This window comes from Aethalodelphis obliquidens, unplaced genomic scaffold (assembly GCF_003676395.1).
Source record: "Aethalodelphis obliquidens isolate GAN/ISIS:26980383/991018 unplaced genomic scaffold, ASM367639v1 scaffold27, whole genome shotgun sequence".
NCBI classification, from domain to species: Eukaryota; Metazoa; Chordata; class Mammalia; order Artiodactyla; family Delphinidae; genus Aethalodelphis; species Aethalodelphis obliquidens.
Genome location: NW_020837971.1, coordinates 8,375,067 through 8,447,155, shown reverse-complemented (window position 1 = coordinate 8,447,155; position 72,089 = coordinate 8,375,067). Strand labels below are relative to the sequence as shown.

General features: G+C 38.2%; 1 protein-coding gene across 3 annotated transcripts; it reads left to right on the top strand.

Moving 5' to 3' along the window:
• Positions 1-13,891: 13,891 nt before the first annotated feature.
• Positions 13,892-61,672, top strand: NAMPT (nicotinamide phosphoribosyltransferase). 3 transcript variants are annotated; one of them, XM_027123891.1, is made up of 13 exons: positions 13,892-14,065; positions 23,378-23,766; positions 24,309-24,467; positions 30,620-30,776; positions 32,737-32,840; positions 35,018-35,146; positions 40,505-40,663; positions 41,237-41,373; positions 45,840-46,065; positions 47,755-47,874; positions 51,359-51,499; positions 52,678-52,812; positions 58,313-61,672. In XM_027123891.1, the coding sequence occupies exons 3-13, from the start codon at positions 24,411-24,413 to the stop codon at positions 58,421-58,423; spliced, it is 1,476 nt and encodes a 491-aa protein (XP_026979692.1). In that variant the 5' UTR covers positions 13,892-14,065; positions 23,378-23,766; positions 24,309-24,410; the 3' UTR covers positions 58,424-61,672. The 3 variants fall into 3 exon arrangements, with proteins under 3 accessions (XP_026979692.1, XP_026979693.1, XP_026979694.1); XM_027123892.1 differs by having other exon boundaries at positions 24,364-24,467; positions 58,313-61,257; XM_027123893.1 differs by lacking the exons at positions 13,892-14,065; positions 23,378-23,766; positions 24,309-24,467 and having other exon boundaries at positions 30,677-30,776; positions 32,642-32,840; positions 58,313-61,257.
• The last annotated feature ends 10,417 nt before the right edge of the window (positions 61,673-72,089 follow it).

The window sequence follows — 72,089 nt, the reverse complement described above, 5'->3', positions numbered from 1 at the left end:
ATGCCTGGATTTGGGCTTTTGTTGAGATGCGTTGGTATCACGTGGAAACATCTGACAAGTCCCTTCTCATGACCCAACATGGGAAGCCAGATTGATTTGGAAGGTTATGCTGTGGTTTGGAGGCTATTCAAAGTTCAGTATTTTGTTTTATCAGCGTATAGAGCTCCAGACTGAAAGGTTTCTCAGTAAGTCCAACATAACCAGTCTTTCCATTGACATACGGACAGGAAGGGCCACTGCACGTGGGGGTGGAGGCTGTGCCTTGCCCACAGAAGGTCTCCAGAGGGGTGAGTGGGAACAGATCTAGCCTGATCTTTTCACCAAGATGCAGGACAGGAGCTTTTTAGCAACTCATACAGTCGTTCTACATGAGTTAACAGTGGGTATGGGAGTTGATTTCTGTTGATTCGCTTAAGCCCAAGGTACGTTTGTGTTTAGGAGCCGTTTGGACCTAACAAACAAACAAATGAACAATCAAACACTAGAATCATACTTGGCACAAGATGAGCACAGTATGAGAGGCTTATGGACATGGGACTGAAACTGACAGAGGGAAGGGGAGATTCATGTCTCTCCTTTCATCTCACACTTACGTCATGGGCCTACAATCATCCCTGGGTGGAACGTAAATGGAATTCAAGGTATTGCCTCACTCTCTTTCTCTTGATGTCAGGATACTAGCAGATACTCTCAAAAGAGGTGACTGAAGAGAGTTTAATGAAGGGACCTTCTACAAAAATGTGGACAGGGTTAAGGGAAACCAATAAAGGATGGTGATTCCCCATGGTTGGTAATCTGTAAGTCAGAAGTGACAAGGGAAGGAGTAGTTACCAGAATTTCCAGGGATGAGCTGCCCTTCAGGAGCCATGACCTTTTGTAGAGAAGAAACACAGTCACAACCAAGAGTGCCTTTCTTCCTTATAGTACCGTCGTAATAGCCCCTATGCCACTCAAAGAAGAATGTTCTGGAGTCAAGGTCAAATGGATTCTTCTTCCTTTCCACCAATATTCAAAAAGCTTTACACATTTTAAAGTGCATATTGAACTCTGACTTTCTTTTATAGTTTTTTGTTTTTCTATTATTTCTGATTGCTTTTAATTTTTCTTGTAGAGAAGCAGTACCTCCCTTCTTCTCCATGTTATGAATGGATTCCAGCTTCTTACTCGTGCTAACTATTACATGGAAGTCATTCCATTTTTATTCTTCTTAAAGAACACTGACTCTCCCTTTTAATTTGGATTATTGATTTCTAGGCCTGCTGAAGAAATGTTGTTCTGAGACTTATTTGTAAAAAATGATTATAAGAAGTATAAGTAATTGTATTACTGGGTTAGCTTATCTTTTCCTTTATCCCACACTTTATCCTAGATTTTCACCCTTGATTAGATGAATAATATCACTGAGTGATATGCAAAAGAAGATATGAGTGACATCTGTTTTTTTAAGTGCTAGGGTTTTTTTTACTTGATTCTAATTTATTTTATTTTTTTATTGAAGTATAGTTGATTTACAACGTTGTGCCAGTCTCTGCTGTACAGCAAAGTGACCAGTTATACACATATAGACATTCTTTTTTTTATAATCTTTTCCATTATGGTTTATCACAGGATATTGAATATAGTTCCCTATGCTATTCAGTAGGACCTTGTTTATCTATCCCATGTGTAATAGTTTGCATCTGCTAATCCCAAACTCCGAGTCCTTTCCTCCCCCACCCTCCTCCCCCTTGGCAACCACAAGTTTATTCTCTATGTCTGTGAGTCTGTTTCTGCTTTGTAGATAAGTTCATTTGTGCCATGTTTTAGATTCCACATATAAGTGATATATGGTATTTGTCTTTCTCTTTCTGACTTATTTTACTTAGTATGATAATCTCTAGTTGCATCCATGTTGCTGCAAATGGCATTATTTCATTCTTTTTTATCGCTGAGTGGTATTCCATTGTACATATGTACCACATCTTCTGTATCCATTCATCCATCAATGGACAGTTAGGTTATCTCCATGTTTTGGCTATTGTGAATAGTGCCGCTTTGAATATAGGCGTGCATGTATCTTTTTGAATTAGAGTTTTGTCCAGGTATGTGCCCAAGAGTGGGATTGCTGGATCTTATGGTAATTCTATTTTTAGTTTGCTGAGGAATCTCCACAGTGTTTTCCATAGTGGCTGCACCAACTTACATTCCCACCAACAGTGTAGGAGGGTTCCCTTTTCTCCACACCCTCTCCAGCATTTGTTATTTGTAGACTTTTTAATGATGGCCATTCTGACTGGCGTGAGGCGGTACCTCATTGTAGTTATGATTTGCATTTCTCTAATAATTAGTGATGTTGAGCATCTTTTCATGTGCCTACCGGCCAGATGTATGTCTTCTTTGGAGAAATGTCTATTAAGGTCTTCTGCCCACTTTTCAGTTGGGTTGTTTTTTTGTTGTTGAGTTGTATGAGCTGTTTGTATATTTTGGAGATTAAGCTCTTGTCTGTCGCATCATTTGCAAATATTTCCTCCCATTCCGAAGGTTGTCTGTTCATTTCTTTTATGATTTCCTTTGCTATGTAAAAGCTTGTAAGTTTGATTAGGTCCCATTTGTTTATTTTTGCATTTATTTCTATCTACTTAATTCTAGAATGGCTTATCTGGTTAATGTGGAATGGGCTTTTATATTTCTTGCTGGCTGCTAACTGAGAGAATACCAACCTTCAGCTACAGGTTAGATCATCTTTAGATGTAATATAATCTGAAAACCAAGTCTTTAATCACCTTGAGAGAAGATAAATTCTTGACTGTCATGAGTATTATTCCAACTGCTAACATGCTGTTGGTTTCACCATTTGGACCTATGCAAAAACCACTGCCTGCAGTATAGCAGAGTGACATGAAGTATGGGGAGTGCCAGGGGAACCAGCACCAATGATGAAAAGTGAGAACTGCCTGTACCTCGTCTTCCTCACTTATCTGTGATTTGAACCAGGCCTTAGGCAAAACACTGAAGCCCACAAAGGGAGCTAGGGGAGATGTAAAACAATCTTGGCAAAGAGTCCTTGATATGAAGGGCCTCATCCCCTAGAAAGCACATGCCACAAATGTATTTTAAAAAGAAAAAGGCTGGGCTTCCCTGGTGGCGCAGTGGTTGAGAGTCCGCCTGCCAGTGCAAGGGACACGGGTTCGTGCCCCGGTCCGCGAAGATCCCCCATGCCAGCGGAGTGGCTGGGCCCGTGAGCCACAGCCGCTGAGCCTGCGCGTCCAGAGCCTGTGCTCCGCAACGGGAGAGGCCACAACAGTGAGAGGCCCGCGTACCGCAAAAAAAAAGGAGCACCCCCTTAATATTGCACCCAAAGCACCTCTCTTTCCACACCTTAGTCCCAGCCCTGATTTTAGGTTTTGTGAGTCACGCAGTCTCTGTAACAATTTCTCAACTCTGCCATTGCAGGGTGAAAGCAGCCATGGATATGTGAATAAGTGAACATGGCTGTGTTGCTATAAAACTTTATTGATAACAGGTGACAGGGTGAGTTTGGCCTGAGGGCCATAGTTTGCTGACCCCTGCCCCAAGCTCAGGAGCCACAAATACAAGGAACACAGTTGGGCAAGAATAAAAAAGACCACAGTAAATAGAGCTGGATCAGAGGAGACCCTCCCATTCAGGGTGGTTTTCCCTACTCCATACTGAGCAGTGGGCAGCAGTGGCATTTCCCAAGTCCTGCAGAATTCGTGACATGTTCCAAAATGTCTTTTTTGTTTTGTCTCACATTTGAACGTGGTCACATTTGGCTGACTATAGAGTTTTGGTGTAAAAATAGTTTCCCCTCAGAACTAGAGACACTGTCTGTTGTCTTTCAGTATCTTGTATTGATGATGGAAAATTCATTGATATTCTGCCTCATATTTTTTTGTCAGTAACCTCTCTTTTTTCCTCTGGGAACTTTTAGGATTTTCTCTTGATCTTCAGAGGGAAGAGAAAAATCCACAAGAAAGAATAGTGAATGGGAAACATAAAAAAAAAAAATGTTAGGACAGGATCCAATAATATGAATGAATTAACTTCCTTTATCAACAAACAGAAAAAACCTATTTTTTAAAAAATCCAGTCATATGCTTTTCATAAGAGCCGTATCTAAAACAAAATGACCCAAACAATTGAAATAAAGTTTTCCAAAAAAGATATCCAGGGTAAATGCTAGTAAGAAGGAAGCAAGTATGGTGATGTTAATTTCACATGCAGTAAATTTCAAGATGAAAAATTTGGAAAAAGAGGAATATTTATATTGATGAAAAGAACAAGCTACAAAAACAGAACAGTCAAAACTTTTACCTGACATAACTTGGAAAGTACAAAATAAAAATATTAATACAAAAAGAATTTGACAAATGCCCAAACACAGTGGGAAACTCATATATATCAGAAATTGATAGATCAAGTAAACAGAACTTAAGAAAGAATGAAAAGAATTTGAATAATATAATTAACAAACTTGATCAAAAATATATTTTAACTCCCCTCCAAAAAAAAGAGAGCATGAACATTGTTTTCAAACACCAATGAAATAGCTACAAAAATTGAACATAAACCCAGTCAAAGAGAAATATCTCCAATTCCAAGAAATTCTTGAAAGCAGAAATCATAATCTTGATTCTCTGATATCAATGAAAAAAGTTAGAAATTAAAAAGATGACAAGAACGCTTACAATGTTTCTGAAAAACTCTTAAAGAGGAAATTAAAACTAATATTAGAAACTGCTTCTAAATAAACTAAAAATGAGAAAAAAAATTATCTAAAACTTAAGTAATATACCCAAAGTAATACTCAGGGGATAATGTATCAACTTAAATAATATATTAAAAATCAAGAACAATTAAAAATAAATTAACTCAAAAAAAATAAATAAATAAAATAAAATAAAAAATAAATTAACTCAAGACACTAGAAAAAGAAAAACAGAATAACTCAAAGAAAATAAAAGCAATTAATAAAGAACTAATATAAAACTTATTAAATAGACAGTACAACTTGTTCAGTAAGATCACAAGTTATTTCCTTGAAAGAGCAATGAAATAGATCTTTGGCAAGTGTGATGATGACAAGAGAGAAACACCAAATAAACCACATAAGGAAGGGAGACAGCTGTAGAGATGAAGGAGGTTTGTTTTAACTTCTGGAGGTTATTGAAGACCAATATCTCTATGAAGTGAATGATCTTATTGGAAAATATACATAACAGAACTTTTAAAGGGAGACAGAGAGAGAAACTATATAGATGAAAAAAACAAAGTTAGAAGGTATCTAAAAATCTTATGCAAAAAGACATGCTCCGGGGAAAGATGACAGTGACAGCATAGTTTTAAATCTCCACAAATCCCTCCCAAGAAACAGAGCAACTAGGATGGAGTTGAAATCTGCAGGAGGAGTAGGAATTAACTAGGTAAACTTGGGGAAAAAAAAGGCATCTGGGGAAGAGGAATAATTTATGCAAATGCCCTGCGACAGGACAGATCGTGGCATATATTGGGAATTGAAAGAAAGGCCAAATGCCCTGTGTGATCCCCATCTCTTGAATATGGGTGGGAACTGGGCTTTCTTCCACCTAATAGAACATGGCAAAGGTAACAAAGATGGGCCTGATTACATGTGCCTGATTTCATTCCATAAAATTGCAACCCATCTTTTTTTGAATTTATTTTATCTTTATTTTTGGCTGTGTTGGGTCTTTGTTGCTTTGCATGGGCTTTCTCTAGTTGCAGCTTAAGGAGCTAATTCGGTTCTCAAAACAAATTGTTTTCCCCAAAAGAACTGTATGATTTGTATGACAAGTATACCCTATAATTGTAAAATAACTTGTTAAATTTCTGTTGTTTGACCTAATTTCACCAATTGTTTACTTAACAACTGATTATGTGGAATCTACGTGGAAAAAAGATGCTCACTGAATAACTCACAGGCAAAAAAAAATTGTGTAAAGAATTTCTCTATGTGAATAAATAATTTTGATTTTAAAAATTGTCCTAACTGGGGAAAAAAAAAAAAAAAAGAAACTGAAATCCTTGGTTCAACAGTCAGTCCAGGAAAATGGACAGCTGCCAACAGCCACATGTGCTTGAAAGTGGATCCTTCCTCACTCAAGACTCCTGTGAGACGGAAACCCTGACCAGTTCCTTGATTACAGTAGCATGAGACCACGAAGCTGAGGACCCGGCTAAGCCATGTCCAGACTTCTAACCCACAAAAACTGTGAGCTAATAGACACGTGTTGTTCTCAGCTGCTCACTTGTGGTAATATCATTATGCAATACATAAATAAGTCATGACCAGAAGGCTAATCATCACTCCCATGAGGGAGAGGACTGTGGAAGTGATGGTGTGTGACTGCCAAGGCTAGGTCTTAAAAGGCAATGCAGCTTTTCATCTCACTCACTAAAATACTCTCTCTGGAAGCCTTCAGCCACCATGTAGGCAATCTGGTTGCCTTAAGGTTGACACATTGAGAGTTTTCCAACCTAGTGCATGTAGAGGGACCACATGAAAAGGCCCTGAGATACAGAAAAGGGAGAAAGCCCAGCCATCCTCAGTTGTGCCAGCCCTCCACTGATCCAGCTCCAGCCTCCATCTGAGACCCTAAGCCGAGAGCACCAGGTAAGTCCTTCCTGAAGTCCTGACCCACAGAAACTGAGAGAAAGAACATTTTTTTAAAGCTCGAGTGATTTTTTTTTTAATATACAGCAATGGGATAGCTAGAAGAGATAATAATAATAAAACGTATTGGTCTAAGTTGGAGAATACTAGAAAATCAACTCATTATTTTGAAAACTAGCTAATAAAAAAAGCAGAATCAAGCATTTATTTTGCTTTTCTTGTATGAACTATATATCCAGATACCCAAATAGTTTATGATGGGCAGTTTCCCTCTATAGACATATTTCTGCTAAGAGCTGAAAAACAGTGATCGAATGAGTTAATAGAGTGGATGACCCCCAGATGAATTAATAGATGTAAACATTAAGCTTCCATGGCTGTCAACATCACAAAAGGAGTGAACACAAGACGTACGTGCCTCCTGATGGAAGAACATACCACCTATGACGTAGTCTTGCCAAGAGACTAAATAAAACATTTAAGGATCAAGCCTCTAGATTTAAAGGAGCTACCAATTGACAGGAAATACAGAGTCTAGAGGAAGACGGGAACCTACATCACAGGGATGCATTCAGCAAAAGCCAGACCTGTGGTGTCCAGTACTGTTGCTATGAGTCACATGTGACACTTTGAGCAATTGAGTCCAAATTAAGAAGTGACATAAATGTAAAATGCAACACTGGATTTGTGTCCCCAAAAAAGAATGTAAAATATCTTGATAATTTTTATATTGATTACATGTTGAAATGATAATATTTTGGACATACTAGATTAAATAAAATATATTATTTAAATATATTTCACCTGTCCCTTTTTACATTTCTTATTGTGGATACTGGAAAATTTAAAGTTACACATGTGGCTCTCATTTTATTTCTATTGGATAAAACTAATTCAGACCACAGGAAACTATATGGCAACCTAATTTCCTCAACAAGTAAGTTGAAAGAATAAAAACTATAAAAGAAAAGCAAGATTAAAACAGACTTTAAAAATATATCAGACAGCGTTTCCCTGGTAGTGCAGTGGTTAAGAATCCACCTGCCAATGCAGGGGACACGGGTTCAAGCCCTGGTCTGGGAAGATCCCACATGCCGCGGAGCAACTAAACCCCCGTGCCACAACTACTGATCCCGCGTGACTAGAGCCCACGCTCCACAACAAGAGAAGCCACCACAGTGAGAAGCCCGCACGCCTCAGCAAACAGTAGCCCCTGCTCACCGCAACTAGAGAAAGCCCGCGTGCAACACTGAAGACAAAACACAGCCACAAATAAAAATAAATTAAATAAATTTAAAAATATATATATCGACAATTCCAATACATGGATCTTATATGTTTTTTAATGTTTGTTTTTTTTAATTTTTAATTTTATATTGGAGTATAGTTGATTAACAATGTTGTGTTAGTTTCAGGTATATAGCAAAGTGATTCAGTTATACATATACATGTATTCTTTTTCAAATTATTTTCATATTTAGGTTATTACAGAATATTGAGCAGAGTTCCTTGTGCTATAGAGTAGGTCCTTGTTGGTTATCTATTTTAAATATAGCAGTGTGTATATGTCAATCCCAAACTCCCAATTTATCCCTCCCCACCTCCTTTCCCCTTTGGTAACCATAAATTTGTTTTCTAAGTCTGTGAGTCTGCTTCTGTTTTGTAGATATGTTCACTTGTACCATTTTTTTTAGATTCCTCATATATGCGATATCATATGATACGTATCTTTCTCTGACTGACTGACTTCACTTAGTATGATAATCTCCAGGTCCATCAATGTTGCTGCAAATTATTTCATTCCTTTTAATGGCTGAGTAATATTCCATTTTATATACATACCACATCTTCTTTACTCATTCATCTGTCAGTGGACATTTAGGTTGCTTCCATGTCTTGACTATTGTAAACAGCGCTGCAGTGAACATAGGGGTACGTGTATCCTTTCGAACAATGGTTTTCTCTGGATATGTGCCCAGGAGTGGTATTGCTGGATCATATGGTAGCTCTATTTTTAGTTTTTTAAGGAACATTCATACTGTTCTCCATAGTGGCTGTACCAATTTACATTCCCACTAACAGTGTAGGAGGGTTCCCTTTTCTCCACACCCTCTCCCACATTTATTGTTTGTAGACTTTTTCTTGATGGCCATTCTGACTGGTGTGAGGTGATAGCTCACTGTAGTTTTGATTTGCACTTCTCTAATAATTAGCAATGTTGAGCACCTTTTCATGTGCCTTTTGGCCATCTTATGTCTTTTTTGGAGAAATGTCTATTTAGGTCTTCTGCCCACTTTTTGATTGGGTTGTTTGTTTTTTTGATATTGAGCTGCATGAGCTGTTTGTAATTTTGGAGATTAATCCCTTGTCAGTCACCTCATTTGCATATATTTTCTCCCATTCTGTGGCTTGTCTTCTCATTTTGTTTTTACTTTCCTTTGCTGTGCAAAAGCTTTTGAGTTTAATTAGGTCCCATTTGCTTATTTTTGTTATTTCCATTACTTTAGGAGACAGATCGAAAAAGATATTGCTGTGATTTATGTCAAAGAGTGTTCTTCCTATGTTTTCCTCTAAGAGTTTTATAGTATCAGGTCTTACAGTTAGGTCTTTAATCCATTTTGAGTTTATTTTTGTGTATCGTGTTAGAGAATATTCTAATTTCATTCTTTTACATGTCACTGTCCAGTTTTCCCAGCACCATTTATTGAAGAGACTGTCTTTCCTCCATTGTATAGTCTTGCCTCCTTTGTCGTAGATTAATTGACCATAGGTGCGTGGGTTTATTTCTGGGCTTTCTATCCTGCTCCACTTATCTATATTTCTGTTTTTGTGCCAGTACTATGCTGTTTTGATGACTGTAGTTTTTTAGTATAGATGTGGACCTTATTTGTGATTCAAACAGACAAATTGTAAAATGTCATTTAGGAGACAACTGGAAATTTGAATACTGATTTGATTATATTAAGGAATATATTCAAATAGCCAAGGAATTATTGTTATTCAAAGAATAATATTCCTTGGAATATTCAGGCAATATATTCAAGGAATTGATATATTTTGTTTGATAAATGTACTGTGGTATGTTTTCATAAAGAGTTTTTAATCTCTTAGTGATCCATATTGGAATATTTACACATGAAATCGTGTAGCATCTAGAATTTGCTTTGAAATAATATTTAAAATTCAAGCATACCTCATTTTTTTGCCCTGTGCTTTATTGCACTTCACAAAACCTTTTACAAATCAAAGGTTCATGACAACCCTGTGTTGTCAAGTGATAATTAGCATTTTTTAGCAATTAAGTTTTTTTAATTAAAGTACATACATTTTTTTTTAGATATAATGCTAATGCGTACTTGAGAAACTACTGTATAGTGTAAACATAACTTTTACATGTATTGGAAAACCAAAATATTCATGTGACTTGCTTTATTGCAGTTTTTGCTCTATTGCAGTGGTCTGGAATGGAACCTACAGTATCCCTGAGGTATGCCTGTACTAGATTTAACAATTGACTGTCAGTTGACAATTGTTGAAGCTGGGTGATGGGAGCATCAAGTTACATTATGTCATCCTCTCTATTTTTGTATATGTTTGAATTTCTCAATAATAGAAAAGTTATTAAAAAAGAATGAAAATGCACCAGGCCAAGTCCTTTCACAGAAGAATTCTAACAAGAAATTATGTTGTATGAATTTTCTAGAACATTGGAAAATATGCAAAGCTTCTGAACTCATTCTTGGAGATTAGTATAACTCTAATATTAAAAGCAGACAAGGGGGGCTTCCCTCGTGGCGCAGTGGTTGAGAGTCCGCCTGCTGAGGCAGGGGACACAGGTTCATGCCCCGGACCGGGAAGATCCCACATGCTGCAGAGGGGCTGGGCCCTTGAGCCATGGCTGGGGAGCCTGTGCGTCTGGCGCCTGTTCCCCACAACGGGAGAGGCCACAACAGTGAGAGGCCCGCATACCACAAAAAAAAAGAAAAAAGAAAAAAAAGCAGACAAGGATATAGTATTAAAGAAGAAAAGAAAACTCTAGGCTAATATCATTCCTGAACATACCTGTGAAAGTCCCACGTATAAGAGTAACAAATTGAATATGGAAATATATTAAAGAATAATACAACATGAGCAAGGTAAGGTTTATTCTAGGTAAACAAAGTCAGTCCACTATTGGGTAATCACTCTGTGTAATTTATGGCACTGAAAAATTAAAGGAGAAAATAGTATTTTAGAAAAGTCAATGCTCATTCATGTTTAAAAAACAGATTTATATCAATAGTAATCTAGAACATAAAAATCAGCTTATACTTTTTACCCGTTACTTCTGAATTCTATAAATGTTCTAGATAACTTATGTGTTCAATACTTGTTTAATTTTAAAAAGTTTAAGTCATGTACAAAAGTTATATGATCAAATGTTTGGCATAATTTTCCAGCTCTCCACTTTTATATTTCCAGCAACACAGCCTTTGTTGCAAGATCAAAAATAATATAAACTTCTTCTAAGTGGGTAAAAACAAATAGGATAAATAAGTGTGAAATGTATAAATTTATTTCCTCATTGATTTTGAACACATATCCATTTACTAATTGGAATTCAAGGCACCCATGGGGTATTTATTCCCTCCCAATTTATGTAAGTCATCACATTTCAGTAGATTCACACACATCATTAATTAGTTTGAATAATTTCATTGAGAAGAGCCTTGTGAATTCCTAGTAAACGTAATGATTGTGGCACACAGCTTTAAAGTCATTCTTTTTTTTTTTTTTTAATTAATTTTTGGCTACGTTGCATCTTCGTTGCTTGCCCGCGGGCTTCTTCTAGTTGCAGCGAGAGGGGGTTACTCTTTGTTGCGGTGCACGGGCTCTAGACACGTGGGCTTCAGTAGCTGTGGCATGTGGGCTCCGTAGTTGTGGCTCATGGGCTTAGTTGATCCGTGCATGTGGGATCTTCCCCGACCAGGGCTCGAACCCGTGTCCCCTGCATTGGCAGGCGGATTCTTAACCACTGTGCCACCAGGGAAGTCCCTAAAGTCATTCTTAAAAGTTGAATGTTGTTGGCACATGAAGGACTACACTAGAATATCCAGAATGTGGGTGTAGAATAAGGAAAAAGTCATCACCTGAAAGTGAAAACAGAATGTAATCGTAATACCAATAGCTGAAGAGACAACTTACAGATGTGTTGTTGGTAGAGTTGGAAATGACCAATCCCTGTGTCAAGAAGACATGGCTCAAATGCCACTAATATAAAATGAAACTGTTCCTTCTCTCCAACTGCACTGTAGCTTGCCTGTCACGTTGAAATGGTACCTGTGGAATTTGTCACTGTTTTCCAATACTCTCCACGAGGAGGCTGCTTTGATTCTAGAAGACCAAGAGCTCTAATCTGGATAAAAGTATCCCCAGAATAAAGAAAGCTAATTTCCCAGACTTAGATGACTTAATGGAGATATCTTTTGAGAGCATCTAACACTCTGTGTCCTATTCTGTATCTGTCAAGCAAATTATTAACACGTAAACTGGTTTTAGAGGGAACCTGCTATACAGATAACAGGATCCCATTGTTAAGTCGGGTTTATTTCACATGGCAATGTATTAAATTTTCCCTTGAGGAGACCAGTCTATTGTTTGTCGGTTTAGTTAGTGTTTCACAGTCCCCTATAGGTTGATCAGCTTTCAGCAACCTAATGGAACTACTTTTGGACCAGCTCTAGTACCATGAAGATACCCTTAAGCTATTTTTTTTACATAAAGATCATTGTAAAGCAATTATACCCCAATAAAGATGTTAAAAAAAATGGAGCATGAAATTACCAACAGAAAGTCTATATAATATAGTTGATGTACAGTGAGCAGGTCACAGATAGTTGAAGAAAAAAAAAAGAACATAATAGCTTCTCTTTTGCCTCTCTCTTCATCTGCAATGGATATTTATTCTCAAAATAAGAAAATATCAGTAGTAAATATCCAACTTACTAATATTTATTTAGTGTTTGGACATTTTCTAAAAATGCATTTTATTTCTTTGCATATGCCAATAAATGAACAACACCAAAAGAAGAAAATTATAGACGGTGAAATTTTGCAAGAATTGGAAAGAAATTGTTTCTTTTCAAAAAACGATTTGTCTATTCCCAACAGCTTGATTTGACTTGGTCTCAAGTTACCCTGTGACTATAGAAACACAGGATCAGAACTCACTCTGGGGACAGGAAACCAGCACCAGGCAGAATGAAGCTGGGGAAACTGAGATCTACAAAGACTGGTCTGAAACAAATGGCCAGGAAACCCCAGAAATAAAACTGAAGAACGGAGAGCAACACAACTCTTTATAATTATGGAAGCATTTGGGGACCAGGTATCCATGTAGGTATCAGGGCACAGAAAGGAGAAATCCGATAGTAGTCAAAACTCAGTAGGCGGGGCTTCCCTGGTGGCGCAGTGGTTGGGAGTCCGCCTGCCGAGGCAGGGGACATGGGTTCGTGCCCCGGTGCGGGAAGATCCCACATGCCACGGAGCAGCTGGGCCCGTGAGCCATGGCCGCTGAGCCTGCGCGTCCGGAGCCTGTGCTCCGCAACGGGAGAGGCCACAGCAGTGAGAGGTCCGCGTACTGCAAAAAAACAAACAAAAAAACTCAGTAGACAAACAGGTCGTCTCATAATTGTCTAATAGAAATCTCAAGTTTTAACTGCCTAAATTTAACTCTTACTAATTTGATTCCCCTAAAATTTTTTCTGAAGTTGTCCACAACTCATTTAATGGAACCACCCAGCAGTTAAAGCCAAAGCCTAAGAATCATCAATTCCACTCTTCACACAGCCCTCAACAATCTCCTCCTCTGTTGCACACACATCGTATGTCTCAACAAGGCCTGTTAACTCTACTTGCAGATATCTCAGATCTGTCCATTTCTTTCTCTTTCCATTCCTGCGATCTCAGTCCAAGCCACTTCCATTTCTCATGTGGACTACAGTGGTCATTTAGTTGGGTTCCTCACTTACTCTCTTACCCCTTGCAGTCTGTTCTGCATACAGCAGCCATCCAATGCAAAGTTGGTGAGCAGAGTTGAAATAGCCAATTCAGACCATGGGATCAAAGCCTCACGTTGAGGATGACAAAACAAGACAGAGCGTGGATTCCTGAACCATTCTATCATCTCTGCACTGCTTATTCTCAGAGAAAGAAGTAAACTTAAATATCATTTAGGCCATTGTGTTTGTTTGTTTGTTTCTGTTACAGCCAACTAAGTGTAACTGCATCCTAATACAGATTTTCTGTGGAATGATGTGCTCGACAAGGGACATGGATTTAAAGAGGTAACATCTGTCCAGTGTTTCTCTGCCTTCCATGGAGGACCCTGTAGACAGGGTACCATCAGCCCACAGGGGGCTGCAGCCTGTGTATCCTGGGCCCTAAGAACAGCAGGTAAGCAGTGGTTCAGGGTGGGATGTCAGCACAGCAAGGCTAAAGTACGGTTTCTGAAGCGATGTGAAATGACCTTCAGAAGGAGGGAAAACTAGTTCTTGGGTTTCCCCATAAGATTGTTTGCCCCTAGAAGGCAGAGTTTCTATCATATCTTTCTCTGTAAGCCCACGAAGATCTTGAGTATAGTAAGTACTCAGGAAATGGAATAAAGGCCTTTCTAAGATGCAGCCATCTCTTTGAGCCCAGGCTGAGCTTGGTCTCCTTCTTTATCAGTGAAAATTATGAATATTTACATTAACTAAATCAATTACAATTCCTATGTTTACTATTCAACCTCTAGGCAAAAGGTATTGCCTTCTTTTGTTTATATACCAGCTAGAATAGTACCACATGGAATGAAATGCTTAATAAATGCTTTGAAATGATAGTGATAACAATTTATTGAACAGAAACTCTTCTTAATTTTTTAAAGTCTAAGCATTAATACATTTAAAGCATCCAGATGGTAACTGAAAACTATTATTGACAATATAAGAGCCAATACTGTATTAGATTCAGTATAATGATACAGTGAGCACATAATGTAAGATTATAAAGTAATGAGAGTAGTTGAATGAATATATATGAGAGTAGGTCATTGTTTAGTGATTACTCCTTAGAAATACTCATGATCACTCTGGAAAAAAGTATAAACATTTTTTGCTAGCCAACACACATTTTTCTGAGCCTGCGTAGGGAATAAATGTGGCTTTGCTTGCTTTAAAGTAGCAAAACTGGGGAGGGTGGGGGAAGGATGGGAGGATGGGTGGCAGAAACAGGACTTTAACCTACATATCCTGCTTGGGTTGCTTCTGAGTACCAGGCAGGCCACTAGTGTTCCACTGACGTTAAGATTGCCTCGGGCTGTTGGAAGAAATTATGACGAGAACTTTAGGAATGATGGAACTACCTGGAATGGTGAGATTATTACCCTCTAATAAGGAAGGAGACAGAAGAGGCAAAGTCTAGGTACAGATTCCTTCATGTAGAGAGAGAATGAATTCACTCTGTGACGGGAGATCCCTGAGGCACCTGGACTTCTAGCAGGTAGTGATAAGGAGATTATTGTCATTACCCACGCAACAGTCATTTCTTTTTTTTAATTTTATAGGAGTATAGTTGATTTCCAATGTTGTGTTAGTTTCAGTTGTACAGCAGAGTGATTCAGTTATACATATAATACATATATCCACTCTTTTTGAGATTCTTCTCCCATATACAGAGTATTGAGTAGAGTTCCCTGCACTATACAGTAGGTCCTTATTAGTTTTCTGTCTTATATATAGTGGTATGTGTATGTTAATCCCAAGATCCTGATTTATCCCTCCCCCACTCTGTGTTTCCCCTTTGGTAACCGTAAGTTTGTTTTCAATATCTATAAGTCTGTTTCTGTTTTGTAAATAAGTTCATTTGTATCATTTTTTAAATTAGATTCCACATATGAATGATGTCACATTTGTCTTTCTCTGTCTGACTTACTTCACTTAGTATGATAATCTGTAAGTCTTACTTCACTTAGTATGATAATCTGTAAGTCCATCCATGTTGCTGGAAATGGCATTATTTTGTTCTTTTTTATAGCTGAGTAATATTCCATTGTCTATATGTAACGCATCTCCTTTATCTACTCCTCTGTTGATGGACATTTAGGTTGTTTCCATGTCTTGGCTATTGTAAATAGTGCTGCTATGAACCTTGGGGTGCATGTGTCTTTTCGAATTATGGTTTTCTCTGGATATATGCCCAGGAGTGTGATTGCTGGGTCATATGGTATTGATAGTTCCATTTCTAACCCCCTTCTTCCTTGACGGTGGAGCTTTCCTCCTATTCCAGAAACTGAATATGCCAACATTCTCACCTTTGCATTCTCCCTTGTATCTAGGGTGTGGGCATACATCCAACTCTGGGCAGTAGGGCCCAAGGGAAGTCTGTTGGGGGCTTCTGGGAAAGATTTTTCCATCTAATAAAAAGAGAGACGTGCACATGAAACAAAACCTCACTTTCTTTTCTCACTTCTGCATGTTTTTGTGTGAAGTCATGATACCTGGAGCTGTGGCAATCATCTTGTGACTTGTGTGACAAAGACACTTCTTTAATAATATTGAGGATAACAGAGGGGGAAAAAAAGAAAGAGCCAGGAATCTCGATATTTTTGAGTTACTGAACCCACCCTTGAAAAACCTACCCCAAGACTTCCTGTTGTAGATGAAATTAAGCCCCTATTCCTTAAGCCACCTTTAATAGCAATAGTGTCACTCCTGGCACCGAAAGTATCCTATCTGAGAAAAGTGAGGGGAGGTCTGTTTATTGAAACAGGGTGGTACCATCCCAACACCCTCTATGTAAGCCCTTGGAAAGTTGTCCCAAGTATTTGAGATGAGAGGACAATGAAAGCCAGAATTCTTTTTAAAGGTGTATTATGAGCTGTAATCACTAGTGGGCCAAGAGCCTTACCCAGCACTACCATTTACAGAAGTACAAAGCCACTGCATGAGCACAACTGCAGGGCATGTGGCTGCAGAAAGATGACAAGCAGGCTAGAAGAGGCTACCATGCGTCAGAGCAAAGAGCAGAGAGAATGACCCCCAATCCAAGAGTGGCCAATGCATTGAAATGAGTGTCTTTGAAACCTTGGGAAGGGAGGAGCTGTAATAATTTGGAAGGGGAAGAGAAGACTGTAAATACTAAACCATTTTGTTTGTTTCCCAAGTTCTTGATTATCCCACAAGGTTGGTGCGACTTGGAGAAACAAAAGGAAATCTAGAACAGTGACTTCTTATGCGAGCGTCTAATGTATCATAGGTGTGGCTCAGCAGAACAGAACACTTAAAAAGCCTTGGACCTAAGGAGATGGCGGGGGGAGGGGCAGGAGGTGGATCCAGAGCATAGGTGAGGGAGATTAGCCCGGGCCAGAGAGAAGGGCATCTTTCCCTGAGCCTGGAGAAAGAAGAAAACGTGTGTAGAGGCTTATATCTGTCAGGATAATCCTAGTTATGCTGTGGTGACAACCTCCAAAGTCATCACGGTTGACAACGAGAAAGGTTGATTCTCACTCACATTACACGTCCAGCACCTGTTGGCTCTGATTTGGTTCGGTGTCACCCACATTTCAGAATTTAGGATCATGGCTCAGCCCCCAACTGGAACCCTGCAGTCTTGGTGGCAGAAAGAAAAGAGAGAATGGCAACCACGCCTGAGTTAAAGCTCCTGCAGGGAAGTGTTGCATATCAGCTCAGTCCACGTTTCATGGCTAAAGCAATTCCTGTGGTCATGCCTGAGTTTGATAGCACGACGATGTGGAAGAGGGACTTTGAATACGGGTGAACAATGCCAAAGAGAGGGAGTTTGAACATGGGCAGATGATATAATCTACCACAAGGTCCATCCTACTTTTGCTGGTGATAGAAATAGCTCCATTCAGCCAGTAAATATTTACTAAGCCCCTGCTGTGTGCCTTGCACTACACGTGGCTCCGAGAATAGACTTCTGAAAAAGACAGACCACTGCTCTCATAGCTATGGGAGTTTAGGGAGTTCCTATCGATGACCTTGGTTTTTCTTACATAGGGGACTCTATCGTCTGCTAAGAGGGAGACAGTTGTTTGAGGGTAAAGAGTTTGAGGAAGGAGGTAAACATTTCAAAACACTGCTGAGCAAAATGGGAAAGACTGCTGAATGGGGGTTATAAAAGGACTGCCAGGCAGCACCACATTGTCCTGCTGTGGATGACAGATCCATGGCTGTGTGATGTTTCCTACGGGTGCTCAGCAGCCGGGATACTCTAAGGGCAAAAAAGGTAAGGGTCTGAGGGCCAACTAGGAAATAAGGGGGCCACAGATGATGCTGACACTAGAAGGAACAGGGCTAGGTCTAGATAAGGAGGAAAGTGAAGTCTTATGGCCAAATGCTGAGCAACAAAGTTCCAGGAGGAGAGTGAATGAGTGAATGAGAAAAGCAGGACCAGAGAAAGCGAGGCTGCAATGTAAAGTTTCACGGGTGCAGCAGTTCTTGGTAGAGAAAAAGTCCAGGGTGTGGACGTTGGGTGGAAGGTGGTTGATCTTTATCCAGGCCTTGATTGTTCCTTACAAGTTGTTCCTGTATTTAAGGGTCATATCTATATGCAGTTTTACCTTGATTTTACAGTCCAGTGCTGAATATACTGGGAATTATGAATCAGCTACCTGTATTGTTTTATTTCCCCCAACTCCAGATCCCAGTCACTTCATAGCTGCTTTGGAAAAGAACAGAGGACAAATGTGACATTTCTTTTTGAAGTCTTCATGCTTCTTTGTACATTACTGTGTATATACTAGGTGTTTTTATATTCCTATTGAACTTAATTGTATTCCTTTTCCTGCTTCCTACTCAATAGCAAGAAACTCCTTTTGACATTGGGCTTCTATAAATGTTCAGCAACTTCAACACAACTACCCTTTCTTGTTTTTTTTAAATTTTTCTTTGAGTATAGTTGATTTACAATGTTCTGTTAATTTCAGATGTACAGCAAAGTGAATCAGTTATACATATACATATATCTACTCTTTCTTAGATTCTCTTCCCATATAGGTCATTACAGAGTATTGAGTAGAGTTCCCTGTGCTATACAGTAGGTCCTTATTAGTTATCTATTTTATGTATAGTAGTGTGCATATGTCAGTCCCAATCTCCCAATTTATCCCTCCTTTGCCCCCTGGTCATCATAAGTTTGTTTTCTACATCTGTGACTCTATTTCTGTTTTCTAAATAAGTTCATTTGTACCTTTTTTTTGGTTCCACATATAAGCAATATCATATGGTGTTTATCTTTCTCTGTCTGACTTCACTCAATATGACAATCTCTAGGTCCATCCATGCTGCTGCAAATGGCATTATTTCATTATTTTTACAGCTGAGTAGTGTTCCATTGTATACATGAAACACATCTTCTTTATCCACTCCCCTGTCCATGGACATTTAGGTTGCTTCCATGTCTTGGGTATTGTAAGTAGTGCTGCAATGAACACTGGGGTGCCTGTATCTTTTCAAATTATGATATATGCCCAGAAGTGGGACTGCTGGATCATATGGTAGTTCTACATTTAGTTTTTTGAGGAACCTCCTTACTGTTCTCCATAGCGATTGTACCAATTTACATTCCCACCAACAGTGTAGGAGGGTTCCCTTTTCTCCACACCCTCTCCAGCATTTACTGTTGATTTTTTTTTTTTGATGATGGCCATTCTGACAGGTGTAACATGATACCTCATTGTAGTTTTGATTTGCATTTCTCTAGTAATTAGTGATATTGAGCATCTTTCCATGTGCTTTTTGGTCATCTGTATGTCTTCTTTGGAGAACTTTCTATTTAGATCCTTCACCCATTTTTTGATTGGGTTGTTTGGTTTTTTTTTAATATTGAGCTGCATGAGCTATTTGAATATTTTGGAGATTAATCCCTTGTGTATCACTTCATTTGCAAATATTTTCTCCCATTGTGGGTTGTCTTTTCATTTTGTTTATGGTTTCCTTTGCTGTGCAAAAGTTTTCAAGTTTAATTAGGTGCCATTTGTTTACTTTTTTATTTTCATTACTCTAGGAGGTGGATCAAAAAAGATCTTGCTGCGATTTATGTCAGAGACTGTTCTGCCTATGTTTTCGTGTAAGAGTCTTATAGTATCAGGTCTTACATTTAGGTCTTTAATCCATTTTGAGTTTATTTTTGTGTATGGTGTTAGAGAATTTTCTAATTTCATTCTTTTACATGTAGCTGTCCAGTTTTCCCAGCACCACTTATTGAAGAGACTGTCTTTTCTCCATTGTATATTCTTGCCTGCTTCATCATAGAGTTGTTGACCATAGGTGCATGGGTTTATCTCTGGACTTTCTTTCCTCTTCCATTGATTATATTTCTGTTTTTGTGCCAGTACCATACTGTTTTGATTACTATAGCTTTGTATCAGTAGTATAGTCTGAAGTCAGGGAGCCTGATTCCTCCAGCTCTGTTTTTCTTTCTGAAGATTGCTTTGGCTATTTGGGGTCTTTTGTGTTTCCATACAAATTGTAAGATTTTTTTGTTCTAACAACTATCCTTTCTCTAAGGAGAGCAAAATGGTGTTTATCTCCAAATCGTGTAAAGTAAAATGGGAACATGGAAATGGAAACATAAGAAAACAGAATGGGAAAAGAGGGGGAAAATATTTTAAATGATTTCAAGAAAACCAGTCTTTAGTTTTCTTGAGATATAATATATACACAATTCACCAATTTTAAGTATAGACTTCAATTAATTCTGACATATGTGACCAGTTGTGTAATCACTATCACACATATCATTTCCTTTACCCCAAAAAGTTTCCTCATGCCCCTTTGCATTCAGTCAGCTTCCCTTAGCCTCAGCCTCTGACAATCACTTTCTTTCACACTAGTTTTGCCTTTCTAGAATTTTATATACATGAGATCATACAGTATGTAGCCTTTTCTGTTTAGCTTCTTCAAGGAAACCAGTCTTCTGTTGAAGATATGAAAGCAGCTGACAGGTTAGGAAAGGCAAGGAAAATAACAAAGTTCACCAGTCCAAGTGCCCATCAACTTTGGCTTCATCCTAAGTAATGATTCCCAAGAAAAAAATTGAGTTTTGTGTGCTAGTTATATTTTTCTAAAACTCATTAAAAATAAATACATAGGGCTTCCCTGGTGGCGCAGTGGTTGAGAGTCCGCCTGCCGATGCAGGGGACACGGGTTCGTGCCCTGGTCTGGGAAGATCCCACATGCCGTGGAGCGGCTAGGCCCGTGAGCCATGGCCGCTGAGCCTGCGCGTCCGGAGCCTGTGCTCCGCAACGGGAGAGGCCACAACAGTGAGAGGCCTGCGTACCACAAAAAAATAAAATAAAGTAAATACATAATAATTGAAATAAAAATGCATATCTGTGTACCACTGATATGTACCACATACTACCATCAGTGATAAAAACTCTCTTAGGGAAACGCTGCATGAAAATATCTTGACAGTCTTTTATAGTCCTAACAGTCTCACTCTCTCAGTCATTGATTGTGGCCATTGAGTCTAAAAGTGGCCATCAGCAAAATTTATAAGTAATTATGACATCCAAATCCCCACTCGTAGCATCATAACATGTACACATTTTCCTTACTTTGCCCAGGAAAATAGTTAGAAGAGTGTAGCACAGTCAGACCACAAGACCATAGAAAGTGTACCAGAACATTTTGTAATGGAAGGTCTATGAACAATCCATGTATGTGTGCTAATTCTTCCTGTATGTGGGTTACATTTACTCTATCATTTCTATACTTTTAGACTAAGACTCAGCAGTTTTCTGTGCATCTCTATGTGATTGTAGAGGACCCAGCAAACTGAGTCAGGGGTGGGCAGCGCTGATAATCAGATTCACAAAGACCCATGTCTTTCTGTAGATGAGACCTTTTCCTTACAAAATTAGAACTCTGGGGTGTCCCCAAAGGGCCATGGAAGTTTGAATAAGAAAAAGGTTCAAGTTTAATTTAAAAATTCCTCTTTTACATTTGTCTTCGTGACAGCTTTTGCTCCTTGGTTAGGCTAGAGAAAGTTATGTAGGGTAATGGATAGGACCATTGTCAGGCGTTCCGGGTGGGTGAGTCCCACACCTACTTCTCCAGTGTTATTACTGAGGTGAACTCAGGTTTGATTAGAATATCCGAGGCAACTTTGAAATACAAAAGTGTACCAAAGGCTGTCTGGAAGGGTGTGTGGAAACAGGATGGTGCAGGAAAACCCACTTTGATCAAATGTATGAGTCACAGGCCTTTCATAGCTCTCTGAGGAAGATAGACAAGGAGCTGGATGCCCAATTCACCAAGCTTGACGGGCTGTTTGGTAGGAGTGGCAGATTAATCCAGGACTTTGAACAAAGTGAGGGGGCCCATTTGAGTCTTTGTTTTCGTCATCATTTGTCATGTTGCGGGGACCTATGAGAAACAGTTTCTCAGATCTTTTATATGCTACTAGATAAACATACTAAATGCTAGCTGTTAAATTGTCCTTCGGGGAGGCCATTTCAAAATGAAACCTTGACTTTGTATTTGGTGATAATTTCATAGTTGTAAATCCTGACTAACTCAAAATTGTTCCTGCTTAACCATGTAGTTACATATAGAGTGTGTCTAATTCTACCTTAGACAAATGGTCATTTTCTATTGGTAACATGACTTCATTTTCCTCTCTGGAGGCTGCTGTGAGGGTTTAAGTTGCTAATATGGGTGCAGGCTTTATGAGTTTCTGCGTTTAACAAGCAGTGTAATATTAACATTTTTACTTGCACTGATATTAAGGCTTTTCACCTTAAAACTGTAACTTCAGCTCAAAGAATGCAGTTCAAATTTTATTTTGCTTTTTTAAAAAAATGCTACCATAAACAGAGCCCTCTTTGTAATCAGAATTCTTTTTTTTTTTTTTCCTGCATAAGGTGCATAGAACAATAGTCAGTTATATACATACATGGATTCCAGGAAGCTAAGCAAAAAGCATTTATCATTTAAGTAAAGTAGGTTATAGAAATTTTAAATGAATGAAGGAAAAAAAGCTCCAAATTAAGAGGAGCAAAAAGGATTATTTTTCTTCTTTGAATGGCACTGCTTAAACTAATATAACAGAATCTCCCCTAATAAAATTTTTTATATTTTAATTATTTAAATAGTTTTAAAAGTAATTTCCCCTAGTAAACACACGTAAGGTCAACCAAAAAAGCCTCGTTTGTCTTAAACCTCGTTGTTGAAAATAATTCTAAATGCATTAGCATTTTTCACTACCTTGGTGAGTGTCTAGGGGATATCTCACTACCTTGGTGAGTGCCTAGGGATATCTCACTACTTCTGTGATCTTTGCTTGTGCTGCATCTACCTACAGATGGAGGCATTTGTCAGGAATCTGTACTGACTCCGTGACATTGTCTGGACTGAAGTTGCTTTTAATTGAAGCGGTGTCAGTTTTCGGGCAACGAAACTCTCAATTCACAGCCTCCACCCCGACCCCCCACCCCCATAAAATGAGACTTTCACTAATTTGAATGACAATCTGTAAAGTTCCCGTACTGGTTTTCATTAAATCGCTTTTTCCCAGCTACTTGTATCTTGTAAAACCTAAATCTTAAAAAAAAAAAAAAAAAAACAGCTATTGATCATGGGGACAAAGGGAATCTTAGTTTTACGCAAAAATGCAACCACGTATGAGAACTGCACAAATAGATGGTCCGCATTTGGCTGAAGTCATCCGACGTCGTTTCACTCGTTTTTTTATTTCCAGGTTGCCAACCCGTTTCCCAAGATTGAGCGATTACAACGATGACAAACGTCAGTCTCACACCCTGTCAAAGACTTGGCTCGTTGCCGTTTACTTCTCGGCAATATTAGATTCAACTAGGTCTTGTCCTTTGATTATCTGTGAGGATTGAATTCAACCCCCGACTTTGGGCGCAGTCTATTTTCTCGGGGACAGTCTAAGCATCCTCAAAGGATCAAGAGCTCAGCCATAGAGCCGGAGGAAAGCGGAGTCGATGCGTCAGATTAAAGGGGACCCCCAGACCTATTCCTCACCGCCGCTCTTCAGATTTTAAAGCGAGGGTTAGGAGGACCAGGAGGGACACGAGGGATGGAGGCAAAAGGCTCGATCCTTAATCCGAGCCAGAGACAAAGGTGAGTACGTGCGCGAGGGGGACGGAGAGACGGGCAGAGGGAGGCTCCTTGGCCCCTAGCCGGGTGGCGTGACTTCAAGAGGACTCAGAAAACGGGCCAGGACTGGGTAGGATAGGAAGGTGCCAGCGGGGCGGGCGAACCGGCTAATCGCAGAGGTGGCGAGGCTGGGAACGCCCCCTCTCGGCCCCGCCCCACTGCGCCGGGCAGGGAAACGAAAGCCAAGCCGGCGCCCGGGTCAAGGGCCGGGGCGGCCTCGCAGCCTCAGGCTTCCCGGGATGGGCGTCTCCGAGAAGGGAGCGTGCCTCACGTCCTACCCGCCCCGCCCCCTGCGCGCTGCGCACGCGCGGCCGCGCCCCGCCCCTCGCGTCCCCGCCAGGGCGATGGGGCGGGGGCGGGGAGTCGGGGTGAGGAGGCCGCCGGAGTCCCTAGACTGCGAGCGCGCGCGCCGCCTCCCCCGCCGCGTCACGGCTCCCAGGCCTGCCCTCCTCTGGTCCCTCCTCCCGGCTCCGTTTCCCCCTCCTCTCACCCTCCCTCTCCGACAGAGCGGTGACTTAAGCAACGGAGCGCGGTGAAGCCCATTTTTCTCCTTCCTCGCAGCCGCGCCGGGCAGCCCGCGGCGCGCGGCCCCTACACTCCGGCCCGAGATGAATGCTGCGGCAGAAGCCGAGTTCAACATCCTCATGGCCACCGACTCGTACAAGGTAGAAGCTCGGGGCGGGGGCAGGTGACGGAGGAAGAGAGGGCGCGTCGGGGACCAGCGCGAGGCTGCGGGGCAGGGGCGGCCGGGCTGGGGTCGTGGAGCGAGGCGGCCCCGAGGGAAGGCGCGGCGGCGGCGGCGACTAGGGGCAGGTGAGGCTGGCGCCGCAGTGGGGAGGAGGCGGATGGAGGAGGGATGGAGGGATAGACGGCAGGAGGCGGGGCCTGGGGGTGCGTGGTTGGGGGGGGCGCGGCGAGGGGCTGAGGCGGGCCCGAGCTGGTGCCGCTCGCCTGCTGCCCGGGGCTCGGGGCGGCTCAGCTCGGCTCAGCGGGCCGGCGGCCGGGGTGGCTGGGGCGTCACCGGCCGAGCTCACGCCTTCCGCAGGAGCACGGCCTTTTGGCCCCGGGCCGGGCTGAGCGAGGGCTCGCCCGAGGAGCGGGTCAGTTAGGTAACGGCCCCTGGGGTTCCACGGTGGAAAGACTGAGCCGGGTTTGAGAAGTGGGGTTTCCCCCGCGGAGCTGAGTCGAGCGCGCTCACGCCTTAGCCGGCAGGTACGCCCCTTCCCGAGGAACGGGTGGGCGAAGTCCTAGTAGGGGTGCCAGAGCAGCCAGCCACGTTCCTGTGCCTGTGGCCCGGCTGGGTCCCCCGTCCCACTCCACTGGGCTCCGTTTCAGACTCCCTTGCTCCTGGTGATCACTCACGCTCCGTACCTCTTCTTGGAAAGGCCGATCTGTCCTTATTCCATTAGGATCCCTGTGAGGTTTCTGTGAAAAGGAAAGTGAAACACGAGGTGTTAAAGGAACTGTAGTTAACCTTGGAGAACTTGTTGAGAGAGAAGCGACACAACATTCTCTTACTATGGCTATTGGACGCTTGCATGTATAGCTGACCCGTCAATTTTATTTGAAACTCACACATTAGTAAAGGGAAGAGTGATTAAAGAGAAATCCGGCAAATATCATTTCCCCTAGTTTCCAAATTATATGAAATAAACTGGATTATACTTTGCTAACAAGCTTTGTTAGCCAGGACACCTAAAAGATGACATGTCAGACTGGAAACTCCACTTTCGCAGAATAAATTTTCGTTTTTACTTGAGCAGCATGGTAGTTTGGAATATAGTGATTAAAGCATAATGTTTTCAGATTTTGGTTTTTGTTGCGGTTTTTGTTGCTTTTTGTTTTTTCTTAAATATTCCAATAAAGTATTTTGGAGAATCCCATTTTACTTAAGTTCTCTGTTGAACTTTCCTTCCCAGCTGGTTTAAGATTCTACTTATGATAATTTAGGTGGGTTATTGTTTAAAGTAGAACCAAGTTTCTTTAACAAGTGGTCTTTTAAATGGAATTTTAAAGTGGAAATCTACACAATTGCAAGGATATCATAGTGCTATCAAGGGTATTTTTACTTGTGCTCCTCTTGTGGTCTCTTAGTTCAATTATAGTGTTTTGACTATTTTTAACAGTGATTTTAGAATGGTCTCATGCATAGTTTTCTAGAACTTTATCCTTAACTAAATCTTTAAAATAATTTTCAGATTTTTTAATGTAGTAACTTATTTTATTGAAAATGGGAAATATAAACGGAGGTTGATTGGTCCAACTTTTAAAAAAAACAAAACAGACGTTTAAAGTATATATTCAGGGCTTCCCTGGTGGCACAGTGGTTAAGAATCCGCCTGCCAATGCAGGGGACATGGGTTCGAGCCCTGGTCCGGGAAGATCCCACGTGCAGCGGAGCAACTAATCCCATGGGCCGCGACTACTGAGTCTGCACTCTAGAGCCCACGAGCCATGGCGGCTGAAGCCCGTGCGCCTGGAGCCCGTGCTCTGCAGCAAGAGAAGCCACCGCAATAAGAAGCCCGCGCACCGCAACGAAGGCCCAACACAGCCAAAAATAAATAAATACGATAAATAAATTTAAATAAATAGATATTCATTTCTGTAATCTCATACTTTATTATACATAATGATGAACTAAGGAAATAGGTAAATGTGGTTGTTTCTTCTGTATTTATCCTGGGTTCTTGTTATAAATGAAAAGGACACTTAAGTGTTAACCATTTATATTTTCAAAATGGTTTAAACATTACAAAACAGTGTGCAAGCTTCTTTCGTTTGTAGTTCCTCTAGCCATTATATATAAGGAATGTAAATTGCTTTAACATCAATTTCCTGGGATGAAAGGTAAGAGTGGTTACCTTAAAGTTTTCTAATTTGCTAGCAAGGCATACTTAACAACACTATCAGAATTTGCATCTATTTAGTAAAGTTTATTCCTGTACATTTTCAGGTCAGACTGGTGTATTTTATCCCATTTCGAATATAAAACCTTTTAAGAAGATTATCACCTGCGTAAGATATTTCATTTCCCCCCCTTCCCCACAAAAAAACCCTCAAGAGGATTCAGTCAGGATGATATGTTTTATACCAGTGGTTTACAGCAGTACAGTAAAATAAGTAGTGTATTGCACACTCACAATTTAGTCGTTTAAGTTTCATTTTCCTTACACTTTTAGTGGTCCTTATAGCCTCTTCAGTATTTTCGGCTTTTTATCTTCTTAGATGAAGAGGAGACAGAAATGGTAATCTTGAGTCTAGAAGTAGTGAAATTACACTTTTATTAGGAAATTACATGAGAATGTTACATGCATATCCTTATCAGTACTTGCATACTGTTGGCCAGTTAAAGTAGGGAGCTAACAGCTTTAGATGTATTGGTGGAAGAGAGCAGGATATTGTTGATTTATTTTTTCTAGAACTGAAGCAAGGATAATTGGCTGTCTAGGCACTAGAGAAAGGTGTTTTGCAAGTAGATGGGATAGTGTCCAAGTGCATGACAACATGTGGGAATTTTGTTTTCACTTGTATCCTTTCCAGAGGGATCAGGACAATTTGGGCCAAAGGAGAGGCATTTAAGATACATACTCATTTCTGTAATCTCATACTTTATTATACATATTGATGAACTAAGGAAATAGGTGAATGTGGTTGTTTCTTCTATTTTTATCCTGGGTTCTTGTTACAAATGAAAAGGACACTTAATCTTAAGTGTTAACCATTTATGTTTTCAAAATGGTTTAAAGTAAAATTATCTACTGTGTTATATCTACATTGTGCTAAGCCAGCTAGAGAAAGGTGCGTTTGGGCTGGCCTTAGCCATTGCAGTGCTTAAAAAGCATTTGGAACGTTTTTTTGTAAAAGAGACAGGTCATTTTTTTCAGTTATTTCTGGGATAGCCATTGATCAGTTTCTGAATAACCGGATCATTAAAAGATTCATTTCTGTTCCATTCTTCCTTCCCCTTCTATGTAGATAATGTTTGTAACAAACTACAGCAGAGAATCATTTAAACATTTCTGAACATTTTACCTGTTAGCAGATTAAAATGGATGATGTTGTCAATTGAGCCCTAGTTGGAAAAGATAATGTATAGCACAAGAAAGTAATCCCTAAGCAATTTACAGTTTAAACCACATCACATGTTAGTTATGGAATGTGCCGTCCAGTGTGGGTTGCTTCTCAAAAGGTCATTTAAAAATGGTTATCTAGAACTCAGCACATTTTCATGCATTAATTTAATAAATATTGGAGACCTACTACATATTATAAAATACGAAAGATGTCCCTTACAATCTAAGATGGGTGAAAGTTGATTTTAGAAAAGTTATAAGAGGCTGTATAATTCATGTATGATGATTAAGCACCCAAGTTAGCTTTTTTTAAAGAAGAGCTTGCTTCCTCATTAGTAGCGGAATAACAAATCTTAATTTGGGGCTTTTTGGAGGAAAAGATTTGGGGATAGATGAGAATCTTATGGGCAAGTTAGTCCTGCCTTGGACTTTTAGCTACGCAGTGTCTTCCTCTGAGCTGTTCCTGTTTTTCATAGTTGCTTCTCTTTCACCGCTTCTGAACAGGCACTTAAGTATGGTCACAGCAGCAGCCTAAGCCTTGTGAGACACGTGGTCCTGCTGCAGTTTGTATGTCAGAGAGTACCTGTTCATTCTTAGGATAGAGTTTTTCCAGTAAGTTTTATATTATAAATTATAGGAAAAACTCAAGCAACAGAAATAAAATCCTGCATGTAAATCATGAACATACCTCCTAGGAAGATTGGATTAGGTCAGTAATGATTGTAGAGTATCTTGCAAAACAAAAATACCAGAAACTGGTATCCTTTTTGTCAGTATGAAATCTCTCTTAAAGCTGCGGCAAAAAAAAAGGTATAAGTTGCCAGGAACTCTGCCCGATTTAAGGGAAGAGGCAGCATAATGATAATGGCTGGTTTTACAATTTATCACCTTCACCAAAATAATGTAATCCAAAAATCCTTAAGTTGTATTTTGAAGTTACTACTTCAAAAGCCAAATAGCAATGAATTATTTTCTGGGGCAACAGAAGTCCAGGGCTTGACAAATCTTGAATAATATTGAAAAGAAGAAAGAATCAGTTATGATTTTTGCTGTTTCTGGCACATCACCTTTGAAGAGGCAGAGAGTCTTAGCCAATGGAAGTTCCTCTTATGAGTGCCCTTAGATATTACATAGGTAACATAGCTTAGTTTGTGACTTTGAGTCTGTTATTCCACGTGCTCTTCCATACACATGGTGCTGTTAAAATGTTGGCTTGTGATTATTTCTTAGTGATTAACTGTAAAAGGTGGTTAGTAGTAGTTGCCTTTGGTCGTGTGATCCCATTGTGGGAGGAAAGCTCTTGGAAATATATCACGTCACCCTTATGGGAAATCCCGAGAAGCTCAGGAGAAAATTATACTTCGCTGTCACAGAAAGATTCTATGCAACTTAAATATTTCTCATACCTCTCTTGAACTGTTATACAGGGATATCTGGGATTGCAGTTTTTAGAAGCTTATTTTTTCATGAAGTAAATCAACCACATAACTAACTGTGAAACTAAGTTTTATTAGAAGAGCTACATTTTCCTGTGTGCCTCTGTTCTTTACCACACATATATTTAAGTACTGGCAGTACTCTGTTAGTTGCAGGAAGGCTATGCCACTTGAGGAAACATTTTTAGGGGTAATGTTTGCTGAGGATATTATGAGAAATTTGTTTTTTTTCTCTTCATCTTATAAGTAATTTTAAATTTATTGTACAGCTCTTTTCCTCTAGTAATGTAAGTCAAAGCAGTGCTGAAAAACAACATGATTTAAGGGCTCCCTTTTGGCAGGTCACTTTAATTTTGAATATTATGAAACTTTTTGTTAGTGTTTACTTAACATATTTAAAACTAAGCTCTTGATTTCCTTACCCAGTCCTTCCAATGGCTTTCCCCATCTCAGTAAATGGCACCATTATTCACTCAGTTGTCAAGCCAAAAATCTAGGAGACATCCTTAATTCCTTCCCCTCTTTATTCCCAAATCTAATCTATCAGCCTACTTCTCCACAGATACTGAGCCAGTCTCTCACCTAACCTAGTCTTTGGCAGTAGCCTCTTAATGCTCTGTGTCCACTCTGGTCACCCCATAATCCATTCTCCATCTCTGCCAAGCTGATCCTTGTCAGAGGTGAATCAGATCATATTCACTCCAGCTTAAAGCATGCTAATGGCTTCCCACTGCACTTCAGGTAAAATTCAGGCTCCTTGGTAGCCTGTGAGCCTTACATGATCTTGTCTGTGCATCTCTCTCTCTCTGACCTTACCATGTGCCGCTCCCCATTCTCTAAGCACCAACCACAGTGGTCTTCATTCTCTTCCGTCCCTGAAGTCAAGATATTTCCTATTTCCTCGTCAGTAAATCTTGTTCACATGTTACTATCTCAGAGAAGCCTTCTTGGCCTCCTCTTTAGTCTCCCAGGCCCCTTCTAGTCCATCATTTTCTTTTAATTTTTCATAGCATCCATCTAGCTCAAATTATTTTGTTTATGATCTCTCAGCCCTCCCTAGCCCTATGGGAGGAAGGACTAGTCGGTCTGTTTTACTTCCCCATCCTCAGCATCTGAAGCAGGGCCTGATACACAGTTGGTACAGACTATATATTTGTGAATGCAGGAACTATTTATAAAATAACAATTTATTGATTTGCATTTCTGCTATAGTTTCTCTGGTTTTAAATAATTTCAAGCTCTTTTTATCATAATTCACATTCTATTCTTCTGGTATTTTCTAATTCAGGTATTTTCTCTTTCATATAGGTTACTCACTATAAACAGTACCCACCCAATACAAGCAAAGTTTATTCCTACTTTGAATGCCGTGAAAAGAAGACAGAAAACTCCAAAATAAGGAAGGTGAAATATGAGGAAACAGTATTTTATGGGTTGCAGTACATTCTTAATAAGTACTTAAAAGGTATTGTTTTTCCTAATATGTTTAAAACACTGCTTTTATATACCTCATCATAGTTTTCCTCCTATATTGTTGTATTATTTTAAGTACCTTTTTGAATAGTCTAATTTTGATTTTTTTTTAAATTTATTTTTGGCTGCATCAGGTCTTCATTGCTGCACGCGGGCTTTCTCTAGTTGCGGCGAGTGGGGGCTACTCTTCGTTGCGGTGCGCGGGCTTCTCATTGCGGTGACTTCTCTTGTTGTGGAGCACGGGCTCTAGGCGCGCGGGCTTCAGTAGTTGTGGCTCACGGGCTCTAGAGCGCAGGCTCAGTAGTTGTGGCTCACGGGCTTCGTTGCTCCGCGGCATGTGGGATCTTCCCGGTCCGGGGCTTGAACCCATGTCCCCTGCCTTGGCAGGCGGGTTCTTAAGCACTGCGCCATCAGGGAAGTCCTAGTTTGATGTTTATTTAATTACCCTAACTATTTTAGGGGTTGTTTTGGAATTTTTAGAAATCTGTTAATTTGAAAGCATTAAATTTTATAATTTGACTTATGTGCTTGGTGTTCTAAATATGACAAAGATTTTCTGAAACTAGTAAGATTGGGAATAAATTTAGAAAAGTGAATAATTTTCTGAGGCTAATCTGGTTTGTTAATAGACGTTAGTCATTAATTCAAAATAAAGGATTTGTTACTGACCTGGGAACTCATTTTGAATTGTGGTAGCAATTATAATTAGAATATGTTTTGCTAGTCAGTTTTACCTTAAAGGCCTATTTTTCAAAACTACCTGTAACGGTGGACTTAGTCTCAAATGCATTTTTTTTTTAAGTTTTTGGCCACACCCCACGGCATGTGGGATCTTAAGTTCCCAGACCAGGGATCGAACCCTTGCATCCTGCATTGGAAGGCAGAGTCTTAACCACTGGACCACTAGGGAAGTCCCTCAAATGCATTTTAAAGAAGAAAAAAATCCCTGAAATAATTTCTGTGCTTTCTTATTTGAAAGTCCATTTCTAGTCTTATTTTGTAATGGTATTTGGAGGGGGGAAACAGTGCCCAAGTTTTTTATACATTTTGGAAAATTTCATTTCTAACCTTTCCACATAAAAGTAATCTCAGAATTGAATACAGAATAACTTGAATTTTATGCAGATGATGACGTTTTTCTGTAACCTTGGCAATTCTAAGATCAGATAGTTCAGATATGTTATACTATTGAAAACCTACTTGGATATCCAAAGTACTTCATTGCAACAAGATTACCCAAGATATTTTAAATGAATTTACTAGCGATCTTATTTAGAGAAAGTTACCAAAGACTAATGTCACACTTCAATTTTCTACAGCTTAAAAACTTTATAAAATGTTATTAATTACAGCTAAAATATATTGTGTGTTATAGGCCAGCATTATTCTAAGTGCTTTAATTCAGATGTCTTAACTCATTTCGTCCTCACAACCACTCTAAAAGTAGGTACTCTACTATTATCTTCATTTTACAGATAAAGTTAGCTAAAAGTATATTTGGGGGGCAGAAACTTAGGCATTGTAAAAATTATTGGATTATCAGCCCCAAAGACATCCTTTATGAATAAAGTGAGCAGATTCACCTGGAAAGCCAGCTATCAAAGGCTTACTCTCAAATCTGAAGACTGTATAAATTAATAGAGATTTTTAAAAAATCTCCCAAAAGTTAATTTATTACTGTGATTTTTTAAAAATACTATACATGTAATAATCTCTTCTATTGCAAATTTGCTTTTCAAATAAGAAATTAACATTTATGCTTAGAGCGAGTGGTTAGAAGTGCAAATTCCTTTTCTGACTCTGCTGTTGACTCTGGGTGAATCATTTAACCTCAGTTCTTGTTTTTTTAATCCACAGAATGGGCGAAATAGCTAGAGACATTAATCCTATGACAACTCAGCAACTCACAGCATGCCTTTAGAAATGTAAACAGGAGATGTTTATTTTTTTAGGTAAAGTAGTGACCAAAGAGAAGATCCAGGAAGCCAAAGAGGTGTACAAAGAGCATTTCCAAGACGATGTCTTTAATGAAAAGGGATGGAACTACATTCTTGAGGTAAAAAATGGTTTCATGTTTTGACCTATGTATTTTGGTTTTGCTTTTAGTTCAGAATTTCTTGCCATGGAATTTGAATAGAAGATTAGACTGTACACAACACAGGTATTCAAACCTTGAACAACACAGGTTTGAATTGCATGGGTCCATGTACATGTGGAGTTTTTTCAGTAGTAGATACTGCAGTACTACACAATCTGCAGTTGGTTGAATCCGCAGATGCAAAATCACAGATGCAGAGGAACCACAGTTACAGAGGGCTGACCATAAGTTGTACATGGATTTTTGACTGTGCAGAGGAGGGTGGGTGCCTCTAGCACAAGCATTGTACTAGGGTCACCTGTAATTGTAACTCTTTTCTGTCTGTGACCCTATAAATATGATGGCTATTTAGACATTCTTGTGAAAAGTTAATGTTTAATTTTTTTTTCCTGGTAACACATCATTAGTATCTAAAATCTATAGCATATCTAAGTAATTTGTTGTAATATGTATTACAATTTAAATAACATTTTTCAGAAAGGTAATTTAATCCTTTCTTTGAAAATACATTATAATTAAGAAAGAGCATGATTATTTGGCAATTTGAAAATTTAAGCCTATTTTCTGGACTGTACATTATCTAAGAAAATAGATGCTGTGAGTCTGTCTCTATGCAATACTTCTAGGACATTTCCCTTACTGAATAGTTAGAAGAATGGTTTGGTGCAAATCTATGAAGTTAATTTTCATTCTTTATTGTACTGTAATATTCCTACCTAACATGTTTGGATTCCTTGCTTAAACTTTTGGGCATCCAAAGACATGGGAATTGAGTCATAAGTGTTGAATGTCCCCTGGTGGTTTTCTCTGTTACAAAGATAGGTTGGGAATGGGATCTATTGGCATCTTGCTGTGTTAAGTGTTCATTATCTTTAAAATGAATGTCTTTTTCATTGTAAACTATCAAACACAAAGTAATTAGAAATACTTTAACTTTCCTGCCTGTATCGTAATATTGAATTTTACTGTTTGGTAATTACTGGTCTTTGAAGAAGTTGAGTAAGCACGCTGCTAGTTTTCCCGTATCTTGAGTAAGGTCAGTAAAATATGTTGGCTAACATATTTTGATTATGTTGGCTAACTCATTTGGTTGACACTTAACCCATTTGGTTTGTTGTGAGGATTATAGTTATAGGTAAGTTAAGTGCTGTGCTTAGTAATAGAATTCTCAGTGGTCAGGGTGGTAAACCTTTTTATTTTATATTCAGAGAATCTTAGGGATTCATAGATTCCCTAGAGATAATCTTGTGTAACCCCTTTTACAAGCATGGAGTCTGAGACCTTGCGATTCTAAATGACTTGCCCACAGTTTCCTACCTGCTTTTGCATCCAAGCTAGGATTTTAAGGCATTATTCTTTCTGCTGTAACATGATTTTTTTTTAATCTAGTTACCTTGTCCCAAATCACAGAAATAAACCTTACTAGCCAAAAGTTAGCCACAGCTTTTAACTTTAAAAAGGGGGAGGCGTAATTAAATATCTAGTAACATACCATGTAGCCGCTATATCCTCAGCCTAATTTGGCAGAGAATTGTTGCACTTGGATATTGACTGCCAAAGCTCTAGAAAGTATACTTATGATTGGTCTGTCTACTACCAAAATGGTATCAGGTCTACTACCAGTATAGAGAAAACCTATTTAAGATTCTTGTACTGGCAAGGAGTGCTCTCTTTTTCTTATTTGTTTGTTCATTTTGTTGTGCTCTCTAATAGCAGTCCATTATTTTATCTTTCAGTCTTTAGCCTTTCTTTTATGAAAATGACCTACTTAGAAGAGAGATAGTCCTCTTAGAATATGTTGGAATAAACTCTTTTTTTGGAAGGAATAGGAAAACAACTTTTTTGTTTTGAAATCAGTTTGAAATTCTCTTCAAGTGACAAATTTTCTTAGCAGAAGTACTTTTACAGCATAAAATTTAAAAATTAATGCTAGTACTAAACTGTTAATCATTTTAGCTAATTTTATTTCAGGAGGATAAGGATATTCTGACCAGATTACTAGCAATATAATAAGATCTACAATTGTAATTTCTATGACAGTAAGTTTAGCTTCTGTAAAATATAAAGAACCTTATTTAAACAGGTAATGGCATACCACCTGCTGAATTAATAATTTCATTATTGTCTCTTACCAGAAATATGATGGGCATCTTCCGATAGAAGTAAAAGCTGTTCCTGAGGGCTCTGTCATTCCCAGAGGAAATGTTCTCTTCACAGTGGAAAACACAGATCCAGAGTGTTACTGGCTTACAAATTGGATTGAGGTGAATTGTTTTGTTTTGTTTTGCTTTTCACGTTTACTTAACATTAATTGTAGATGTAAAAACCATTCAACTGGGATTCTAGTTTAAAAAATGCTACCAATAAAGTTATGTAACCTCCTAAAATTTACTAAACCTTTCCAGGCCTCAATTTCCTCACCTATAAAATGACAGTTGGACTAAATAATCTTTAAGTTTCCTTCCAGTAAAATCTAGTCTTCTGAGATCTTAAAATCAAATTGTAAAGAATTATTACTGTTAAAGCTCAGTTGGCCTCCATCTTATTTGTTGCAATCCTAAATATATACCATCATAGAGAAAGATTACAAAAACAGCACAGGTGTATTTTTAGTAACTTAAGACATTTTATGGCTGTTCTGTTCCAGTTAGACTAAAAGAATTTTGTTCAGCTTCTTAGTAACTGTTTTCTTTATTCTTACCTAATCAGTTTAGGGCCTAGACTCTACCACCTGGTATTTCTCATTTAAATATATTCAAGATTCACTGATGGTTTTAATTTCTAATCTCAAAAGGAGAGTACATTATAGGCTGTGAGTTTATATTACAGGGCTTTGTTTGCTTTCCTGGTATCTGTACTTAAGCAATCATGTTTTCACAGCCTCATCGCTTTGATATTAATAATCTAATTAGATTATCAATAGCTTAGATTTTTATCTATAAGAAGAAATATCCTAGGAAGTAACCGTAGAATAATGTCACCCCACTATCTGAGAGGTGTTTACTTAGTGCTTGGTACTTTTTGTCTTATTAATGTATTGGTTAAACTAATTTGTTCTATTATAAAATAATACATTTGAGGTTCATTTATAAAGACTGGAAAAAGTTTAGAAAAAGTAAGAGGTCAGGAATATTTTTGAAATACATTTTTGCTAAGTCGACAGGAACTTTCTTTTTAGACTCTGGGTGGGCCATCAATTTATAATAGCCTAACAGGCTCTGAAACAGTGAACAATTAACTAAAGTAAAGATTTAAAATAGTTTACTTCTATGTCTTAAAACTTTGAATTAACTCATGAACTCAGAGTAAAAGGAAACATATTATTAACAGTTCTCATGCTATCTTACTGGCAGATGTTTTATTTTGAGGGGAAGGCATTATAAAGAGTAGAAGAGCTCTGAACCGCATCATCTAGTGTATCCTTTACGCTCAGTGCCAAAAGGTCCCACACAGATAAATCTTATTTTGAAAATCATCATTTGTGAATCACCTTGCTTCACTTTTTTTTCTTTTTAGTTTTCTGATTGAGGATTTAGTCAATAAGTACTCTTCCCCTGTGTTGAACTGGAGTTTCATAAAGCAGATGTTCAGCAGAGAACTAGTTCCAAGTCTGCCTTGCTTTTCATGTATGTTTTACTTTATCCTCTTAAGAAAGTGAAAAACACTAGCCTTAAAAAAAGTTTTTTTTTAACTACCTGTTTTAATAATCGTTATTTTGGTGTATTTCACTATAAAAAAACCGTAAAGTAAAAAAGTTTATATACGGCCATCTTAACAGCAGTTTGTTAGCAAATATAAAAATATTTTTAGTTTAAAAATTATTAAACATAAAATCCAATAAGAGGCTGTTAGATTTTGAAGAAAAAAAATTCCCTGTTTTCATTTGCTTATTGAGTTTACCTCCTATTCTAATGTATATTATTTAAATAATTTCATTCCTTGGTAGGTATTTTTATCTAAGGCACAAAAATGTATGTTCTGAAACAATCCCTTTGTGATAGATCCTATGTTTTATAAAAAACTGTGTGTAATCTAAATACCGAGTCTCCAGAAGCCGCTTTCTCAGAGTCACTTTGCCTCTTTCATGGGTTTCTGTGTGGGGTTAGAGGAGGTTCATCTTCCTCTTATCCATCTCCAGCCCAAGTTTACCACCTCATAAATGGAATCTGTTACCAAATCCAACAAACTTGTTATTTAAAAACTTGGGATTTTCTTCAGGAAATCCTTGATTTAAAACATTTTAAATAACAGTACTAAGTAGTATTCCTTCCAGTTCCCTTTGCCAGTATGTGTAAAGTGTGTGTGTGTGTGTGTGTGTGTGTGTGTGTGTGTGTGTGTGTGTGGTGTTTTTTTGTGGGTTTTTTTGGCCACACTGCGCAGCTTGTTGCATCTTAGTTCCTTGACCAGGGATTGAACCCGGGCAGTGAAAGCGCTGAGTCCTAATCACTGGACCGCCAAGGAATTCCCGGTGCAAAGTTATTAATAACATTCTTTGATTCACTGTACACTGAATTTTAAAATCCACTAAAATTATTGAATTGCTTTATCAATTTCAGTATCGGTGCTAGAAGAAACCTTAGCCCTCAAATCAGATTTTAAAACATGTTTAAGAGAGTCTAAGTGTTCTTCAGAGGTGTCTCAGACTTGTGAGGGGCTGAAGAATGAACATATTGGGCTAAACTTAACCATTTCTTCCAACCAAAAAAACAAAACAATACCTTTTTGCTGTTAAAAAGAAGACTTTAAAAGTATTACATTGATCAAATGCCCTCATTTCACAGATGAGGAAATTGAGCCCTGAGAGGTGAACAGGCTAGTTAACAGTGTAGGTCCAGTCCCCTTTCGACTACACCACACCATTTCTTATTCTTTAAAATTCCTTATCCTGGACAGTAACGTTATAATGAACACTTCTTAAATAAAACTTGCAGGTTCATTTACTTTAGTCTTAGTTTTCAGCTAAAAATTTTATCTTGATTTGTGTGGGCAAATTGCTGTTTTGCAGAAGTTTCCAACAAGGCCACTTTGTTAGACCTTGAATTAACCCAAACTAACTTGCCTTTTTTTCCCTTGCTTACACCTACAGTGATCTTTTTTAAAGGGGAGTGATTTTATTAAGAGTATAATTTAAGCTGATTTTGTTGGACTATGAAAAGGAAATGGTGATGTGAAGGATCACTGTGTCTCATAGTTATTTCTCTCCTTCCCTGGCATTTTTCGAGGGGTAAGGTCAATCTTCTACCTTTATAACTCAACTAGAGTTTTTCACATTATGTTTTCTATCTTTCTCATACTCCTAGATAATATCAGTCTAAGTTAAATTAAAAATGTGAGAGTTGATTGAATTAACTTCAGCAAATGAGTATTGATTACAGTTATATACCCAAAAATTGCTGGGCACAGAAATTAGAGTAAGTTATGTCTTACTTAAGGGCCTTTGGAGGAGGAGCAATTTATTCTTAACTAACCACTAATACAAGTAAGAATGCTGAATTGGTAGCAAAAATAGGGAATTCTGTCTAAGATATCATGAAGTGGAAAATAAGCTTTTAATAAGGGACAGGAAAAGGTGAGGTATTCTTAGAATGGCAAGTAGCCCAAGGGAGACTATAGCATAAAAGTGGAAAATACCATAAGGGATAAATCTTTAGATGGTAAACAAGGCAAGTTTGTAAAAGCCCTCAAATTTCAACACGAATTGGCTGTCTTCCTCTGTGGACAATAGATAGCCATTAAAGGATTTTAAGGAATGGCAAAACCTGAATAAAACTCTTAACTTTAGAAGGATAACCAGTGCAGTATAAAGAGTAAGTCAGAGAAGCTAAAGATTAGAGAAGCAGGATAATCATGGGCACTGGCAGTGGAATCACTGCAATTACGAAAGAATAATTTCAGGAGCAGAATGCTTAGACAGAGGTGATTTGTCATAGAGTTCAAGTTAGGAGTTGCGTCAGTTTTCTACTGTTATGTAACAAACTACCCCAAAATAAAACAACTGCTATTTCTCATGATTCTGTGGTTGACTGGATGGTTGTCTGCTGGTCTTGCTTGGACTTATATGAGTCTGCGTTCAGCTGAGGGTTCAGCTCGGATAAAACAGTCTGAAATGGCCTCACTCCCATGTCTGGGCCTCAGCTCACTCCCATGTCTGGGCCTCAGTCCCTCAACTGGGACTGCTGGACCTCTTTTCATGACTTAGGCTTCTTTATAACACAGCAGTCTCGAGGTTCTAAGAAAATGAGAGTAGAAGCTATAAAACCTCTTGAAACAGAAGCTTGGAAGTCATAAATATGGCTTCTACTACATTCTGTTGGTCAAAGGCAAATCAAAAGGACAGCTTGGAATCAAGGGATGAAGAGATAGATTCCATCTCTTGATGGGAGGAGCTGCAAAGAATTTGGAGCCATAGTTAATCAATCATAGGAATCCAATGCTGCAGTTTTTCTTAGGTGACTGAGTTGGGAAGTCCAAGGTTAAATAATCTTTTTGTTTGTTTTTACTTATTTTATTTATTGGTCACTTAGCTGGTATTCAGCAAAAGATTGTTTTGTAAAATTTAATTAAGGAAGTAAATAGCTTTTTGAGTGAGCACAGATGTTGTTGTCAGCTTAGCAGCTCTTTCTAAAACAAATTTGAAGCTGCTTGTAATAGCAGACTATCTGGTTTACAAAATAAAAGATAGAAAATTACGATCCTAGAATGGAGGAGTGAATTCCTAAGCTATAATAATTAGTATAGTTTCTGTGATTAAGCATCAGACTTTCTTTGGAGTTTCCTGGCAGCCAAGGAAAAAAGGGAAAGCAAGGGACAGTTCTTAGCAGAAAGTAGGAACCCAGCACTTCTTTCATTTCCTCACTTGGGAACCTGTGTTAATAGGAACTGAGTTACAAAATAGACAGCGACCTCACAAGTTTATAGCATATGCAGAAATGTTTCATGTGGCTCTCTTATAATGACTTTTGATAAAAGCCAGGGACATAAAGCATAGCTCAATGAATAGAATTGTCTAGTGCTACACAAAAATACCTCAAGTACATAACCTACCAGTAGTCATGTTAGATCCGAGGAAAAATTAGATCCAGTACTACCTAGAGGAGTAAATAAATAACTTATTTAGATGTAGACTATTTAAGATGTAGACTATTAAGACCAGTGCTGGTCCATGAACTGTTTGATGCAGGTCCACATTAAATACGGAAATCAAGGATAAGCGTTTAGAAACTTTGATGGCAATTGCCTCAACATCCAAGTGTGAGTATATTTTATAAAACTATTGGTCCACAATAGATTGAAAATAAAAAAATACATTGGTCCTTCATCACAGATAGTCTTTCCAAATATTATTTGCTTCTTTGGAGCTTTGGATGGAAAATAGGTAATTTGACATTCTTTACTGTTAAGGACCGAGTTTGCTTATACTCTGTGTTGCGGATTTGAGAGCTGAGCTCGGCACTGTATCTGAAATGCATGTGGTAGGCGTCCTGCCATACAGTTGAAATGTCCAATTGGTATTTCTAGTAGTATGGAAGTCCAGGACATACCTCCAGAGAAAGCTAGGATTTTCCTCAGAAAGAACCCAATTTTTTATGTATTAATGTTTGTGGTTGATTTTATTACTACAGACTATTCTTGTTCAGTCCTGGTATCCAATCACAGTGGCCACAAATTCTAGAGAGCAGAAGAAAATATTGGCCAAATATTTGTTAGAAACGTCTGGTAACTTAGATGGTCTGGAGTACAAGTTACATGATTTTGGCTACAGAGGAGTCTCTTCCCAAGAGGTAAGAAACTGAAGTGAACTTCAATTAATAAAATGTGGATTGTCGATTAGGTTACGGTTACCACTGTAAAGTTTTTGGGAAGTTACTGGGATTGATCTTGCTTCTAAGCAGGCCACATTTTGAAATTCCAGAGATTCAATCAGAGATATACATTAAATACCTAAGATGTGTTAGCCTATTTTAGAAATACCTGAAATACAGCCTTCAGTAAACATCCTTGTCCTTTACGTATTGGATGGATGGATGGACAGATGGATAAACAGATAAAATAAATAGTAGCAGATGTCAGATGATGCTACAGGGAAGCCAAGGCAGAGTAAGGGAAAAGGAGGTGATGGGAAGTGGGGGTGGATCGCTATTAAATAGGTCTCTTTGAGGAGGTAACAGTTGAATCCTTAAATATTTAGGAAAAACTGGATCTTTGTCATAAGAAACTATTATCTCTGATAATAGTTAAATATCTCTTTAGGAATAACTGAAGACGATAATTGCTTTGGGGGCTATGCTCTATACCTCAAGTATGGGTCTTTTCTTTTTCTTTTTTTGGATTTTGGTTTATGGTTTATTTTCCAGACTGCTGGCATAGGAGCATCTGCTCATTTGGTTAACTTCAAAGGAACAGATACAGTAGCAGGAATTGCTTTAATTAAAAAATACTATGGAACGAAAGATCCTGTTCCAGGCTATTCTGTTCCAGCGGCAGAACACAGGTAAAATTCTGTTTTCATCCTCCTATTATCTAACCTTGGTTTTCTATAACTAAATTTTTTCATTCTGGTAACTCAGTGATGTTTTGTTTAACTACAGAGCCAGGTAGTACAGTAAATCTTCATGAATTTAAGCAATACTAATTCAGTATTCATACTCTGTATAAAGACTGGTCTCGGGGAGGTAGAGAACTTGTAACTGTCCTAATAGAAACAATTTAGGAGCTTTTTTCCAACTCATATATATTGCTCTGTAGGTTTTATTTTAAGGATTTTTTTAGCTTCTCTATTGCCGTGTGCAGATAGGTTGTATTCATTAAGTCTAGAAGCCCTCACTGTGAAACCTGGTCACTGTTTTCCCTTTCCCTGCTTTCTACATGACTTCACTTATCTTTGTTCTGGAAGTTATCTTCTGAACCCAGTACCCTCAATTATAGATGAGCAAGTTAGCCCCTTTTTTTTTTTTTTGCGGTACGCGGGCCTCTCACGGCTGTGGCCTCTCCCGTTGCGGAGCACAGGCTCCGGACGCACAGGCTCAGCGGCCATGGCTTACAGGCCCAGCCGCTCCGCGGCATGTGGGATCTTCCTGGACCGGGGCACGAACCCGTGTCCCCTGCATCAGCAGGCGGACTCTCAACCACCATGGAAGCCCGCAAGTTAGCCCTTTTGTTGAAAGGAAGAGTGTTAGAGTCTTCTTACGCTTCCTTATCTGATTTTACTAAAGCATCTCAAGTTAAGCTAGAAGACAATTATGATCTAGGCTATAGCTGCTCTGATCCTAGAGTTAATTTTATTGAAAGTTAGTGGAGTTTTTAAAATGTATGCCAAACCTTATTGTTCTTATAACAAAAATTATTTAATGTAATTAATTCGGGGCAGTTTATTAAATTCTACTCATACTTGAATATTGCAGGGTGTTAAAACCAGCAGTGAATAGAGCTGAGCTTTGATCTCAGGCAGTCTACTGGGTGCTACAAGGGATAGAAAGATGTAAAGAATTAATCCTATCTTTTGGATTAAAGATAGTACACTAGCAGCGTTCTGCTCTGTTAAGTGCTTTTAAAGAGGTACAATTAAAGTGCTCTAGCAGTGCAAAGGAAGAAGTAGGGTCATGTTCCACTGATAGGGTTGGATCAAGAAAGGTTTTATAGAGATGGTATGCAAATCTTGACTTCTTGAATGATTGGTAAAATTTAATGGCAGACATTAGATTATTCATTCTCTAAGTATTTATTACATGCCTACCATGTGTTAAGCATTGTCCTGAAAGAGCAAGAATGAAAGAGGCAAATATGGATGTGTTTAGGGAATAAGGGCTGAAATGTATTTTGTAGGGACATTTTGTAGGGAATGTAGGGTAGAGTGGAAAGACAGGTTAGTAAACACCCTCAAATTTATTTTGGTATTGAAATGTTAACTATTTGCTCATCATGCTAGATTATTCTAATTCCATTTTCAAATGGGAGTGGGCATTGAAGTTTTTGAGCCAAGAAGTGATGTCATCAGAGAAATACTGTCGCAAGAGTAATAGTGGGCTATCTTATGAATTGAAAAATAGAAATGAAAAGTTAGGAGGATTTATAGGAAGCTGTTGCAATAATTTTGACAGATGATGAGGTTCAGATCCAAGTGGCTAAATAAATGGAAAGAAGGGGATAAACATGAGCATTGGCTATAGGGAGATGAAATTGCTGGAACATGATGATTTGAATTGGGGCTCAGTAGAGGGTACATTCAGCTAACATATATTAGCATTGCTTTATTAGTAGGGACATGAATACTTTCACATGTAAGTTTCAAGACTGGTGAAACTGGGAAAATAAGAGTGACATTAACAGACCAGGATTTTAAGGTTGCAGTATTTTTATTTTTGGTCTTAGATATATGTACACCTTTTAAAAAACTTCTTGTAGTACCCATATATTAGACTCTTCATTGATGCTTTTGTTTCAGAGTAATAACATCATGAGTATGATACTATACATCTGAGAATAAAGGTGATATCTTCTTTAGGGCTTTATGTTAAAACAGGTTGAAAATCTATTGTATTTTTATAGTCTTGTAATATTTACTACATCTGCAAATTTGACTCTTTAATGTGTCAGATGTTCTTAAATAGACAAGTCGTTTAAACAACAGCAAAGTATAGTGAAAAGAGCTGTAGACTGAAAGTTGGGAAATCTGAGTGACACAGCTGACATACTGGGTGGCCTTGGGCAAGTCATTTATCTCTCTGTTCTTCAGTTCCTCCATCCAGGAGGAGCTAAAATTTTACATCTCCTACATCAGAAGGTCATTGAGGGAAAATGAACTAACATCCAAGATAACTTTAACATAAGAAAACACTAAAATTTAGACCATTGCCATTATTGTTGTAAATATTTTCTTAAAGAATATATGAATCTGGACTTGAAAATATTCAATTACATAACTCTTCCTGAGACTTTGGAAAGGTATCAAATTAAATTAAGTAGAATTCATTGAACAAATATTTATGATCTCCACATACCAAATATTATACTAGATGTTGTTATGATTAGATTATGTGGAGGGTGCTATGGGGAATGTCTGTGGGACGATGAGATGAAGAAACTCATTTTCCTCCCTAACAAAATGGATCTGTAGTCCAGAAAAAAAAAACCTGGGCTAAGGTACAGATTTTGGAAACTCACTACAAAGGTATTTTTAAAAAGCTTTTGAGTGTTTTTCACATAGGGAGGTATAGAGAGAGACCAGTGCCCCAGGTCACATTGAGAAAGGAGAGCATCTAGGGGAAACTGAAGAGGACCCATAGAAGTATGGGGAAAAAAATCAAAACATGGGATATGTCATTGAAGTCATTGGGAAAGAAAGCTTCAGGAAAGTTCACATGCCAAAGAGAAAGCAAGTAAGATAAAGACTAAAAATGAACCATTAACTTTGCTAGACGTGATACACACAAATAGCAGAGTTAGTTGACTGTATTGATACAATGCTAGTAAAAAATAAGGGCATAAACAGTGACCTCTTAACTCTAAGAGTTTGTTCTTACATTGCAAAGCTCTCCAGTGTTGGTACTTTTTGAGCTTAATTCTCTCCCTTATAAAGGGGACCATAGCAATTCTTGATATGAAGAAGGGGCTTCTCTTTATCCATGTCTTAATTTTCCCTTTAGCCTGCAGATACTTGCATTAAGTGGAGAGTTGGCATCATAGCTACTTTGTTCACTGTAAAATGAGTTTTATATAAATATGCTATCTCTCCATTTCAGATGAGAGTAGTTCTGGGTAGCTAAGTCTTTACACCCCTGAAATGTGCATGCTCTGCCATCCCCAGCATAAGAAAAGTTGTTTACTTCAGTCCTTTAGAAAAAAAATAAGAATAAAACAACAATTTCAAAAATAAATTAGTATGACTTTTCAAACAGTTTTGAGATAACCTTATATCTGCATGGGGTTAAATGAATGGGTTGTTTTACTCTCCATCATTTTACTTCGGAAAATGGGGTAGAGGCAAAGACTAGCAAATTAGGAAGAAAGAAAAACTACTTGGCATGAGAAAATGGTAACAATTCTAAAATTCATTATGAAGTTTTCTTTAAGAATTTAAAAAAATTTTTATGTTATATATTGGTTAACCAGCAAGTACTTAGGTTACATGTCATTAATCTGTTCAAAAAGAACCACCATTATTGAGGACAGTGTAAAAATCACTATAATAATACTTGCCTAATAGAAACTCACACACTTTATTTCCCATCTTAATTATGTTTTGCTGAAACTAAATATTATAATTCTTATTCCCGGAGCATATATTAAGTACTAGTGGATAATCTGTAAGTGAAATAAATGACTACCTGTTACTGGCCAACTGAAGATATAACAGGTAAAGAGTTAGTCTACTGTATCTATGCATGGTGTAGTATAAATAATTGCCTAAGTAATTGCTTTTAAGTGTAAGATTTTGAAATGTAAGAAAGATAAAATGTGTCCCTTCTATTATTGGTATATGGTTTTGAAAATGCACAGAAGGGAGCCAAATGCTTGCATGGCCTAGCAGAATAATGGGAGTATGTGTTCATTCCTTCTAACATCTCAGTGTAACATAGAAAGTGTCTGCAGCAGGTACTTTTTAGCTCACTCATTTTAACGTAGAAAAGTGTCTGCAGCAGGTACTTTTTAGCTCACTCATTTTAAATGGGTAGGTTCAGGAATACTAAAAAAGAAGATAATGTAGTTTTATAGTTGGTTGAACATGACTTAAGAGTTTAAATAACTATTGGAGAGGAATGAGATTACTTACAGTCTTAAAAATTGGCCAAGGAGTGGTTTGGCTCAGATACTCAGTTAACCTTTTGATGTGCATTTATTAAACGAAATCACTCACCTTCTCTGCAGTGTTGAAGGTGTAGTATAGTAAACATGAGATATGATTCAGGAACATATAATGTGTCTGCCTAAGTAAATCTGTATTTTCATTTTGTTTTCTAGTACCATAACAGCTTGGGGGAAGGACCATGAAAAAGATGCTTTTGAACATATAGTAACACAATTTTCATCAGTGCCTGTATCTGTGGTCAGCGATAGCTATGACATTTATAATGCGTGTGAGAAAATCTGGGGTGAAGATCTAAGACATTTAATAGTATCAAGAAGTACAGAGGCACCACTAATAATCAGACCTGATTCTGGAAATCCTCTTGACACTGTATTAAAGGTAAATTTTAATACGTAAGTTGACTATTAAAGTGCCTATAGACCAGCTGCATCGACACTACTTTTAATTTCATTTATACACACACCATTTCAGAACTCTCTGGACTAGTCCCCTTATTTTAGAGTTGCAACCCAGAGAGTAATAGATTTGCCCAAGGTCACGCATTAATAACAGAGGAAGGATATCCAGAGTTATGGATTATTTATATACTGTCAAAGAAACAGTTAAGTACTGTTGAATAGATATTTTCTTTTCTTTTTACCTTCAAAATTAATTAATAGTGTTAACATTTTAACCAGTCCTGTGATTTGGTTACCAAGTTTGTGGGTTCTTTCTTTTTCCTTTATCATTGCAGTACCTTTGAAGGTTTTAGTGCAAAAGAAATATGTGCAATGTAATGTGGAATAAAAATAATTTGGAAATAGTTTTCAAGTAGAGATTCATTACAGATACTGTTGATTCTCAATATAGCCTTGTTGCATTGTTTTTAGTGTTTAGGACTTGGTTTACCTTCTCTGAAAAGCACTAATAAGAGCAGGTTATTGATGCTTACTACTAGGAAAGTATAGTGCTGTGTGTGCTTTGCTTTAGCTGTGTCATTATTTAATCTCTATGGAAATCCTATGATCAATATTACAATCTCTTTTTTATAGACAAAGAGACCAGCTTAGAGAGGTTAAAATAAACTTGCTTAAGGTCACATGACATGTAAAATAAGCCAAGTATCCAACGTAGGTCTTTGTGGCTATCACCTTCCCTCTTTGCCACACTGTTTCCCAGCTGATGATTAGGTGATGAATTACCCCTTAAGAAAGTGGGGTGTAGAATCAAGGAGGTCTTTTCCTATCCTGTTAATAGGCCATCTGAAGGTCTGATCTTAGCCTGAAATATGAACAGATTTGGTTTTAGCAAACTGAACAGGTTGCATGTTTTTCCTGTTACCTAATAAAAATATCCAAACCTAGTTTCAAGAATCAACAAAGTTATCAGTATGGAATGTTTTCATTGTTAGAACAATTTATTTAGGAAAAGGGAGTGATTGTTGGGTAGATCTTTGGAATCTCTGACTAAGTGGGACAACTTGGCGTATTAAGCCATTTGGTTTTAAAAATGGGTGTCATTGTTAAGTGAGAAGCACCTCAGAGAAACTACAGGTTATATATGCTTCATTTCCAGCTTTATCTGTGTATCATGATTTTCTTTGAACTTTGTAATTCAGGTGGATTCGTGTCAGACAAATTATTTATGTTAGACAAATTAAATTATTGGGCACAAGCAGAAAAAATCCAAATCAAAAGTATAATCATGTTTTTTAAATGATGTTTTATATACCTTTGAAAAATGTTATATTTACCACTGTAAGCTCCTAATGTTAAAGGGTTTTTTTTTCCTGAATCTAATTTGAAAAATGTGAGGGAAAACTACTTGTGTTCTGAGCCACTTTACAGTATAAGTTGACTTGGTAGAAAATTGCATGCCTGTTTCTAACATAATCAAAAGGAATTGAGACAAAATTTTAGAAGGCTTATACATAGTATTGTAAAATTTAATTTGATTAATTTTTATTAATTTTTATATTCTCAACCTTGCTTTGCTAACAATCTTGGGTTTTTTTAAACTTTGGAAAGCTTTAACACTTTTTTTTCAGTATTAGTTATTTTGTGTTTGGCTGTGTATTTTTCCATACAGGTTTTGGATATTTTAGGTAAGAAGTTCCCTGTTACTGAGAACTCAAAGGGCTACAAGTTGCTGCCACCTTATCTTAGAGTTATTCAAGGGGATGGAGTGGATATTAATACCTTACAAGAGGTACGGATTTTATATTAAAAGTTTCAATAAAGCAATCCTTATAATTAAACTCCTTTTTATTAGTTTGATAAAGAACACATTAATAATTTAAGTACAGCTGTGATTCTTTTAATAAGTGTTTAAGATGGTTTATGTCTTTTCTGTTAATTGCTTAAAATTTAAAATATAGAAGTATATTTAAAATATATTAACTTAAAATACAGAAGTACCGGCCAAACCATACTGCCAGTCCTCAATGGCCGCCCTGGATGATGAGCCCAAAGAAGTGTCACTAGGAAATAAGAAAATGCCATTCAAGGAATATTTTTTGTATATACAACAAAAAGTCTTGACACTGTACAAATAGGTCTCAGTTTTAATAGAATGGAGCTTCATTCTAACAGTGTGAAACTTGAATGATATTCATCTGTGCTTTTTCAAAAATTATTGAATGGTTTGTCACCTCTTCTAAATTTTAACATTGACTGTTACCACTATTAGCCAAATAGCGTATGTTTTATGCTATCTTAAAACTTTTTCCTCTTTTGTTTCTCGGATAAGCTTCTAAGGAACTCAATTTTTATGGAGTATTTTGGGTATTAAAGACTATCAGCGATACCACGCTGTAGACTGTCAGCTACTATAAAGCACTGAAATTTTAATGTATATAGTTTCAGATGGAATCTTCTGTTTGAAAGAGTTCAGTGTGGTTAGATTAAGGTCAGTACCCAAATTATAAATAGTTTGTTTTCCAAAGATTCATTTAGAAGTAAGAACTATTGGGACCTCCCCAGCAGTCCAGTGCTTACGACTCCATGCTTCCACTGCAGGGGCCAAGGGTTCCACCCCTGGTCGGGGACATTGCACATGCCGCACAGGGTGGCCAAAAACGAAAAAAAATTAAACTAAATAAATAAAAGTAAGAACTATTGCATATCACTATCAGTACTTCCGTGGCGATATGCATTTAGAGTTTGAAAATGATGTCTGGAATAGATGTCTTGCAATAACAGAAATGAGGTTTCTTCTACCAACTCTCCCAAACTGCCTTGCCTAAGAAAAGTGGAAACTTCCCCAGCTCTAAGGCTTTGATGTGAAAAGGAAGGAAGAAAAATCTGCAGCAAGGAAGAGGACCTGAGCATAGAAATCTCAGCTGGCATGTTCAATTGCAGTTGTCCTGTCGCTCAGCTGAATTGAAGGTTTCTGACCTTGGTATCAGTTAAGAACTAGTACGCATACCTCCATTGTAGCGGGTACCCTCACACATACTTATCCCCCTTTCAGATGAAGAAATGTGGGCAGGGTACTGTATATCAGAATACGCATTAGCCCAGTGCGCTTCCCGTTGCTTATACCTACCCTTACTTGTTCTTAGGGGCAGCTCTTTAAGTTCGGTTGTTCCATCAGGTATTTGAACTTCCCTTTAAAAACTGAACTGAAGCTCTTTGGCTTTCCTTTTTTTTCTTTTTTAAAGTTGAGAATCAGTTCAGAACTCGAACTATTTTTTTTTTAAACTCCATGATCAAGAAGTTAAATATTGAGACAGATATTCTCTGGCATTGGTGAAACCTTAAACAGAATGGTCAGAGAATGAATAGTTGGTATTAATGCGGATGCGCTCATTACCTAAAGGGGGTAATACCTGCTACCTGCTTTCTTCATACTGTAGGTGGGTCAAAGTAAGTCTTTAGAAGCAAGAAAAGGAAATTCATATAGCATTTTTGCTATGTCTAGTCAGATTTCCTTCTGATTCGTATGTGCAAATATTTTTAAACAGTAATTTTTACTCTAATTCCATAATTTCCTGTAACAATAGAAAAATTCACTTAAACTTTAAATTGTCTAAATTTCACAACTTTTGGCAAAGCTATATGGGAAGAATATCTTATTGGTCCTAAAATACAGAGATATGACATTAGGTGATACTGTTCTTTGTGATTTACTCCTTCTTGTGCTTCTGAGGCTTACCTAAAATCAGGTGACAGTTCTGAAACTATTTTCTCTATATATTTTACCCAAATCTCCTTACCCTCCATCTTTATCTGTTTCCGTTTCTTCTCCCCCTTCAGTATTGAAATGCACTTTTTAGAACATGCCTTAATTTTGTGTTGTCTTATAAGGTTTTTATTATTATTTTAGTTATACTTAGTTTACAGTTAGTTCAGTGAAAAATAAATCTGAATTCAGGGCCCTTGAGTACTTTTGGGTTCAGGTATAGTAATAAAAGACATGAGACTGGGTTTATGTACAACCTAAGGAATCACTTTAAAATAAATTGTATATGTTTCCATCTTGATTCCTGACATATACCAGGAGAATTAGATGGCTGAGATATTTTTTTAAGTGTGGGCTTGTTAAAAGATGAAGGTCCTTGGAGTTTATCTATCTGTGTCTTGCAAGGTTGAAAATAAGGATAGATAAAAGGTCAGTTTGAGACTTTTGGTATTGGGAGGAATATGGCAAATTTCTATTAATGATTCACTTAAAACTATTAAACTTGCTTACGGTTTTCTGATCACTTCTGAAAGTTCTGTTTAAATAAAATGAAACGGGACTTTCCAGTTACTTCCTTTCGACTATTCTTATAAAATTAAAAATGGTTATTAAATTTTATTTGCCACCTTCTACCATAAAAGTGATGGAATATGTTAAATAAGACAGATGCTAGGTAAATAAGTCCTGCTTAGGAAAAAGAAATACAAATGATATTGATAATAATGTAGATTAATAAATTAATGTAACTTTTAAATTATGTGTCCCTTGAAAGAACTATTCTAGTTGCTGGAACTCTCTGTTCATATAGGTCTCTCTTTCTGGCTTTTAGATGATCATTCTCCCAAAAATGATCCAATGATAAATCTTAACACCCAATCAGTTCATAATTTTGCTTACGGCACTGGAGTACCAGCCAGAGTAAGATGACTGCCAGTGTCTCAACTGTTACGCAGGAGAGGGTGTTTTATACTGTTTTACCACCAATATCCGTTGACTTTTAAATGCCCCATTACATATGACATGTGATAACATGTATTGAGATTTATTAGTGATGAGGAGTGTCATTTCTAGAATCTAGTAATTTGGGGCAAACATCCAGGCCCCATTGCTTGTGCTACTGGCATCTGGGCAGTAACTGCAAGAGGTAGATGAGAGTTTACTCAAGTAACCTTAGGTATTTATAGCTATTATTTTTCTCCCTCTCATTTCCTCCATTCCCCCAACCTAAACCACAATCACTGTGACTACAACACAAATTCAGGAACTTTGAATGAAATCCCCTCCTTCTACACTTATCCCTTGGGCTGCCCTTTTTTGGGGTTGGTGGGTCTTTTAAAAGAAAAGAGTGGAATGTAACTTTGTGTAGACCTTATTCTTATCTCATTATTTACTGTGTTATAAAACAGCTTTGGATGGTTTATTCATCAATATGGCTCATGGATAATTAGCTCCTTCCTCTTCCAAATTACTTGGCTTAAATTTATTTATTTATATCTTATTTTTAATCTAGATTGTGGAAGGCATGAAGCAAAAAAAATGGAGCATAGAAAATGTTTCCTTTGGTTCTGGTGGAGCTTTGCTACAGAAGTTAACAAGAGATCTCCTGAATTGTTCCTTTAAATGTAGTTATGTTGTAACCAATGGCCTTGGGGTATGTCATTGAACTTTTACTCTTGTGTTGTTAATATTTATGTGTGTATGTTGAATGTACTTATTGAACACAATAGTCCAAGGATAATATGGTCCTGAACTGTTACTGTATTGTCAGGTACCCCTGACCTTGAGGCAGAAACAAAGAAGGAAAAGAGACAGGGGGTGATAACTTGACTTCAGAAAAAAATGGAGATTTGGGAAAATGAGAGATTATTTAAGAGAGATGATGCAGGTCAATTCATTTCCACTACTTCAGTATATACCTTTGAATCAAAAAGTTGACCATATTTGAACGAGAATGTCAGCTAACCTAGCCATCACGTATGTAAACACTGTCAAAGAATGTTTTAGGAAGGTGAACTATGACGTGTGAGTTGTGTTACTAGAATCGTGTTCTGGTAGCCTTAAAACAAGGGAACCCAAGCTGCAAGCAGCTGAACAACAGTCTCCCTAGCTCTTCATAAGCTCTTGAGAGTCTGTGTATTAAAGGGTGTGTGTAGGGGATCCTAAGAACACAGGGGTTGGTTCCCTACCTTAGTTCACCACCATCTTTCTTTGGCGAGTTCTGGGATTGCCTCTTCTGCTTCTCTTCTTATAGCCATCTCCAGTTGCTTCTTCCTTTCTGATCCTGAAACATTGTGCTCTAGGTTCTCTAGGTCTTCTTTGCTTCTGAGAGTAACAAGGTAATAGAATAAAAGGTAACAAAAGGGAAAAGGTTATGAAATAGGAAAGGCTTTATCATAGTAAACTCCTCGTTCCCTTGCCACAGATTATATAATTGAGTTGACATAGATTGATTTTTCAGTAACACACATGTGCTGTACTTAGATCAGTTTAAGGGCAAAGCATAATACAAAAGGAGATACCTTAAGGGTCACATTGTTAACCTCAAAGACTTACTACAGATGGAGTATTAGTATTCTACACTGGTAAGAAAGAATATCCAAGATTTGGATTTTGTTCATACCTTCTTCATCACAGAGGACTCTGTCCTCCAAAACAGGCTAGAGTCTTGTCTCTAAAAGCCAGGTGTGGATTGGTTTAATTATACGTACAAAGTGCCTTAAAATTTATATAAATTAGGTACACACTTTTTTTTTTTTTTTAATGGGTGTTGAGTGAACATTTCTGATGATTAGTCTTGTATTTCTCCAACTTTCTTAATTTGGATTCCAGATTAATGTCTTCAAGGACCCGGTTGCTGATCCCAACAAAAGGTCCAAAAAGGGCCGATTATCTTTGCATAGGACACCAGCAGGGAATTTTGTTACACTTGAGGAAGGAAAAGGAGACCTTGAAGAATATGGTCATGTATGTATCTATGCTGATTTGGGTTTTTTTTTTTTTTGGTTTGGTTTTTAAACAGTAGTAGGTTGACTCTTCAAATTAAGAAAGGAAGCTTTTATGTTTTATTTAAAGTGTTTACAGTTGCTGACCTAGCCTTCCAAAATACGATGAAAAACAAGAAATGGCTAGATAGTAAATATGAGACTTTCACATACATTGGGTGAAATATTTTGTAACATTCCAAAAAAATTACGGTTTTCGACATAGTGATCAGCAGGGAGTGATTGATGAGCTTCAGTGAGTTTGCATATATTTGATCTTACTCTTATTGCCAATTAGCAGTGAATCATTTCTGAACGGGAATAGTTAAGAATACTTAAAGGATGTTCTTCTTAGACTGCTCATAGCTATTTATGTTATAGTAAAACTTTGGTAATTTTATTAGATAAAAGAAGGGCTATCCAAATTCTAAAATGTTGTTAAAGACAATTCCCTTTTTCAAAACAATAGAATCCAGTTCAGATGGTTTTCTTTAGTCTCATTTGACTCTCCCAGCAGCTCTAATGACTAAAAAAGGCAAGTTACGTTATCTTAGTAGTGTAAGATGTGAAAACAGTGAGACTTGATTCAGATTATATAACTAATAAATGGTGAAACCTAGACTTAACCAAGTTTTCTGATTTTAGTCAACCAAACTAGAAACATTTATAGTATGCTAGTCTCTATGCTCGTTAACATACAAAAGTACACTTATATTCCTGAACTCAATAGTTATAAAATTTCTGTTTTTAAGCCACCAGATTGAAAAAGAAAATACTCTTTTTTAGAGGAAAATTACTCATGAATATTCATATTCTCAGAGGAGGGTTTACACTAAACATAAATACATACACTAACTTATTACTTTAGATGTTTTTAACTTTTGATCCTTTATACCACATCACATATTTTGCTTATGTTACTTTTATTATATTCTTTTAAGATTTTGAGCCAGAATTAATACAATATGATTTTTCTGTTTAATGAAAAATATATATAAGTCCCTAAAACTTTTAGAATTAGTTTCCTTTATATAGCCTGTTATGCAGTTCTTTGCATAGCTTTCACTTAACTCTTGTACTACAAAGACTTTGCCGAATTGGCAAAGTGACAAAACTCACTTTAGACATGGTCATAACTATGAGTAAAACGAGGCATTGATTTTAAGAGTATGTGAATGATACTCGAGAACATTTGAGTCACTAATCAATTTATGATCATCTAGACCTTTTGATTTAATAGGAACCACCTTTCCTCAATAGATTAAAGTTAAATTTATAAAGAAAATGTCACAGCAAGAGCAGTGATTTGAAGCAACACAAGGACAGATAAGATTGTTTCAAGATGGTGGAGTGGGAAGACCCTGAGCTCACCTCCTCTCACGGGCACACCAAAATTACAGCTATTTACAGAGCAAATACTGACGAGAAAGACCAGAATCTACCAGAAAAGATCTGCAGCTAAAGCTATAAGGAAGGAACTATGACGAGGCAGGTGAGAGGGGCAGAGTCACAGTATAGTCAAGACCCACACCTGCAAGTGGGCAACCCATCAACAGGAGAAGAATATAATTTCAGAGGTTCTTCCAAAGAAGTGAGGGGTCTGAGCTCCACCTCAGCCTCTCCAGCCTGGGGCAGGTCCTGCACCAGGAAGATAAACCAGCAGGGCTTATTTCGGGACACCCAGGGGGCTGTGGGAAATAGAGACTCTACTCTTAAAGGGCACACACAAACTTACACATGCTTTGAGACGCAGGGCAGAAGCAGTTGTCTGAAAGGAGCCTGAGTCAGACCCAGTAGCTGACCTTGGAGACACCTTGGGCCCCTCAGCTAGCTGCTCTTGGATCCAGCCCCACTCACTAGCAAGCCAACACAAGCTTCAGGACACCCTGGACCCCACAGCCAGCTGTTAGCAACTGGCCCTACCTACCAGCAGTCTGACACCAGCCCTCAGGACTTGGCTCTGCTCAGCAGTGGGCTGACACTAGCCCCGGGACCCCCCCAGGATTCCACAGCTAGCAGCCTTATAACTCAGCCCCACCAACCAGCCGCGAGCAGTCTACACACAAGGCCTGGCAACCAACGAGACTGGGGGCCAGCCGCATCTACCAGACTGCCTGCTGTAGTCAGTCTTCCACAACAGAAGGACCCAAGCAACCCACATAGGAGGAGCCCTAGAGCAGCATATAGCTCTGGTGACCAGAAGGGATTCACTGCTGGGACACAGAGGAGTTCTACAAAAGGCAACTTCTCAAAGGTCAGAAAACATAACCAGCCTACCACGTACAAGAGTTCAAGATAATGATCTTAAAAATGATCAAAGAACTCATGAAAAGACTGGCTAACCAGAGTGAGAGTTTAGAAGTTGTAACAAAAAGTCAGAAAATATAAAGAACCAGAGATTAAGAATACAATAACTGAAATTAAAAATACACTAGAAGGAATCAGCGGATGAAATGATACAGAGGAATGGATCAGTGAACTGGAAGACAAAGTAGTGGAAATCACTTAAGCTAAAGAGAATAAAGAATAAAAAAAAATGAGGACAGTTTAAGACACCTCTAGTACAACATCAAGCAACTAACATTTGCATTGTAGTAGTCCCAGAAGGAAGAGAGAGAAAGGGGCAGAGAACATATTTGAAGACACAGTAGCTGAAAACTTCCCTAACCTGGGAAGGGGAAGCACAGAGAGCCCCAAAAGGATCAAATCCAAAGAGGACCACACCAAGAAAGACTGTAATTAGATTGTTAAAAGCAGCAAGGGAAAAGCAACAACTTACAAGGGAATTCTAATAAGGCTGTATAATCTGACTTTTCAGCAGAAAGTCTGCTGGCCAGAGGGATGGCACAATATATTTAAAGTGATGACAGGGTGAAACCTACAACCAAGAATACTCTCTACCTGGCAAGGTTTTCATTCAGATTTGAAGATATCAGAAGTTTTACAGACAACCAAAAGCTAAAGGTTCAGCATCACCAAGCCAGCTTTATAAGAAATGTTAATAGGAGTAAACATGATAATTACAAAAGGAAATACCTCATCAGTAATGGCAGTTATATAGTAAAGGTAGCAAATCAAGCATATACTAAGGAAGTTTAAAAGACAAACAGTAAAATCACCTATAAGTAGTTCAGGGATACACAAAACAAAAAAGATACAGAATGTGTCAAAAGCAGTAATGAGCCTAAATGTAAGACATGATACCGTGAAACTCCTAGAAAAGAACATAGGCGAAGCACTCTGACAAAAATCATAGTAGTATTTTCTTAGTCTCCCAAGGCAAAAGAAATAAAAGCAAAAATAAACAAATGGGGCCTAATTAAAAGTTTTGGCACAGCAAAAGAAACCGTCAATGAAGCAAAAAGACAGCCTACATTGATGGGAAAAATATTTACAAATGATATGACCAGCGAGGGGTTAATATCCAAAATATCCAAAAAGCTAATGTAACGTAATATCCAAAAAACCAATCCAATCTAAAAATGGGCACAAGGACTGAACAGACATTTTTCCACAGAAGACATCCAGATGGCTAACAGGCACATGAAAAGATGCTCGGCATTGCTAATTATTAGAGAAATGCACATCAAAACCACAATGAGGTTTCACCTCACACCTGTCAGAATAAATGGCCATCATCAAAAAGTCTACAAATAACAAATGCTGGAGAGGGTGTGGAGAAAAGAGAACCCTCTTGCACTGTTGGTGGGAGTGTAAACTGATACAGCCACTAGGGAGGACAGTATGGAGACTCCTCAGAAAACTAAAAATAGAGTTGCATACGACCCAGCAATGCCACTCATGGGTATATATTCAAAGAAAATGAAAACATTAATTTGAAACCTATATACACCCCAATGTTCACAGCAGCATTCTTTACAATAGCCAAGATACAGAAGCAACCTAAGTGTCCATCAACAGATGAATGGATAAAGAAAATGTGGCACATATATACAATGGAATATTACTCAGCCATTAAAAAAAAAAAGGAAATTTTGCCATTTGCAACAACATGGATAGACCTGGAGGGTATTATGCTATATGAAATAAGTCAGACAGAGAAAGACAAATACTGTATGTTATTACTTGTATGTGGAATCTAAAAAATAAAACAAATGAATATAACAAAACAGAAACAGTCTTACAGATACAGACAACAAATTAGTGTTTACCAGTGGGGAGAGGGAAGCGAGGAGGGGCAGGGTAGGGGAGTAAGAGGTACAAACTACTGTGTATAAAATAAATAAGCTACATGGGCTTCCCTGGTGGCACAGTGGTTGAGAGTCTGCCTGCCGAGGCAGGGGACACGGGTTCGTGCCGTGGTCCGGGAGGATCCCACATGCCGCGGAGCGGCTGGGCCCGTGAGCCATGGCCGCTGAGCCTGCGCGTCCGGAGCCTGTGCTCCGCGACGGGAGAGGCCACAACAGTGAGAGGCCCACGTACCGCAAAAAAAAAAAAAAAAAAAAAAAAAAGAAAAAAAGAAACTACACATACTATACATCACAGGGAATATAGCCAATATTTTATAATAACTTTAAGTGGATTATAATCTAAAAATAATAAATAATTATGTTGTACACCTGAAACTAATATTGTAAATCAACTATACCTCAATAAAAAAAATTTGAAATAAAAAATAAAACATAGGATAAAAAGGAAACAACATAATGACAAAAATGTTAGATAACGTTGTATGCTCCTCACCTTCCGATGAGATGGAAAACTTCGGCATAGTAGATTACTTCTGTGGATTTTTCAGGAAAAACTAGAGGCAGATAATTCCTTAGTGAGACAGGGATGGCTTTACCAGACTCGAAAGGGAATTTAGTCCTAATTCTCTTAATTGGTCTTTGTTTTATCCTTGTGTGGATCAAATGGATTACACGTATCAGTGACTTCCGGAATATACGCAGAGTTTTTAAAATCAGTGGCTGTGCATTAGTCAAGAAATCAATTTATGCTTCTGTTCTGGGTTTGGTTGCTTGTTTTCAGTGTTGGCTTTATTTGCTTGCTTGCTTCTTTAAGGCCAAAACTCGTGATTAGAAAGTTTAGTAAATTCCAAATTGAGAAGTTTAATCGGTGTTGAGTCTTGGCTAGGAACGAGGGAAGGTCTGGCAGGCTTTCCTTGCTGATCTGTCAGTCATGCTTATCAGTGACAGCCATAGTTCTTCTGGGCAACCAAAGCAGTAAGCATCTTCCACCTGGAAAAAAAGAGATGGGTCAACTAGGTTTTTTCATTTTTCCTTTAAGGAAAACTGTTTTAAGAATGTACTACGCAGATCATTCCTTTCCATAAAAGTTAAATATCTCTGCATCCCATTTTAGATCATGCCTGCTCTACCAGCATTCTTTGTGAATAAAATCATTTCATAATTTGAATATCAGCATCTCTGTGTATTTAACTAACCTCATTCATCAAAGCATTACTTAAGAATTTTGATAGTCTAATATCATTAAACTTCAATATTGTTATATTTGTGCAGGATCTTCTCCATACTGTCTTCAAGAATGGGAAGGTGACAAAAAGCTATTCATTTGATGAAGTAAGAAAAAATGCACAGCTGAATATCGAACTGGAAGCAACACCTCATTAAGCTTTGTTTTATGACTGGGTATGTGTGTGCGTGCCTGCGTGTGCGTGTGTGTGTGTTTACGTGCATGCACACACGTATACACCTGTGTGTGTGAGTATGTAATACATAATGTTTATTGTACAGATGTGTGGGGTTTCTTTGTGTTTTATGATACATTTCAGCCACATTATTTGTTGGTTTATGGACATACTGCCCTTTTCATTTTTTCTTTTTTCCAGTGTTTAGGTGATCTCAAATTAGGAAATGCTCTTAACCATGTAAAAGATAATTGCTAAAGTAAGCTTTTTAGGGCCCTTTGCCAACAGATAGTAATTCAATCTGGTATTGATCTTTTCACAAACAGAACCAAGAAACTTTTATATATAACTGAAGATCACATAAAACAGATTTGCATAAAATTATCATGATTGCTTTATGTTTATATTTAACTTGTATTTTTGTACAAACAAGATTGTGTAAGATATATTTAAAGTTTCAGTGATTTAACAGTCTTTCCAACTTTTCATGATTTTTATGAGCACAGACTTTCAAGAAAATACTTGAAAATAAATTACATTGCCTTTTGTCCATTAATCAGCAAATAAAACATGGCCTTAACAAAGCTGTTTGTTTTATTGTACAATTTGAAAATTATGTCAGGACATACCCAATAGAATTACTAAACCTCACTGCCCCTTGTAGAATATGTATTAATCATTCTACATTAAAGGAAATAATGGTTCTTACTGGAATGTCTAGGCACTGTACAGTGATTATACACGTTGGTCATTGTATTGTACCAGTGAAATGCCAAATTTGAAAGGCCTGTACTGCAATTTTATATGTCAGATAACGCCTGTGGCTCTAATATGCACCTCAAGATTTTAAGGAGATTTTTAGAGAGAATTTCTGCTTACACTCTAGAATATATACATAAATGTAAAATATTGACAGAAATGGAAGCAGTGTATTTTAAAGTAATTACACTTCTGAATTTATTTTTCCTATTCTATAGTTGATATGACTTAAATGAATTACTGGAATGGGTAGTGAGTGTACTTATTTTTAATGTTTTGATTCTGTTATATTTTTCATTTTTTTCAAAAATTAAATTGGATATTCAATTTTATGGACATCATTTATTAATTTTAAACTGAATCCCTCAATAAATAATGCTCAGGCAAGTTCTTAAATGAAGATAAATTATCCCAAATGAAAAGCATGATGACATGAGTTTGAATAATCCGAACCAGAAGCGGAAAGTTGGCTAAATTCGGTGTTCAACATCAACGTGTTCTAGAGTGATTAAACTGCTAGATTCTGAGTCAGTCATCACATTGGACTAGAGACCAGGATGTTTTAGATGTCCTTTCTGTTCTACGGCAGAGATTGGCCAGCTGTGGCCTGCAGGCCAAATTCGGACCACTCTTTCTATAAATACATATTGTCTATGGCTGCTTTCTCACAAGAACAGCAGAACTTGAGTCATTGCAGTAGTGACCCTGTGACCCCCAAAGCCTGAAATGTTTATTATCTGGCCCTTTACAGAAGTGTCAACCCTGTTGTAAGAAAAGGAGTGTGCCTTGAGACGGAGCTTTTCGCTCTTTTGTCTTTTCTCATTTAAGAATCTGATATTAGAAGAGTATTTAGAAAAGCTTTAACAACATGACATTAAAAGTGAAATTTTAAAAATGGAAAAGCCATAAATCATTTGGCCTAAACAGTTACATGAGAAAATATTTTCTCACTAGAGTAATCTAATTAGAAGCGAGTTATCGTTATTAAACATCTTTTATAAGCATTATTAAGAAGAATATGAGATTTTGCAGATGATTCTAAACACCTGTCTAATGAGAACAGTAGGCATCATTCACACTTCTAGTAAGAGTTTTCATCCTGTAATCCCTGGTAGAAAATAATTTTAAGCTGATTTATTATTTTTTAAATCTAAGTAAAGAGCAGGAGTATTAAGAACACACCTTTCTTCACAAAATATGCTAAGGGGCTTATAGAGAAGAAAAAGAAACTATTACCAATAACAACTTTGATAACCACCCATAATTTTGATTTTGCTGAAACACTGCAATTATACTGCAGATAACAGTCTTTATACACTGTGAATTTCAGCCGTTTCAGAGTATCTAGAGGAGTTTTATTTTAAAACTTTCAGTGAATGCTAAAATCTGTACATTTGTACATGGCCATAGATTGGGGGATGGAATGATTAACTGTTAGCTCTTAGCCACTTGGAATTGATTAATCCTGAATCTCCATCACGTAAGCACTTAGTATTTGACCATCCCCATTCTGAGTAGAAACTGGGTGACATGGATATCAAATAGAACTCTGTTGTGTCACCCTTAAATTAGCCTGACTCTTGCAGACAAAAGCAAATGGCATGTGTGGGTTTGCTCAAGTCATTAGATTTGCAGTTTACAACAGTCAGTCCCCCTCAGTTCATAATATCCTGAAGTATTATTTGTATTTTAAATAGGAGATAGGAGTTCTGCGTTAAGACTCTTTATTTGTACTCTATACTTAAAGTAAAATGGTTTTAATGATTATCCCTTATTTCCTTTCTTGAAATAAATTGTCATGAAAAACATTTTATAATGAAATCCATCTTGGAAAACTAGAAAGAGAAAAATGGCAAGGTAATTATTGTTCTGTTTGCCATAATTTAGAATTCAAACTTAAACAAGTATTTTGTAGTTTTACATTCCTTTTTAACCCATCTAATGGAGAATGTCAGCTTTTCTCCCAAGTTGTATGTTAAATCAATCTAATATGTATTCAACATCAAAGATAAACATGTAATAAACATGGAAATAAAGTTTAGCTCTATTAGTGAAATGTTAAATTTGACTGTGTGCTTCAAATAATGGCATTTACAGAGTTACCTTTTTTAGGTATTCTTCCAGTTCAAAGAATTAGAGAATGAAAGAGGGAGAAACATCTAGGATGCCTTACTTTCTGCCTTGTGCACTCTATGGCAGTGCCTTTTACTAAGGACACTGGAGGAAGATCAGATTTGGGGGCAAAGAGCACAATTCCTCAGGTAAGATTTGAGATGCCTTTGAGACATTTAAATGTGGATTTTAGGTAGCTGGAGATACTGATTTGGATATGAATGTGATGTATAGACGGTCATTGGAGACTCAAGAGAGGATGCTTCTCTAGGCAGAGTATAGAGTATGGCATGGCAAACCACAGGCTATAGGCCAAATCCAACCCACCGTCTGTTTTTGTAAATAAAGTTTTATTGGAACAGAGCCATGTCGATTCGTTAAACTATTGTTCATGGCTGCTTTCATGTCCCAGTGGCAGAGTTGAGTGGTTGTGACAGACCTTATGGCCTGCAAAGCCTAGAATAATTTATTATATGGCCCTTTAAAGAAAAAAAAATGTGCGGATCTCTGCTATAGAGAAGAGAGGGCCCAGGGCAACACCATAGGCACTCTCAAAAGTTTTAAGTGGCAGATAAGCAGGCAAAGGAGACTGACAAGCAGTAGCTAAAGAAATGAAAGGAAAACCAGGAGGAGGAAAGTCATGGAAGCCCAGGGAAGGGCTTTTTTTTTTTTTTTTTTTGCACAGGTGTTGAATACTGCTGAGAAATCAAGTAGAGTGAGGGATTTGAAAGCATCTATTGGATTTGACCTCCTGGAAATAACTGGCAGCTTAGAGACATGCCCTTCCAGGTAGTAGAGGAGGTAGATGTCAGAAAGAAGCTACCCTTTGCACAGCTCCCAAATGTTGGAAGTGTGAAGGAGGAGAGAATGAGGCAACAGTGTGTCTCCCTTTCCCTTTTTAGGTACTGCTTTATCTCTGAGAAGGACCCAGGAAAAAGGGAGAAGTGGAAGACCAGAGAGTCAAAGGAATCAGCATGGTACTGGGTTCCAAAGAAAGTGGAGGAGGATGGGGTCCAAAGGATTGGCTTCCGATGGACAGAGTGCTTTTAATCTAGAAGAAAGGAGAGGCTAGTGCGTATGCAGGCTTTGGTTTTCTCTGAAATTTGAGACCAGGGCAGATGGTTGAAAATGCAAGTTTTAAAACAGTTATTGTGGAGAGTAAAGTGCCCAGAGGTGTTGGGTCCTCCACACCATTCTGTAGTTCCCCAGCTAGTTGGTGATTGAGAACTTACACTGAAAATTTGCCTCTTGTGGTTTTATTTTTGTTGCCCTCCCTAGTAACACCCTGATGCCTAGGTACAGACGCGCAGAAAATAGAGATAACTTGGAGTTTTGCCAGATAAGTCTGACTAGAACAAAGGACAATAACTGAATAATTATTAAAATTGAGTTGTTGAAAAAGGGTCCTACGGTACTTACACTGAATAGATAAGGATGTGAAGGCAACACACAGTGTTGGGAAGACAGTAGACAGCCCAATGGACAGTCTGACGACAGCTCTGGTCTACTGGGAGTTGTTGAGCAAGCAGCTTGGGAAGGACAGAAAATGCTAGCCTGAGACCAGGATGCTTGCATTAGTGATCTGAGAAGAGCAAGTTCGTGGTGTAGTACGATCCAAGGCGTGACCTTGCAGTGGCTACACGAAGTTAAGGAAGATCACTGGAGACAAAACAAGATCACAAAGCCTAAAAAGACAAGTGGGTTGGACGGGTGGACATTAAGATCATCCAGAGTCATAGTGGAGAGGAAAACTAAGTCAGGTGGCAGTGTGTTCAGTGAATGAAGGGAAGGGAGCAGGGGGCAGCAACAAGGAGGGGTGTGAGCCTCAAAGGGATCAGGCAGTGGAGACCGCTGACGCAGGCAAGCCTGCAAGAGGAGGAGCTCTGCCTCCTGGAAGGGTCCAAACATGCGTGGACGAGTAACAAACTGATTAAAAAGTGCTTTGTGTATTGCCAAAGGCTTGATGTCCTTTACCAGATGCTTAAGCACTATTTGTTGAGTTAATGAATAGACGGAAGGAAGGAATGATCTCGGTTTAAAATTTCTTGGTTTTGCTAGCTTGCTGCAGCATCCCCTTTCAACTGACATAGGCCCCAGTGTTCCAGCCTTTAAATACATTTTTGAATTTTTGTTTTTAATGTTTTAAGAGTCACATTTTCTTTTTTAAAGAAACCAGCCAAAGCATTCTGCGCCAGTTAAAATCGGTCACCTCTTATTCAGGTTATTCCCACCTCAAATTATTTTATTTTATTCAAAAGTTTCTCTAATTATTATTTATTCCCCCCAGAGACAACTCTATCTTAATTGGTTCACAGTTCTTCATTCCATTAAAACTTATTTATTTGTTATTCCAGCAAAGAGAAATATATTCTTGAATGGAATTTTAGACTCACTCAAATTACCAACTTCACCAAAATTTTTTTGAACTAACATGAAAATGGGTCCTTGGTAATCGAGAATTTTGCCTGCGTGCTCTCACGTGGGCTGACTGACCCCTCACCTTATTGGTATATACAGGACTCTTGGTGACTTAGTTGGTATATTCACAAGGGATCTTTTTACCACTTTTCAGGGCTCACACTGTTCTCTTGGCGAGTAGAATAAGCTGTCAGTTGACTTTTCTACCAGTTTATAGCATGATCTTTGCAGAAAAATACAGTTTTGGTTTACATTGATTTATGTTCATCCCAAAGAAGCATCTTTCTTTGGTTGGCAGCAAAATACTATTAAAAATATAGTTATTCTGACTTACTTTATTTTCTTATCTAAGTATTATAATTGCCTACTGAGCTGTTACTTCTTTGAGGTAAACTAGGGAAGACGTTCTGCAGTTTTTATTAAGATGGATGGATCAGCTGTTGGGCTGAGGAGCCCTCCTGATGGATTGACTACGAATTTAGTTCTTTTTAGCTCTTCCTAAGTAGCCTGAACTCTGAGCCCGGGAAAAAACAACTCTTAATCTTCATCCTCTCCCTTTCTAGTCCTTCCTCCTCAGCCAACAAACATGTTCCTGTTTCTCCAGTCCTTAAAAAAAAAGTCACTCCCTTGATAGCACCAGCTTAGTCGCCCTTCTCCCTTTCATATCCAAACTCTGTGTACACTTCCTCTCCATTTACTGCCTTACTTGCTGTTCATCTCCCATCTGGTTCTCATCCCTCATTAAACAAAACAGACGCCTCTTGATTGTCAAACGAATATGTTTAGTTCTTATCTTACCGGAGGATCTCCCCTGCATTTGCCACTGTTAGTAATTCAGTCCTTGAAACTGCTTCATCTTGTGCTGGAACAGTTCAGGTGCCTTCTCTCTCTGGGGCTCTTCTTCACACACTTACCTTTTCAACTTTGGCGTGTCCTGCTTATCTCCTTATTTATCTCGGCTGATCTCAGCCACTTGCTCTCAGCAATCACCTGTTTCTTCAAGCCTCCACGCATTTCTCTCTCTAGCCCAGACTTTTCTACCTGTGATGCATTTCCACCCAGATACCTGCTCACATACGACGAGGCCAAACTTATATTCCTCCTGATTCTCTACCTCATTTGGGGGTTCAGCCAACCGCCCCAGCGAGAGTTCCCTCTCCATTACCCTACACATGTCCTCAATTACACATTCCTATTGATTTACCTACTAAATAATGTTATAATCTGTCTTCTCTCCCACTCCCACTTTAGGCGCACAAATCTCTTCCTGAAGCAATACAAAACATATCTAACTAGATTTTACATCCTTAGCCGCCTCCCCCTGCTGCTGTGTACTGCCAAAAAAGTGTTCTAACAAAATCGAATCATTTCAGTCCCCTGCTTAAAGCATTTGGTGTTGTCTTTAGCCCACGATAATGCTCAGAATCCAACCTAACCCACAAAACCCTCCCTGGTCTGGCCCCTGCCACACACGCGGCCTCATGTCTTGCCCTCTGTTTTCTGTGCCAGCATCACCTACTTGCCCTGCCTACACACACTCCTGCACGTGCACACACATCACACCATTTCCTCACTCCTCTCCTTACTTATGCTGCATTTGACTAACTCATTTTAGGTGTTAGGTGGTAACACCCCCAAGAATCATGCAACAGCTCGCTCATCTGCCATCCCCACCCCACATGCCCTTCCTCTGGCCTCCATAGGTACTGAGTGTATTTCTAAAACAGCTCTTACAATCCATGGTTCTGGGTCCTGCATGAGGCAATACAGAATGGTGTTTTATTCATCTGTATCTCCTGCATTCAGTACATTTAAATGTTTGTTGAATAAATGTCATTAAGATGAACACTTTTCCACAGTGTTTTGGTACCCTTTGTAGTACCCTGAACACTTTAATAAGTGTTGAAAAACAAACAAACAAACAAAAAAACAAGTAGAACGTTTTACTAAGTTGTTTTTTTAAACACGGATAACTTTTTCAAAGCATGTTCACATATTACTGTCTTTTTGGAAAACCCTTAGAGTAAATTCATGAAGTGTTTGTTTCATCAAAATATAGGTTAGAAAACTAACATATAAAGAGGATAAATTATTTGCCTAAGATTTCCTTGTATGTACTTAAGTAGTTCATAACTTTACTTGGACCTTAGACCTCTGAGACTGTGCTTACAGCTGTGGGCCTTCTTCAGAGAAAAACTCTTATTTGCAAATAAAACATTTTGCATATAACTTAAGGGGGTTGCTACACAGACTCCACCGTGAGAACTCCTAGTTACGGGCAGACGTCGGAGATATTGCGGGTTCACTTCTAGACCACCTCAAAAAAGCAAACGTCACAAGAAAGCGAGTCTGGCTCACTTTTGGCTTTCCCGGTGCCTATAAAAGTTATGTTCAGACTATGCTGCAGTCAGTTAAGTGCGCAGTAGCATGTCTAAAAAGACAATGTACGTACCTTAATTAAAAAATATTTTATTGCTAAATTCTAACCATCATCTGACCATGTAGGGTTGCCACAAACCTTCAATTTGTAAAAAAAAACAAGCACAGTAAAATAATGATGTATGCCTGTAATTGCAGAGCAGAGATTAAGGGTGCTCTCTACCAAATGCCCTTCCCTCTTTATTTGAACGTCTACTGGTGCTCTTAGAAATTTTAAGGTTTTAATCACCTTAAATTGTTTTTGTAACAAGGCAAAGTAAGTAAATGTGATTTCAATTCAACTCGCAAGGGGTTCTGCAGACTTCATTGATGCAGATTCCAAAATTGGTGGCTATTTTAAATGTCTCTTTTACAGATGGAGAAACAGAATCTTCTCTGTAAACCAAGCAACACCAAACTTTTGACAAAAGCTTTCTCTGTATTTTTATAACTAGACGATTCTGTTTCCAGAAGTGTAAACAGACTAGGTAATTCTGGCTGCCTTCCACTAAAAGCCAACAAAAACTAATGGGTAACTTTTTTTTTTTTGTATTGAACTAACAAACATCAGCAAGAAATGACTAGGTCAAAATCCAAGTGAAAATGGGATGTGGAATAGAGAAGCAAGTACGGAAGGTACTTTTGTCCCGGGGCATCTACCAAACCTGAGGAGTATGAGCTTCAGTTTCCAGGGCCTGACGGGACATGTGAACAGAAATCAAAGACCCTTTATAAAGCAGGTCCTGCAAAGGGCTACTTCCGGATGACCGTGAACCAGGAGTAAACCTTTACCCCAACACCACTAGGGCACTGCAAGAAAAGTTGCTTTAGCTCTGGGCAGACCGAGTTAAGAAAAACCTCTGACAAACTGTCACTGCAAGCTAGCCCTTGCACCTAGTTGCAACCCAAATTCACACCCCGTACATGTTACAAAAGCCTCAAGATTAAACTGGACTGGGGGAATTCCCTAAATGCTGGCCAGAATGCAGATCCTCTGAAAGGATACTGTTTCATCCTAAGCCTCAAAGGACTCCCAAAATAATATTCTAAGGAAAATGAGCAACTCAAAAAGTAATCACACAAGGAAACAGGACACCATGAATGAGAGTGACCAAAAAATTCCAAAAGTTTCAGATACGGAAATTATGAGACATTATAAAATATGCATAATATTTTTGTTAATGAAATAGCTTGAAGCTACTTGGAATAGGAAATCTTTTTAATAACAGATTTGAAAAAGGGATTAATGGAATTTGTATAAATAAAAAATACAGAAACAGATTATCAGATTAGACAGCCATAGAGGGAACCAAAGGGAAGACAGGTCAGAAGGAATTATTCCGAACGCAACACAAAACAAATGGACGAAATCAAAAAGAAGGTAAGCAACATGGGAGAGGGGAAGGGCCTAACGTATGTCTAATCAGAGCTCTAGAAGAAGAAGAAAGAAAATGGGGTAGAAGCTATATTTCAAGATCTGAGGGTTCAGGATTTACCTGAACTGATAGAAAGCAACAAGTGAAAGATTAAAGAAGCTCAGTGAATCCCAAGCAAGATACATTTTAAAAAGCCACACCCAGACATGGCTAAGATGCCACAGGCTGCAGTGGAAGCCTGCCAGGAGACAATGCGATGACCTAAGAGGAAATAATTACCAACGTAGAACCCTACTCCCATGAAATATAATTTTCAAGAATGAAGATACATTTTCAGATCACCAAACTCAAAGGTTGTCCCTAGCATACTTTCACTAAAGAAAATTCTAAGAGATGGATGAAGAGCAATAGAAGTAGTAAATATATATGGGGCGACTAAACAAAATTGACTGTATGAAACAACGATGGTGTCTTATGGATTTTAATTAAATATTTAAAGTCTATAGGCATAGCATAACTCAGGAGCAAGGTAAATGGAATTCAGTGTTCTACGGCACTCGAATCGTCAGAAGGTGGTTAAACTTATTGATCAATTTTAGACTTTGGTTAAGTATGTATATTGAATTAGTAGGAATAGGAACAAAGTATGTTACTTTCAAACTAACAGGAGAAGATCAAAATTTTTCAAAAGGTGGCCAAAAGTGAGAGAAAAGGTAACAAAAACAAGGGGGACAAAAAACAGCAAAAGAATAATAATAGGATGCATGCTACATACATTCAATATATATAACATATGTCAATAGTACATAAACATATCCTACACAAACACACAGTTAAAAGAATGTTTTTTTTAATCCAACTATTTGCTGCTTACAAGAGACATGTCTAAAGTATAAGATGCCAAAAGGATGAAAATTTTTTTTTAATTAAACAGTTTACTGAAAATAATTGCTGCTATTTACCTTTAAATCAGAGGACTTGTTTGCTTGGGATTTCTGAACAAGGCGGGCTGAAACTACACATTACATCACTGGGCTCCCAAGCCGTGCCAACCAAGTGTGGCACAAGGAAGAGAGCCTCCCTGCTCTGGCTCAGAGCTGTATTTACCAAGCTTTGGGGATAATATGTACCTCTGGCAAAGAGCTGTCTCCCCTCAGATTATGCTGATGCCCGGGAAGCCACATTTAGGGATGTCAGTGGACGCTTTACTGCAGGAAAAGATGCATCTGAGAAATAGTGCCTCCTGTTTATTTTTGTCCTGAACCCGTTAGCTTCCAGTGTTTGTATTTTTCATCTCTACTGTCTGTATCTTTGAGCAGTGTTTACATGCATTCCCCTTTGCATCAGTAGGTGGAGTAGGAGAGGGTAGGGTAGGAATTACCTGTGGGGCTTTTCTGAAACATACACTTACTCCTGAACATCTGATAACGTTCCTGGATATGACAGTTACAAGTGTCTGTGTAGTTTGTTTCTTGTTTTGTTTTTGTTTGTTTCTAATTTTTTTTATTGGAGTATAATTGCTTTACAATGTTGTGTTCGTTTCTGCTGTACATGAAGTGAATCAGCTATAAGTACACCTATATCCCCTCCCTTTTGGACCTCCCTCCCACCCCACCCCCATCGCATCCATCTAGGTCGCCACAGAGCACCAAACTGAGCTCCCTGTGCTGTACAGCAGGTCTGTGTAGTTTGGATAAACCACCAGAGAACTCGTAAACACCCATCATCTCTGGTTGAGACTCACTGTTCTATATAAACCACTACCCAAATATTGATGCAGAACTATAAGCGTTTTACAAACCTTATTACCTCCATCCTAAAACTTCACCAGCAGTGTCCTTTCTGCTTAGAGAACAAGGCACTGTGAAAGATGGCCAAGAATGGTTCTGTGAGGTTTATACAACTTGACACCACCCTAGCCTGCCTGAGGAAACAAAGGTCACAGCATTTTTCCTACAGGGAGGAAAGAGGACAATGACTTCAAACCACCTCCATCTAGTAACAGCAAAACGTGTCCTTTCGCAAGTGAAACAAAAGCAAAAATAAACAAATGGGACCTAATCAAACTTAGAAGCCTTTGCACAGCAATGGAGACCGTAAACGAAACAAGAAGACAGCCTACAGAATGGGAGAAAATATTTGCAAATGATGCGACTGAAAAAGGCTTAATTTCCAAAATATACAAACAGCTCATACAGCTCAATAGCAGAAAACAAACAAACCAATTAAAAAATGGGCAGAAGACCGTAATTGACATTTCTCCAAAGAAGACATACAGGTGGCCAGTAGGCACATGAAAAGATGCTCAACATTACTAATTATCACAGGAGTGCAAATCAAATCCACAATGAGGTATCACCTCACATCAGTCAGAATGGTCTACAAATCATCTGTCAATACAATGGTCATCAGAAAGTCTACAAATAATAAGTGCTGGAGAGGGTGTAGAGAAAAGGGAACCCTCCTACAATGTTGGTGGGAATGTAAATTGGTGCAGCCACTGTGGAGAACAGTATGGACGTTCCTTAAAAAACTAAAACTATAGCTACCATATGATCCAAAAATCCCACTCCTGGGCATATATTCACAGAAAACTCTAATTTGAAGTGATACATGCACCCCAATGTTCGTAACAGTACTATTTAAAATAGCCAACACATGGAAGCAACCTAAATGTCTGTCAACAGATGAATGGACAAAAGTGTTACGCACACACACCCATATACACACACACACACACACAATGGACTATTACTCAGCCAGAAAAAAACACTGAAAATGCCATTGGCAGCAACATGGATGGACCTAGAGATGATCATACTAAATGAAGTAAGTCAGAGAAAGACAAATATATGATATCACTTATATGTGGAATCTAAAACATGATACAAATGAACTTATTTACAAAAGAGAAATAGAGACATAGAAAACAAACTTGTTACCAAAGGGGAAAGGGGGTGGGGGAGGGATGAATTAGGAGTTTGGGATTAGCAGACACCAACTACTATATATAAAATAGGTAAACAACAAGATCCTGCCGTAGAGCACAGGGAACTATATTCAGTACCTTGTAATAAACTATAATGGAAAAGAATCTTAAAAAGAGTAGATGACATATATAAAACAGAATCACTTTGCTGTACACCTGAAACTAATACAACATTGTAAATCAACTATGCTTCAATTTTTTTTAAAATGTTCTTTCCTCTCCTCTTCACATATGATAACCTGGAAAAAATTAACCTCTAAAGAGGTTTCTAACAATAATTTCCATGTACAAAAGAGATCTAGGTCTATACTTTGCTATCTATGTTCTCCACAAGGGGCAAGTATTGCTGTTGTTACCAAGAAATGACAAAAAGCATTTCTGATAAACAGAATTACAAGTGCTGGCCTCGTCAGCCAGGACAGCGAGGTGCCCAGGACTCCTCTGGAAATGAGTTTTTCCAGCCGCTGAAGGTAGGTGAGGAGAGCTTTCTGCCGCTGGGAGTCACTAGCCCATTGAAAAAAACAGGATCCCAAAGCTCACAAGCAACTTCATTTAGCATTGTGTACGTATGTGTATGTGTGTGTGTGCACGTGTGTGTGTATGTATATGCACAGAGAGGGAGAAATACCTCATTCCCTGTCAGCTAGTTTTGAAACTAGGAACAGAACAAAGTAATATATGTGCCACAAACAGTTAAAAAGCTATTTCAGTGCCATGTTATATCCAGGGACACATTAACTCTTAATAGGCAAAAAATATAGCTCATTGGAATAAATAAATAACTACTTTGGCAGGCCCTTATCTGTTTCCCCACTAGATGCTATGCTCTGTGCTGGCAGGCACAATGCCTGACCTTTTAGCCGCGCATGCCTGTCTCAGGCCTAAGTTGGGGCCTGACTCCCGGAAGACATTCACCAGGTACCTGCTGAGCGAATGGCGCTTCATAATCCTACAGCACTCACTTATTCCTCCCTCCATCCCTCACGGTCCAGCCACATCTCACCCCTCCACCTGCCTCTCTTACTCCGTGCCCCCAGGTCCTCGTTACCTGGAGCCAAATACTCATGCTTTTTAAGGCAAAAACGTCAGTGGGAATGGGTCAACCATTCAAGGAGCCCTCATTCATCTGCATCTTGTGGGGAATTCCAGACTAGAATTTCCAGCTGCTTTATGCAAAAAATGGTCAAATGAGATCGTTCCCCAACAGACCCCCAGATTACTACAAATGGTACAAAGATCTCCGCAGGAATTCACTGGTCAGAAGGACTGAACTCCCAGGGTAGTCAGAACTCCCTAAATAAAATCTCTGATCCTCCACACCATAATTTTTGCCTGTTTGGTGGTTTTTTTCTTTTTGACAACAACCTTCAGTAAGAAACACATTTCATACTGCAACTCCGTCACGCACGTATACGTATGTTACTGAAACCCTTACTTGGTGCAGTGCCCTCTGATACAGCCAAATCTGCTGTTTGGTTATATCCTACTCTACTGGGTTTCTTTAATGCTGGTTCTAGCCCACAGAATTGGGATCTTGAACCACTAATGGTCATGACCTGCAGTTGAAAACCACTGGC

Coding starts and splice junctions, on each gene's coding strand:
- NAMPT (XM_027123891.1), top strand. CDS start 24,411: ATGAATGCTGCGGCAGAAGCCGAGTTCAACATCCTCATGGCCACCGAC. Junction 32,841..35,017: donor GATGGAACTACATTCTTGAG/GTAAAAAATGGT, acceptor GTCTCTTACCAG/AAATATGATGGGCATCTTCC. Junction 47,875..51,358: donor ATATTAATACCTTACAAGAG/GTACGGATTTTA, acceptor TTTTTAATCTAG/ATTGTGGAAGGCATGAAGCA.